The 72,089-nt window shown below is 36.4% G+C and overlaps 1 pseudogene; it reads right to left on the reverse strand.

The window, feature by feature from the left end:
• Positions 1 to 27,883: 27,883 nt before the first annotated feature.
• LOC116905615 lies at positions 27,884 to 40,947 on the reverse strand (annotated as a pseudogene).
• Between the last annotated feature and the right edge of the window lie 31,142 nt (positions 40,948 to 72,089).

The raw sequence follows: 72,089 nt of genomic DNA on the forward strand, positions 1-72,089 counted from the left end.
ATTATCACAAGTTCAACTCAACAATGCTATGTAAGGCGAACCAATACATGTGTATTGTTAGTAGAGTATAGCGAGGCAAACCAAACCAAACCAATGCCCAGTGTTTGTCTCCCACTGTCTGTGGGGTCATATTTATGCTCCCTCATTCTGAGTCTTTTCATGTGTTTGCTATATCGAAACATCATTTTGCCTTTGTCTGCTTCAGGAAAATATTCTTTTCTGTGTCTGCTCCAGAAAAACATCCTCTCACCTGTGTCTGCTTCAAGAAAACATTCTTTTACATGTTTGCCTTAGCAAGACATCCTTTCACCTGTGAGCCCCAGCACAATATCATTTAGGATAGCTAACTTTCCAAAGAAACTAGAAATTTCCATTTCAGCATACTTTAAGTTATAATAGCGATTCTTTTGGTTTTTCTTTATACCTCTTATATTTTTAAGGATTACAAGTCAAGGTTATTTCTTTATATTTATGACTGTATATAGATATGACTTCAAATGTGATTAACTGAAAGAATGAGATAAGACCATGATAACAAATGATTGTAAAATTAGTGCATCATTTTATAGTACTATCATGCATAATATAGAAATTCATTAATATATAACCAGAAGGTGGGTCCTAGTTCAAGCTTTCAAAATACATTCTTATAATATATTTCTGAGCTTCAGGAACTACTATAGCTTGAAATGTCCACAGTGATTTACTGACATGGATAATGTTGATAAGATAAATGAAAACTCAGGGATTGGGAAAATGGAACAATAGGGAAAGACACTTTCTACATAAATATAAGGGCCTGAGTTCAAATTCTGGGAGCCCACTTACAAAGCTAGACATGTTAAGTGCACATTGGTAAGACCAGGACTGTTGTATGTATACAGGTGGATTTTTCTGGTTTCCAGCCAGGATGCATACTCAGTGAGAGACCTTCTCTTGATCTAATGGACTAATTTAGAGAGCAATAGAGCAGAACACCAGTCATCCTTCTCTGATCTCTGCCATTTATGCATCATATGCATATGCAATATACCATATACATACACTATACATATGCCCATTATTAAAAACTAACATGCTTTACTGTATTTTACAAATCAGACATGTGAAAAGTTATCTGCTAACATGATATAATCAATACACAGGAGCCCTTCGGGAGATTTTAAAACAAAAAACTATTTTTAAAGAACATCCAGGAACTTGTACTCTTATTTTTCAAATAAATAACCATAAGACAAATAAATGTATGAGATTATTTTTCTGTGTAACTCCATGAACTGTATAGCTCCATCTTATCCACTGGCATAATTTCAGGCATGTTGCTCCTAAAGGTGTTACCAGAAATCATCCTCATTACCCTTCAATCTTATTCATTGAATCAGACTCTCATAAAATTAATTTAGGACTCCTTTTGTTATTCTTGCTAGTAAGTTTGCATTGGGGATCCACTATCTCTTTCTGATGATTAAATTATGGGGACCCTTCAAATATGGGGACCACTCAAAATCTGGACCTCACATTTGCAGGCAAAACACTTTACACACTTATGAGTCATCTTCTCAGACTATAATGAGACATGTTCAACAATTCATAGTTGTGGTCACAAGTATCCTGAATCAAAGATGATAAAAATTTATCAGCTGATATAATTAATTGTAACAAAAATTGATTGCTCAGTAGATTTTATCACTAGCACTTTCAAGGAAGACAGTATGAAGATGTTTTAGGGCTAAAAAGTTCAGAAGTATAAAATAGTATTTTATTCTATTTCTGAAATATCTACTTGGACATAAGAACTTACATTTTAACCTTTTTCATCACAATTATTTTTATCTGTAATACAAAAATGTTTTATTAGAGACATATAAAGTAGAAATTGTGTAAGAGGACTCAGTAGCAGCATCTGCAGTTCATTAGGAAGCAAGAATAATATAATCATAATCTTTAAAATATCAAAAATATTTTAAAATTTAAAATATCAAAAATACAATCTTAATAATTTTATAGGCATAGAAATATAAAACAATCAAAGGGTAAATATAAATATTATTTAATTATCAATATTACATACATTTAAATAAATATTAAACAACATGATTCTTTAGTTTTCCTTCTTCACTTCTAAGAGTAACTACTGTGCTAATAGTTGTATGTATTATACATACATTAAAAGATGTATTTCATACATTAGTGATAATGCTTGCTGTCCCAGTTGCCTGGATTACTATCCTAGCCTCTTACTTTGTGACAAATGTTGCCAGTGTCCCAACCAGTTCATAGGTAAGTCCCCAGTGCTTCCTTTGAGCATCTTCCTGGTGAAGGTCTTCAGCAGTCAGTCTTCAGTAGATTCCTGGGGGCAAACCTCAGTTTGCAGCATTTCACTAAATCCTATAACTTCATATAATAGAACCATAAGTTTTACAGTAAGGGATGAATATCATTGTGAAAAAGGGATATCTGTCCTAAATGTTTTTCCTTTAGTTTTGTACCCTGTCTCAGTTCTAGGGATGATATGCTCTGTGTGTCTTCTGGTCCTTTACTCATAGATTCCTCTGTTGTTTTTAGTTATTCCTCTGTTTCTTGTTAATAGTTCTTTCAATTGAACATTCTTTTTTATAAATGATTCTGTTTTTTTCCTCATTTTCTTTCAATTGCTATGGTACTTAAACATATTTATACTTCATAACATCTCTTCCAGTTTCATTATCCCCACCAGAAAATACAGAAAGTAACTAGGGCTTTGCTAATATATAAAATGCTTTCACATTTGAAGAACTGAAAATCCTATCAATATGGCTGAAGACCAAAGTTTTCAAATTCAATTTATGCACACTGATCTTAATATTTGTACTGGCTTGTCATGGCATTAAGCACATTCATTTCTATAACACACGAGATAATGTGAATACATAGATAACACAATTCCCCGACTACTGAGCTGGAGAATGTTTGTAACTTGTTCAAAGTTTTACATGCATCAAGGAGGAAACTGGATATTAAATTGAGCTTTTTGGATATTAATTTTATTGTTATTATAAACTGTGCTTTTCTCATAGGCCTTACAGTATGTACATGTTATGAGACAAGGCAATAAAACAGACAATAACCATTTTTTCCATTAGCTTTTCATAAAGCTTTTATTTCTTTGTGATTCATGTTTCTTTATGTCGGATCTTCCTTTTTCTTTGACCTACTTTAATTCCTAGACTAAATAATCAACATAAAATTCATTCTCTTTCATTCTTCCATAATTTGGATAGATAGAACGTTATTTTAATGTAATATATTAAAAATATTGATTTTGGTTTCTTCATTTGCAAATTGTCATTATGGCAGATTCTTTTATGCACATACCCCCAACGTTTTCTCTGACCCTGATCATTATTTGTATTTGTATTTGTAATAAGAATCCATTACACTGAAACTTGGGAAAACAATGAATTTTCATGTCAGCTGTGTAGGTATTATCTTCATGTTTTGTGGTTTATCTGAGGCTAACTGTGTAGTTGGAGTTGCGTGAGAATTAATTTAATGAATTGTAGTGTTATAAGACGAGAAATGGCATGGCATCAAAGTTGGGCAGAATGAAGAACAGCTACTCTTGAAAACTTTAATCTGAAAGTATACATTTTGTAGGCTGTGATGTGATTGAGAGTTTCAGGTGATTTACAAGGATCTATGAGTTGCTGGCAATTATTAAGAAAGGAAACTTAGAACAGCAGTTCCCAACTTGCTAGTTGCATACCCTCTGGGGGTCAGTTAACCCTTTCACAGAGTCACCTACGAGTACCTAAAAGCACACATATTTATATTACAGTTTATAACAGTAGCAAATAAAGTTATGAAGTAGCATTGAAAATCTTATGGCTTGGTGCCACCATCACATGAGGTACCATATTAAAGGGTCACAGCATTAGACAAGTTGAGGACCACTGATTTAGAATTGGCCTAAATTTGTATAAGTGACCATTTTAAAAAATTTACAATTTGAAAATAGATTGTTCCCATATAATATATTTTCATGATAGGTTTCCATCCCCTAACTCCTCCTCCCAGATTTTCCCCATCTTTCCTTCTATGTGGAGCCATATTCCTGTCTCTTCTTTGAAAATAAAGAGGCATCTAAAATATTAATAGACACAAATAAAATAAATAAGAACAAACAGATCAGAATAGAACAAAAATAGACAAAAAAGAGCCAAAAAAAGAAAGAAACACATAAAACTCATAAATGTAGAGGTATATCTGTTTGTACAACAGGGATCCTGTAAACACAGAACACTGAATGGCAGGCCTTCTTCAATGGAATGGTTCCTGCTGGACAAGCTGTCAGATAATGGTTGTCTCTGGGAGAGGGCACAGAGCAGATGACTGGTGGTGATTGTTCTAGATCAGGCTCCTTTGGATCAGATATTGGCCTTTGACTTGGGGATCTCCATAAAACTGCTGAAGACCTCCTTACACCGAGTTTCTCATCCATGAACTGGACATAAAAATGCTCTGTATCTCTTAGGATTATGTTTTTGAGGACTACTCAAAGTGGTTAAGCATCGAAACTCAATTACATAGTGAGTTCAATAAACACTGTAAGCCTATGGTATTCACCATTGGTAACGAACACACGTTAGAAATAAGGGCTTCCCAGAGTTTCTTGTAATAAGCTCCTATTAGTCTGTTTCAATAAAAAACATGATGTTTGAAGATGATCATTTTATTATTGATCTGACTAGAGAATAAAATAAGAATTTGACTTCTAAATAAAAATGATAAGGAAGATTATGTGAGGAAAGAGAGAGCTTATCCTCTTCACTGATAAACATTAAACACCAGGAGATAGACTGTAGATGGATTGTAGGGAACGATGATATCAATAAAGCAAATACTTGACTTCTATTTATGTAAGAACATGATTATTAAATGCCAGGCTACTAGCCTCTACATCTAGTTCTTTTGTTTGTGTTTAAATGTCAAGTATTTCCCCAATGGCTTCTTCGAATATATTCAGAGATTACATTAACCAGTGTAAGATATTTCAATTCAGATTGTTGTAAGTCTTATCAATGTGTACTAACATTATTATATGAGATGTTTCTATACTTATGGTATCATAAACATCAGTGTGTTTGTGTGTGTATGTATGTGTGTGTGTATATGTGTGTGTATGTGGGTATATGTGTGTGTATGTGTATTTGTGTATGTGTATATGTGTGTGTAGTGTGTGTATGTGTGTGCTGTATGTGTGTGCTTATGTGTCTTTGTGTATGTGTGTTTATGTGTGTGTATGTGTGTGTGTGTATGTGTGTGTGTGTGTGTAGGTGTATGTGCACATGCTTTCTTTGCCCACAGTTCATGGTAGGAGTTGATACATAGTGAATCTATAGTTAGAATAATTTATTCTCTTAAAAACATCACAAAGTAACAGACCCTTAATAATACATGTTTCTATGTCATCTACATGAAATTATCTTCTTTAACATATAGTAGCTTGGAAGAGTTTGTGCAACAAGAATCAAGTTTCACCCTCTATGTTTTATCCTTTACTTCCATAAAGCAGCATAAAATTCCATGTTGCATAGACACTGATTGTAATATAAATTTTCCTCTGTCACTCCAATCAACAATAGAAAACAAAATAACAGCATCAAGACTAGTCTTTCTAAAAGAGTTCATTTTATTAATTCATTTTTCTGGAAAGGATCCATCAGAAAAGATTAGAAATTAATGTAATATTAGCATGTTTTAAAGTTACAGAGTAAGATTACTTAGTATTATTTTTAAAACCAACAATGGAAGCAGAAACATTCAAAATGGAAGATTGGTAAATCTGGCTGCTAATGCACATGAACATGAGAAGCCAAACCTACTCCATCTGGGGACCAGCCTTCATCTAAGAGAGACTTGACCTATAACTGAACCTAAGCTATACCCAAAGTAACAGGAAGGACCTCATGGAGTATCCCTGTCTCATGGGCAAGAGTTAATCCCCAGCTACGTCCTAGCAATAGTCAATCAAAGATTAGTCTGATTGTTTCAGACGCACTCTCAGACAGTTTGTGATTGTTTATGGTTTTGCTTCAGACAACCCACCTGTTGGCTTACAATAGGCATACAATTCGATGCTTGCCAGGCTGAAACAGCCTTGCTTGCTTACTGTTTCTTTTTCTTTTTTTTAAATTTTTTTTATCCTTATTAACTCGAGTATTTCTTATTTACATTTGGATTGTTATTCCCCTTCCCGGTTTCCGGGCCAACATCCCCCTAACCCCTCTCCCTTCCCTTCTATATGGGTGTTTCCCTCCCCATCCTCCCCCCATTACCGCCCTCCCCCAACAATCACATTCACTGGGGCAGGACCAAGGGCTTCCCCTTCCACTGGTGCTCTTACTAGGATATTCATTGCTACCTATGAGGTTGGAGCCCAGGGTCAGTCCATGTATAGTCTTTGGGTAGTGGCTTAGTCCCTGGAAGCTCTTGTTGGTTGGCATTGTTGTTCATATGGTGTCTCAACCCCCTTCAAGCTCTTTCAGTCCTTTCTAAGATTCCTTCGACAGGGGTCCCGTTCTCAGTTCCGTGGTTTAATGATGGCATTCGCCTATGTATTTGCTGTATTCTGGCTTGTCTCTCAGGAGAGATCTACATCCAGTTCCTGTCAGCCTGCATTTCTTTGCTTCATCCATCTTATCTAGTTTGGTGGCTGTATATGTATGGGCCACATGTGGGGCAGGCTCTGAATGGGTGTTCCTTCAGCCTCTGTTCTAAACTTTGCCTCCTTATTCCATCCCACGGGTATTCTTGTTCCCCTTTTAAAGGAGGAGTGAAGCATTTGCATTTTGGTCATCCTTCTTGAGTTTCATGTGTTCTGTGCATCTAGGGTAATTCAAGCATTTGGGCTAGTAGCCACTTATCAATGAGTGTATACCATGTGTGTTTTTCTGTGATTGGTTTACCTCACTCAGGATGATCTTTTCCAGTTCCATCCATTTGCCTTTGAATTTCATAAAGGCATTGTTTTTGATATTGGAGTAGTATTCCATTGTGTAGATGTACCACATTTTCTGTATCCATTCCTCTGTTGAAGGGCATCTGGGTTCTTTCCAGCTTCTGGCTATTATAAATAAGGCTGCTATGAAACATAGTGGAGCATGTGTCTTTTTTTATATGTTGGGGCATCTTTTGGGTATATGCCCAAGAGACATATAGCTGGATCATCAGGCAGTTCAATGTCCAACTTTCTGAGGAACCTCCAGACTGATTTCCAGAATGGTTGTACCAGTCTGCAATCCCACCAACAATGGAGGAGTGTTCCTCTTTCTCCACATCCTCGCCAGCATCTGCTGTCACCGGAGTTTTTGATCTTAGCCATTCTGACTGGTGTGAGGTGGAATCTTGGGTTGTTTTGATTTGCATTTCCCTTATGACTAAAGATGTCGAACATTTCTTTAGGTGTTTCTCGGCCATTCGGCATTCCTCGGCTGTGAATTCTTTGTTTAGCTCTGAACCTCATTTTTTAATAGGGTTATTTGTCTCTCTGCGGTCTAACTTCTTGAGTTCTTTGTATATTTTGGATATAAGGCCTCTATCTGTTGTAGGATTGGTAAAGATCTTTTCCCAATCTGTTGGTTGCCGTTTTGTCCTAACAACAGTTTCCTTTGCCTTACAGAAGCTTTGCAGTTTTATGAGATCCCATTTGTTGATTCTTGATCTTAGTTGCTCACTCTTATAAAACCTTATCCTGCAGAATGCAGTGAGTTTTCGGTGTATTCCCTCCTGTTCTGCAGTATCAGAGATGGGAGAATGGCCCAATCTCAAGCTTGTAAATGAAGACCCTAGTTCAACTGCCTCAGAGTCAGTACTTTGGTGGTCTTTTGAGGCTTTTGAACAGGCACAAGAAACACATATTCAAGTGTATGAGTCACACTTGGCTAGAATGTTTATTTGCATGGAGTACTACTCATATCAAATCATTTCTTAAATGTTCAGTCATTAAAATCAATTATACAATACACTTTTAATTACTGTCCTCACATACCCCCACAAACACACAAATAGATTTTTATATTGATAGAAACCTAGAATTACAAATACACATAAAACCACACTTTTTCACTCTGTCCTTACCAAATAGATTTTATATTGATAGAAATATAAATTAGAATAAAATGACTGAAAGTAGATTATCCTTTGGCTATATGGTAATTGATGGCTTTTAACTTTCACCTGTCCTTACCTCTAAATTTCATTTGACTATATCAGATATGTATTACTTCATGATATAAAAAAGGTATTGTTAAAAATATCATTGAGGCCTTTGACTCTATCCATACATTCTTATATGCAAAGGACAAAGCAATTTTATATCATAGAGTGATGCAATTTAGGAGGAAACTATAGTAGTCCATTTGTTCATTGTGAATGTATAATTTTACTATGGATGAACAAAGCATACTGAATAACCAAAGCCTAGGATTTAATAAGGTTAAGAAATCTGTCCCTGTGGTTGGATGCTTAGGATATTTGCTTAAATTTGAGCTTAGCAGAGCTTTTGAAAAGGAGAGTCTCATGGGTAAAGTCCTCAGTTTTGGGAGAAAGTATCGTAGCCAAACATACCTGTGTATTTAGCAAAGAGACAGAAACTACAGGGAACTCATTTGGGCATGCTCTCAGGTGTCAGGTGCAGTACAGTTCCGAAGCTTAATGATGATGTTGGCTTCATCCTCAGGGCTTAAGGAATCCATTAAAGGACTTTAAAAGCATAACTTAATCAAATTTGCTGTTACAATTGATCACATTGACTGCTGACCAGGGAACAAATCAAAAACAAAGAAAAGGATTCAAATCTGGGAAATGTTTGAGGAGATTATTTTAGTAATTCTGCCAAGAAAACTAAGAAGTCAGAAAATTGGTGAGAAAAAGTGAAAATAGGAGAGTTGCAGAAATTACACTGCAAAGGCTTGGAGGGGGGTTGGCATGAAGGGTAAGAAAGACAGGATACTGCTTTGAGGATAGAAAATCTAGCACAACCCATACAATAAGATCTCAGTACAAACAGAAGAAAAATGTTATTAAGCTAATGTATTAAGCAATCAAGTTTCATGAAATTTCTAGAACTACCACACAAGCAAATCCCAAACTACAATCCAGAACAAATGAGAATAATCTACAAAGTTGGACGGATGATGCCAAATCTAAACACTATTTGAATGTTGCAATGAGGAATGAGTTTACATATAATTAGGACCCTCAAGACATCCTTTGGGTTCCATGGCTATTCAAAAGGCCTAATTGGATTGACTGAGCCATTTGCTGTGACCGTATTGCCTTTCAACTGGGGGAGGGGTGTCTTATGTCCTTTTCTTTGGGGATAAATGCTAACTCTGACCATTCTCTCTAGTATACTTCCTTTAAGCAAGTACCCATTTCAAGGTGAACTTCTTGGTGAATCTAATAGTGTTGCCGCAGCAAGGTCTCCTTTTTCAAGCTTTTTCAACTGAGACACAGACAGAATATTTTTTTTCTCATGAATGTTTCTGTCTGCAATTTTGGTGCCTATGTCCCGACATCTAAAAGCACTGGATTTAGTTGTTGTGTTTTTTGAAGTTAGTAGTGGCCCCACTGCAATTGGTATTGAGGATAAACACACTTTTCAACAGTTAATTCCTATATAATTATGGCATTTGGCTGTTGAATCTTATAATTGGTCTTTAGGCAGTTTTAATAATACTGTAATCTTATTGGTGAAGTCCAGCAATGTATTAAACAGGGATGGCTCCATCAAGGTCTTTAGACATGCCTTCAGTTGTAGTAGTAATGACGTAAGTCATCCCATCTAGTTCTGCTGCAATCTGGAAGTTAAAAAATACTTTATAAATCTCTCTTTGAATTTAAAATGGTCTTAAGACAAAACCTATTAATTATGAATTAACAGTGTGGGAACACTATTTATAGAGGCATTACAGAGTCTGTTTCCAGACCTGTATGCTTTCTTTTTTTAATTATTTATTTATTCACTTTCCATCCCAATATCAGCCATCCCAGTGCTTTCTCTTGCATCTCTCTATCTCCCTCCTCTTCTACTTAGGGAAGGGGAAGCTCCTTCTGGTATCTCACCCCACCCCCGGCACATCAGTCACTATAGGCTCATCCCTCACTGAAGCACTAGGTATATCCTTTCACACTTAGGCCAGATATTGCTGCCTAGTTAGGGAAGCTGGACCCACAAGTAAGCAGCAAATTCCAGTTATTGGGAGACCTACATAAAGTCAAAACCACACATGTGCTACAGTGTGCAGGGCCCCTAGGTCCAGTCCATGCTACTCTTAGGTTAGTGGTTCAGTCCCTGGGAGCTACCCAAGGATCCATGTTATTTGATTATATTAGGTTTCTTATGGAGTTAATATTCTCTCCAGGTTCATCAATTCCTTCCTTGACTCTTTCCCACTACTTCCAAGCTCCATCTAATGTCTGGATACTTGTCTCTGCACCTGTTGTTATCCGCTGGTGGTGGAGCCATATAGAAGACAGTGGTGTGATCCTGTCTGCAAGCATAACTGTGTATTATTAATAATGATATAATGATTAATAATAATGTGTATTAATAATAATAATAATAATGTTGCTTTAGCTAAGGACCTCCTGCTGCATGTATAGTGTGTTAGAAAAACTTGAAGAGTAACTTGAAGGACAAAATAGAAAATATTCTTAGCTTCAAAAGGAAGCAATAACTCTATCCCACAGTGATGTGACTGCAGGAAGATTTGAGTTAAGGAAAACAATACTACATAGACACTATGTAAATTGGTATTGGAGTCTTTGTGATACAAATGATTTAGAAAGAAAAAAAAAAGCAGAAGGTACTAAAATGGCCAGGTTGAATCATATGAACAGTTACTTTTAAATTAAACATTCAGAATAAAATATAGAAGCAAGTGTATAGGACATGTGTTATTGTCTATACTTAAGGTCTCCTTGCTCCTTAGTGATGTGGGGAGACAGCGGTAGGTTCTATTGTACTCATTCTGTGGAATGCCTTTCTTATTGACATGGCAGACATACAGAGTTTATAGTGAAGACTTCCACTAAATCTACACAATTCTGCTTTCAGTATTGTCTCTACTCACTGGGAAGATCAAGAGTTCTTACATGATTAATTTGTGCTTATTTGATTGGGGGTGGATAACTGTTGTAGGCTATGTCTCAGAAGAAAACCCATTTAGAAAATCAAATGATAGAAATACAACACAATTTTGAGTTTTCCATGAAAGAACAGTTATTTTGCAGTGCATGTGGAAGTTTGTATTGTTAGTCTGAAGTAGTTTAATTACTGACCTATTCCTATTCAGGTTACATTCTTCCTACAACATGACACAAAAAATGAAAAGAAAAATAAAACAATCAGTTATTTGTGATGTCTAATAAAGGCAGATGATAAACTGACAAAGTGATAGTTCCTTAAATAGATAAATAATCAGATGATAGATAAATAGATGATAGACATGGTAAAATATATGGATAGATGGGATTACATAAAAGAGTACACAGATACACACACACACATACTCACACAGAGAGGAACGGAGGGAGGGAGGGAGAGAGAGAGAGGGAGGGAGAGAGAGAGAGAGAGAGAGAGAGAGAGAGGCAGAGACAGAGGCAGAGACAGAGACAGAGACAGAGAGACACAGGGAGACAGAGAGAGACAGAGATAGAGACAGAGAGAGAGGGAGTGTTAGAACAACAAAACTAAACCAAACATGAAAAAAAAATACCCAGAACATCATTCTTGCAAGCATGTGTTTGAAATACACAGCCAGGGGTGTAACAACATGTTTCAATGGAAACAAAAAGTAGAGAATTCCATAGGAAAAGCTGTTTTCCTTCCCACAACAATTGAAATAGCCTGACCAAGATTAATTTTTACTGTGAGACATAAGGCTAGACAGAAACTCATGCTGTGCATGAATTCATTTTCAGATCTACAGCATGAATCTGAAACAATTTAAATTTAAGTTCAGATCAAAATTATTTTTAGCATAGCTTAAATGATTTCAATTTCTTATTTGGTCATCTACACTTATTTTAGTGTTTCTTCTTTATTTTTCATTTTATTTGTTATGTCGTTGGCTATATATTTGTAAAATATGTTATCAGTTTAAGGAAGAGATAAAGATATTGATTGTTAAACTACTTAATACTATGCCTAAGGGATCACAGATAGTATCCTGCATGCCAAAGATGAGTATATAAGGTGGCTGTCAGTGTCACCTGCTGAGTTCATCTTCCTGTTATCTGCATGAAGAAAGTTTGATATCATTACAATATAAATTATAAGAGTGAGAAAGCTTTTTTCATAGATCTCTTAAGAAATCTAGAAACAGAATAGTGTCTGTAGAAATTGTGAAAGAAAGACAATTCACATATTCTGGACTTTATGGAGGAGTTATATACAGCCTTTAAAATGGCATTTGATACACACACACACACACACACACACACACATGTATACATGTGATGTGGTATTATCAATTGTGGTCTATATTTCATTTTTCTTCTACACAAAGGAAAATTGAAGATCAACAAATATAAGATGTTTTGCAACTAAGAATATATTTATCCACTCATTTATTTAATCAACATTTCTTGAATATCTGTTATCACAAACAGTTCATACCATGGAAACCATCATACAAACTAGGGGAACTCATAGCATTAAAACAGTTTCCTTTCAAAGAAATGGTGCATAAGGAGTAAATGGAACTCTAGCATTAAGAAATAAAAAAAAAAGCACAGATTCCAGTCATCCAGTCCCCAGTCCAACCACAAAATTAATTCCATTTCTTACTCCCAGGGTGATCCACGCATCCAACCTAGAGCCCTCTTTGATACTTAGGGTCCCTGAATTTATAGTTTGTAGTATGGTTATCATTTACTTAACAGCTTATATCCATTTATAAATGAGTACACATTATATATATTTTTTCATGGATTGGTTTGCTAAGGATGGATTTACTGTTTTCTGAAGGGAAATGGAGGAGCAGTGGTGGTAGGCAAAAATGTAGATGAGGAGCCTGGAATGAAATGGGGAGTAGAGACTGCAGTTGAGATATAGGATGTATTATATGAGAAAGAATAAAGAAAACAAATATTTTTTTTTAAATTCTAAAATATAAGAAATAAAAAACAGAAAGTCTCATAAAGAAGAATTCTTTTTAATTGCTGTGATTATTCTTACCTATAGTCTGAGAACTTGGAATATAGTACCTACTAGTGGATTAGGAGTTGAAGAAATTCTTTGGCTGCATAGTGAATTTGAAGTCAACATGTTGAGGATAAATGAGTCACATTCAAATAACAAAAACTTAAACAAACAAAAGACCAATTGCTTCCATGAACAAATTTCAAATGTTTTAATAATAAGCAACCATTGTGAGCATCAAATTCATCTTATACTGGAAGAAGGGAAAATGTTAGATGAACTAGTGAAATCAACACATCAAAGAGGTGAATGAAACAGAGTGAAGGTCAAAAGAGTTGGAGATTTAGCTAAGTGCCAGAGATGAATACTGCTTCTAGCCTATGAATTGGTTCTTAGCACTAAGAATAAAATAGATCTAGGAAGTAATATTCCTTGCTGTGAGGTATAAAGATACACAAGTACAAAGTAAGACACATACCAAAATATTCAAAACTATTCTACAATATCAAAATGGGGTGACTCTAGAGTTGTGGTTCTCAACCTGTGGGTCACGACACACTCAGGAGTCATGTATTAGATGTCATATATATCAGAAATTTACTTTACAATTAATAACATTAGTAAAATTATAAGTATGTAGTAGCAATGAAATAATTTTATGACCCAAATCCTGTGGGGGAGAGCACTGAACTCCCAGAAGTGCAGACAATCCTGAGACTGCAAGACAGACTGCCACTTCTGCCCATTTCTGCCCACATCCCTGGGCCAAGAGGAAACTGCATAGTGCCTCTGGATACAGGAACATAGGAACAGTCAGCAGCAGGACTCTGCTGGTTGCTGCATGCACCCAGATCTGAAGTGAACTGGTCACAGAACTCCCTGAACTCAAATCCCATGGGAAAGTGAGCTGGACCCTGAGAACTGAGAGGAGACAACTACTTTTGCCCACGTTGCTGACACAAGAGGAAATAGCCTAGTGACATCTGTGCCCCCTGGGAACAAGAACCTAGGAGCAGACAAGGGCAGGACCATTCGGGGTTCTCCCTGCCCCAACAGCTGAAAGCCAGTTGTCAGGAACACCTACTCACCTAAGAGCAGAGCTCTCTGTTCCTAGATCTGGTGGGAAAAACAAACAACAACAACAAAAAAAAAACCCCCAAAAAACAAAAAAACAAAACAAAACAGGACTACAGGAGTGCTGACACCCAGGCCTACAGGAGACTCAAGCCACTGTCAGAAACAGAAAGACAAGCTAACACCAAAGACAACCTGATTGCAAGAGGCAGGCACAGGAAACTAAGCAACAGAAACCAAGACTACTTGGAATCATCAGAGCCCAGTTCTCCCACCAAAGCAAACACTGGATATCCAAACACACTAGAAAAGCAAGATTTAGATTTAAAATCACATTTAATGATGATGATAATGATGATGATGATGATGATGATGATGGAGGACTTTAAGAAGGATATAAATAACCCCCTCAAAGAAATACAGTACAACACAAATAAACAAATACAGGCCCTTAAAGAGGAAACACAAAAATCCCTTAAAGGATTATAGGAAAATGCAACAAAACAGGTGAAGCAATTGAACAAAACCATCCAAGATTTAAAATGGAAATAGTAGCAAGAAAGAAAGCACAAAGAGATACAAGCCTGGGATAGAAAACAAAAGAAAAATATCAGGAGTCATAGATGTAAGCACCACCAACAGAATACAAGAGATAGAAAGGAGAATCTCGGGGGCTGAAGATACCATAGAAAACACCGACAAAACCATCAAAGATAATGTAAAACACAAAAAAACTCCTAGCCTAAAACATCCAAGAAATCCAGGACACTATGAGAAGATCAAGCCCAAGGATAATACACATAGAAGAGAGTAAAGACTCCAAACTTAAAGGGCCACTAAATACCTTCAACAAAATTATAGAAGAAAACTTCCCAACCTAAAGAAAGAGATGCCCATAAACATAAAAGAAGCATACAGAACTCCAAATAGATTGGAACAGAAAAGAAATGACTCCTATCACATAATAGTCAATATACCATATGCAAAAAAAAAAAACAGAGAAAGAATATTAAGAGCAGTAAGGGAAAAAAGGTCAAGTAATGTATAAAGGCAGACCTATTAGAATTACACCAGACTTCCCACCAGAGACTGTGAAAGCAAGAAGATCCTGGGCAGATGTCATGTAGGCCCTAAGAGAACACAAATGCAAGCCCAGGCTACTATGTCCAGCAAAACTCTCAATTAACATAGATGGAGAAACCAGGATATTCACAAAACCAAATTTACACATTATCTTCCACAAGTTCAGCCCTACAAAGGATAAGAGATGGAAAACCACAATGCAAGGAGCGAAACTACAGCCTAGAAAAAGCAAGAAAATAATCTTGCAATGACACTGAAAGAAGAGAGACACACAAACATAATTCCACATCTAGCAACAAATATAACAGGAAGCAATAGTCACTATACCTTAATATCTCTTGATATCAATGGACTTAAATCCCCATTACAAAAGGCATAGACTAACACTTGATACTTAAAGGGGACCCAATATTTTACTGCATACAGGAAACACTTCAGAGACAAAGACAGATACTACCTGAGAGTAAAATAATGTAAAACAATTTTTCAAGCAAATGGTCTGAAGAAACAATCTGGAGCAGCCATTCTAATATCGAATAAAATCAACTTTCAACCAAAAGTCATCCAAAAAAAATAAGGAAGGATACTTCATATTCATCAAAGGAAAAATCCACAAAGATGAACTCTCAATCCTAAATATCTATGCTCCAAATCCATGGGCCCCTACGTTTATAAAGGAAAACTTACTAAAGCTCAAATCACACATTGCACTTCACACATGAATAGTAGGAGATTTCAATACCCCATTTCATCAATGGACAGATCATGGAAACAGAAATTAAACAGAGACGTAGAGACATAGAGAAACTAACAGAAGTAAGGAAACAAATGGACTTAACAGATATTTATAGAACACTTCATCCTAAAACAAAAGAATATAGGTTCTTCTCAGCACCTCATGGTACCTTTTCTAAAACTGACCATATAATTGACCACAAAGCAGGTCTCAACAGATACAGGAAGATAGACACTATCCCATGCATACTATTGGATCACCACGAACTAAGGCTTGTCTTTAATAACAACAATATCCACAGAATGCCCACATATACATGGAAGTTCAACAGTGCTCTGCTCAATGAAAACTTGGTCAAGGAAGAAATAACAAAATAAATTAAAGTCTTTTTAGAATTTAATGAAAATGAAGGCACAACATATCCAAATTAATGTACACAATGAAAGCAGTGTTAGAGGAAAAATCATAGCTCTGCGTGCCTCCAAACAGAAACAGGGATAGCATACATTATCAACTTCACAGAACACCTAAAAGCTCTAGAACAAAAAAAAACCAAATACACCCAAGAGTAGAAGAAGGCAGGAAATAGTCAAACTCAGAGCTGAAATCAACCAATTAGAAATAAAAGGTACTATACAAGAATCAACAAAACAGAAGCTGGCTCTTTGAGAAAACCAACAAGATAGGTATACCCTTAGCCAGACTAACCAGAGGGCACAGAGAGAGTATCCAAATTAAGAAAATCAGAAATGGGGCTGGAGAGATGGCTCAGCGGTTAAGAGCATCCGACTACTCTTCCAGAGGTCCTGAGTTCAATTCCCAGCAACCACATGGTGGCTCACAACCATCTGTAAAGAGATCTGATACCCTCTTCTGGCGTATCTGAAGACAGCTACAATGTACTTATATATAATAAATGAATAAATCTTTTTAAAAAAAGAAAATCAGAAATGAATAGGGAAACATAACAAAAGAATGTGATTAAATTTAAAAAAATATCAGATCCTATTACAAAAGCCTATATTCAACAAAACTGGAAAATCTGGAGGAAATGGACTATTTTATAGACAATTTTGAAGTAGCAAAGATAAATGAGGAACAGAATAAACATCTAAACAACCCCATAACTCCCAAAGAAATAGAAGCAGTTATTAAAAGTCTCCCAACCAAACAGAGCCCAGGACCAGATGAGTTCAGTGCAGAATTCAAGCTCACCTTCATAGAAGACCTCATACCAGTACTATCCAAACTATCACACAAAATAGAAACAATCAGAGTGCTACCAAATTCCTTCGGTGATGCCACAATTACTCTTATACCTGAACCACACAAAGACCCAAAAAAGAAAGAGAACTTCAGACCAATTTACCTTATGAATATTGATGCAAAAAATGCTGAATAAAATCTTGCAAACCGAATCGAAGAACACATCAAAATGATCATCCATCGTGATCAAGTAGGCTTCATCCCAAGGATGCAGGGATGGTTCAATATAAGGAAATCCATCAATGTAATCCACTATATAAAAACAAAACCATATGATCATTTCATTAGATGCTGAGAAAGCATTTGACAAAATTCAATACCCCTTCATGCTAAAAGTCCTGGCAAGATCACGAATTCAAGGCTGATACCTAAACATAGTAAAGGCAATATGCAGCAAACTGATTGCTAGCATTAAACTAAATGGAGAGAAACTTGAAGAAATCCCACTAAAATCAGGGACCAGAAAATGTTGCCCACTCACCCCTACTTCTTCAATATAGTACTCAAAGTCCCAGTCAGAGCAATCAGACAACAAAGTAGGTCAAAGGTATACAAATTGGAAAGGAAGAAGTCAAAATATCACTATTTGCAGATGATATGATAGTATACTTAAGTGACTCCAAAAATTCCACAAGAGAACTACTAAGTCTGATAAACAAATGGGCTGGGTATAAAATTAACTCAAACAAATCCAAAGCCTTCCTCAAGTCAAAGGATATACAGGCTGAGAGAGAAATTAGGATTGACATCTTTCACAACAATCCCAAATAATATAAAATACCTCAATGTGTCTCTAATCAAGCAAGTGAAACATATGTATGACAAGAACTTCAAGTCTCTGAAGAAAGCAATTGAATATCTCGGAAGATGGAAAGACCTCCCATGCTCATGGATTGCAGGATTAATATAGTAAAAATTGCCATTGTGCCAAAAGCAATCTACGGATTCAATGCAATCCCCATCAATATTCCAACTCAGTTCTTTTATAGAGTTAGAAAAAGCAATTTGAAAATTCATTTGGAATAATAAAATACCCAGGACAGCGAAAACTATAGTCAACAATAAAAGAACTTTGGGGGAAATTCCCATCCATGACCTCAAGCAATATTACAGAGCAATGGGGATAAAACCTGTATAGTAATGGTGCAGAGACAGGCAGATAGATCAGTGGAGTAGAATTGAAGACCCAGAAATGAACCCACACACCTATGGTCACCTGATCTTTGACAAAGGGGTTAAAACCATCCAATGTAAAAAAGACAGCATTTGTAACAAATGGTGCTGATTCAACTGGAGGTCACCAAATAGAAGAATGCAAATGATCCATTCTTATCACCCTGTACAAAGCTTAATTCCAAGTGGATTAAGGGGCCTCTACATCAAACCAGATATACTCAACTTAATAGAAGAAAAAGTGAGGGAGAGTCTTGATCACATGGGCACTGGGGAAAATTTTCTGAACAGAACACCAATGGCTCATGCTCTAAGGCCAAGAATTGACAAATGGGACCTCATAAAACTGCAAAAGTTTCTGTAAGGCGAAGGACACTGTCATTAGGGCAAAATGGCAACCAACAGATTGGGAAAAGATCTTTAGCAACCCTACATCTAATAGAGGGCTAATATCCAAAATATACAAAGATCTCAAGAAGATAGACTCCAGATAGCCAAATAACCCCACTAAAAATGGAATACAGAGTTAAAAAAAAATTCTCAGCTGAGGAATCTGAAACAGCTGAGAAATACCTAAAGAAACGCTCAACATCCTTAGTCATCAGGGAAATGCAAATGAAAACAACCCTGAGATTCCACCTCACACTAACCAGAATGGCTAAGATCAAAAACTCAGGTGTCAACAGATGCTGGTGAGGATGCGGAGAAAGAGGAACACTCCTCCAATGTTGGTGGGATTGTAAACTGGTAAAACCACTCTGGAAATCAATCTGGAGGTTCCTCAGAAAATTCACAGCACTATGAGGTCACAGCTATACCTCTCCTCGTCATGTACCCAAAAGATGCTCCAACATACAACAAAGACACATGCTCCACTCTCTTCATCACAGCCTTATTTATAGGATATTCATAATAGCCAGAAGCTAGAAAGAGTCCAAATGCCCCTCAACAGAGGAATGAATACAGAAAATGTGGTACATCTACACAATGGATTACTACTCATCTATCAAAAACAATGATTTCATGATATTGATAGGCAAATGGATTGAACTGAGTGAGGTAACCCAGTGACAGAAAAACATACATGGTATACACCCAGTGATAAGTGGATATTAGCCAAAAGCTCTAATTACCCAAGATACAATCCACAGACCACATGAAGCTCAGGAAGAAGGATGACAAAAGTGTGGATGCTTTACTCCTTCTTAAAAGTGGGAACAAAAATATCCATAGGAGGGGACATGGAGACAATGTTTGGAGCAGAGACTGAAGGTACAGCTATTCAGAGCCTTCCCCACATGTGCTCCATGTATATACAGCCACCAAAACTAGATAAGATTGATGAAGCTAATAAGTGTATAGTGATACGAACTGGATACAGATGTCTCCTGAGAGACATAGCCAGAGTATCTCAAATAAAAATGAGAATGATAGCAGCAAACCATTGAACTGAAAATGGGACCCCAGTTAGAGAAATTAGAGATAGGATTAGAAGACCTGAAGGGGCTTGCAACCCCATCAAAACAACAATGACAACCAAGCATTGCTTTCAGGGACTAAACCACTAACCAAAGTCTATACATGGCTTGACCCATTGCTCCAGCTGCATATGTAGGAGAGAATGGCCTTGTTAGGCACCAAAGGAAGGAGAAGCCCTTGGTCCTACTAAGGTTGGACCTCCAGTTTGGGGGAATGTCTTGGGGGGCGGGAAGTGGGGGTGGATGGGGGTACAACCCTTTACAGAAGAAGGGGAGGGGAATGGGATAGGGTGCTTATGTCCAGGAAACCGGGAAAGGGAATAACATTTGAAATGTAAATAAAAAAATCCAATAAAAGAAAAAAAAAATAAACCAGAGAGCAGATATGATAGAATGCCCAGGTGACTGAATTCACCAACCCACATTCTTATGTAAGCTGTTTCTTTAGGTAGTTGAGTTTTGGCTCAAGATTCTGTTGGTTCCCTTACAAGGTGTACAGAAATATTAAATTATTCTGTAAATTTTTCTAAAAAAATAATTTCATGTTTGGTGCCCCAACAATACAAGTGTATTAAAGAGTATCAGCATGAGCATGAGGAAGGTTGAGAACTATTGACATAAAGCTTCCATTGAAAAGCAGAATGCTTATTATATGGGAAAAATTAATATTGTAATTTTTTAATTAATGAGAATACTTTTGGTGTTTTCTCCTTCCAAATCTAAGTGATACCATTAGTTCTGATTTTCAGATGAAAATAAAATAAGCTTCTTGTCTCACAAACCTTATTCTGGACGTATGCTTGATTTCATACCTGAATGTCTACATGGATAGGTTTTGAGCACGTCCTTCTCTTTGAATTATTCTTAGTAAACATTGGCAGTTGAAATCGCCATGACCTTTTAATTTTCTTCAAAATTAATAAGAATAACTGAACTTATAATTATAAATTTCAGATAATAGGTTGATGTTTATTTCACTGTGTCTTTACTTTTTACTATGCAGTTTTCTGTAAGGTACAAAAATGGACAACAACAAAGTTAGACATATGTCACTATATTCCAAACATTTTTATGATATCAACATGGGGTGATTATAGAGTTGTGGTTATCAACATTAGTGAGTACGCATTAGATAACCTATGTATCAGAAATTTACTTTATAATTCATAACATTATCAAAATTACCCTCATGAAGTGGCAATGAAATAATTTTCTCTTTGGGGGCCACAACAACACAAATAATTGTATTAAGGGTCTTGATTAAAATAAAATATAATTGTCTTAAGAATAAATATGTAGGATTCACAGGAAGTAGATATAAAGTTCCCAGACAAGGACTAACAAGTCTTTTAAGAAACAAGGTAGAGTCATTAATAAGAAAAACTTTCTCAAAACTAAAAGAAACATTTAACAATGTTAGTACAAACACTTCTTTTTATGTTCACTGAAGGATGTTTAAAGCACATGAGCATACTAGAAATCATAAGTATACTAGAACATCCTGAAAGAAAAGCAATAGAAAATATTTACATTCGTATAGGCTGTATTCCATTACAGCTCTAAATTCATTGGAACTCTGAGACCCTGAAACATGATAGGCTGTTAAAATAGCAAAGCAACAAGAAAAACAAACAAAAAGATCAAAAAAGCAAGTTTCTTTATTCTGAGAAAAGTAGTGTTTCAGGGTTGGAAAAGTGGATCTGTGGGTAGAGTGTTTGTTACTTTAGCATGAGGACTTGATTCTCACATTCACAACACATGTAATAGCCTGGTGTGGGAAACCATTCCTATAATCACAGTGTTGGAGAGACAGAGACAAGAGGATCAAAGCATACTTGCTGGGCAGCCAGTCTAGAGCAATGGGTGACCTCCCTCTTTCAGAGAGAGAGAGAGAGAGAGAGGAGCCAAAATGGCCTAATATTGATTTATTATTTCAAATCATTGTAAATGAATGAATTACTCAGAAAATGATTTTAGCAAAATGGGATTATACCTGGAATAAAAACCAAATGATATTTCTCAAGTTATTTCCCTAAAATAAATGTCAAATAAATTAAAAGTGAACATCAATAAGAAAACAGCAAATGGACCAGAAATAGATTAATACATTTTATGGACTCCTATGCAGAGGGATATATTTGTAGAAAGGATTAGAATGAAAAGTAAAAAGTTATAGCCAATAACTTTAGTAACAGAAATCCTTTTAAATGTTTATGAAGCAATAAATGAAATCCAAATCTAAGTTTAAAAAGTAACAATGCAACTTGTAAAATGTGTTTTGTGGAAGCCTAAGAGAAGAGTCACAAATTCCATAAAAGACTTTTAGGTAATAAAGTCACAAAGTGGAAGAAAAGTATGTTTTTAAAAAACCTAATTGTCTACTTCCAGAACAGTACCTAGACTCTGAGAGGCACTCCTGATAACTAACATCTAGGTGAGATCTAAATGAGGAATGATTCTAGGGCTAGGACCAGCCTGTTTATGTTTATTTGGTTGGTAGTTCCGTCTCTGAGAACCCCACGGGCCCGGTTAGTTGCTTCTGTTCGTTATCCTTGGAATTCTATTCCACTTTGAGGCTGGCAATCCTTCCTCCTATTTTTCCACAGGAGCCACCAAGCTTCACGCACTGTTTGGCTGTGGGTGTCTGTATCTGTCTGAGTCAGATGCTGTGTGGGGCCTCTCAGAAGACAACATGGTCCTCTTTGCAAGCATAACAGAATATAATTAATGATGTCAGGGGCTGGTGCTTGAGCATGGGATGAGTATCAGGTTGGGCAAGTTACTGGTTAGTCATTTCCTCAGTCTCTGCTTCCTCTGTTGTTCCTACATTTCTTCTAGATGGAATAAAGATTGACAGGAAAGTTTTGTGGGTGGATTGGTGTCTTTGTCACTCCACTGGGGTTCCTGCCTGTCTATAGGAGGTGGACACTTCAGGTTTCATGTCACCAATGTCGTGAGTCGTAGTTAAGGTCAATCCCACTGATTCTTTGGTGCCTCCCTTATCCCAGATCTGTTTCTTTCTGGAGATGCCCCCAAATGCCTTATCCCTGTCAGTCTCAGAATTGCATTCATTTTCATGGACATCTGGTCATCTCTCCTATTCTTCCCCACACCTGAACCTGAATCCCTCCCAACATTCCTATTCATAAACCTTCTCCCTCCAAGTTCATTCCCTCTACCTGCCTCTTATGACTATTTTAGTCCAACTTCTGTGTGAGATTTAAGCATCTTCACTTGGGCCTTTCTTCTTGTTTAGCTTCTGTTAGTATCTGTGGAGTGTAGCATGTACATACTTGTGTCTTATGGCTAATATCTACTTATAGGTGAGTACATATCATGCATGTTTTTGGGGAACTGGGTTATCTCAATTTGGATGATATTTTAAAGTTCCATCCATTTGCCTGCAAAATTTAAGATGTTTAAGAGCTGAGTAGAAGTGCTGTGTTTATTCATTTGTCAGTTGAGGGACACTTAGGTTGTTTCAAATCTCTGGCTATTACAAATGAAGCTGCTATGACATAGTTGAGTAAGTGTCTTTGTGGAATGTTGAACCATCTTTTGAATATATGCCCAGGAGTAGCAAAGCTGTGTCTTGAGGTAGACCTATCCCTACTTTCTGAAACATCACTAAATTGATTCCTATAGTGGTTGTACAAGTTTGCACTCCCACCAGCAGTGAAGAAGTGTTCCCCTTGCTCCACATCCTTGGCAGCATGTGTTATCTCTTGATTTTCAATTTTAGCCATTCCCATGGATATAAGACAGAATCTCAGTGTTGTTTTGATCTGCCTTTCCCTCATGACTAAGGACTTCGAACATGTCTTTAAGTGCTTCTCAGCCTCCATATTCCTTTGTTGAGAATTCTGTTCAGCTCTTTACTCCATTTTCAATTGGGCTGTTTTGTTTGTTGGTGTCTAACTTCTGGAGGTCTTTGCAAATTTTGGATATTAGTCCCCTGTTAGATGTAGTATTGGTGAAGATCCTTTCTTAATCTATAGGTTGCCATTTTGCCCTTTTGACAGTGTCCATTGTCTTCCAGAAGTTTTGTAATTCCAGGAGTCCCCATTTTTCAATTGTTGAGCCACTGGTATTTTGTGCAGGAAATTGTCTCCTGTACCAATGTGTTCAAAGATATTTTCCAATTTCTTTTCTATGAGATTTAGTATATCTGGTTTTATGTTGAGGTCTTTGATCTACTTGGACATGAGTTTTATGAAGAATTATGAATATAGATCTATGGGCGTTCTTCTACATATGGATATCCAGTTAAACCAATACCATTGTTAAAATGTCCTCCCTTTCTATGGTTTTGGCTTCTTTATCAAAATCAAGTGTCCATAGTTCTATGGGTTTATTTTTTTGGCTCTTCTATTACATTCTATGGATCAATATGTCTCTTTCTATACCAATACAATGCAGTTTTAATCACTATTGCTATATAGTATAGCCAGAGGCCAGGGATGGTGAGTTCTCCTGAAGTTATTTTATTGCTCAGAATTATTTTGGTTATCCTGGGTACTGATTTTTTCATATGAAGTTGAGAATTTCTTGTTCAAAGTCTATAAAAGCATGTTAAAAATTTCGATGAGAATTGTACTGAATCTGTAGATTGCTTTTTTAAAAATGACCATATTTACTATCTTAATCCTCACTATGATGGAGATCTTTCCAACTTGGATATCTTCTTTGTTTTTTTTTTTTTTTTTTTTTTTTTTTAGGGGATTTGGAGTTCTTAAAGATCTTTCACTTGCTTGATTAGGGTTACACCAAGACATTTTATATTGTTTGTTGGTATTGCAAAGGCTGCCATTTTCTTAATTTCTTTGTCAGCCTGTTTATAATTTATTTGTATAAAGGAGGGCTACTGACTTCTTTGAGTTAATTTTTTTATATAGCCACTTTGCTGAATGTGCTTCTCAACTGTAAGAGCTTTCTTCCTTTCCGATTTGCCTGCCCTTGATCTCCTTTAGTTGTCTTATTTCTCTGGTTAGAAATTCAAGTACCATATTGTGGGATGATTTCATTATGCAGGTGAAGGCGGCTACAAGATAGAATGAGGCCTGTCACTGGACGAGAAGGAAGGATGGGCAGGAAAAACGTTTGAGGGAAGAGGAGGAGACTGGAATGAGAAGGCAGAAAAGCTGTGGACAGAACATGGAGGCTGATGTTATGATTCCACCCTGTGTAGTTACAGGTTGTTATGAATGTTCTTAAGGGATGGATGTGTACAGGGCTTTGTATGTTTAGGTGGGCAATTCTATCTTATCAGTTGGATCAGGGGGGTTATTGTGTTGTGTGTTCTTTCTTGTGGAGAATTTGGTTTGGGAGAGTGTGTGGTGGCAGAGACACTGGGCCGCTACAGAATTGGGCTGTGTATATTTCTGGCATGGTGAAGCCTGACTTGGGGATAAAAGACATCATTTTAATTTTTATAATTTTACAGGAACACCATATTGAATAGATAGGGAGAAAGTGGGCAAAGTAGTTTTGTTCTTGATTTAGTGGTGGAATTGTTTTAAATTTCTCACTAGTTGTTTGATGTTGGCTGTTGGCTTGCTGTATATTGCTTTGATTAGGTTTAGGTATGTGCCCTGTATCCCTAATTTCTCTCATAATTTTAACATGAAGGGGAATTTGATTTTATCAAATGATCATGCAGTGGATTACATTGTGGCGGATCACATTGATCAATGTTTTGTATATTGAACCATCCCTTACTCCTTGGGATGAAGTGTACTTGATCTAGAGGAATGATGTGTTTGATGTGTTCCTGGATTCAGTTTGTAAATATCTTATTGAGTATTTTTGCATCAATGTACACAGGAGATATCACTCTGAAGTACTTTTTCTTTGTTATGTCTTTGTGTGGTTGAGGTATCAGGCTGAATGTCAGACATAGAATAGGCTTCATAGACAGAGTTTGGCAGTGTTGCTTTGGCATTGAGGTCTTTGTTTTTGGTTTTTGGGTTTTTTTTATTTTTTTTGGTTTGTTGACCTTTAAGGACTGCTTCTATTTATATTTCTTTAGTCATTATGGTGTTATTTAAATAGTTTGATTTGTCTTAATTTAACATTCGTAAGTGGTATTTGTCTAGAAAATTGTCCATTTCGTTAAGATTCTTCCAACTTTGTGGAGTAGTCTTTTGAAGTAAGACCTAATGATTCTTTGAATTGCCTCAATGTCAATTATTATGTCTCTCTTTCCTTTAATGAATTTATTTATTTGGATACTGACTCTGTGTTTCTTGGTTAGGTTGGCTCAAGCTATATTTATCTTGTTGATTTTCTCAAAGAACCACCTCTTGATTTCCTTGAATCTTTGTATTATTTTCTTTGTTTCTAACTGATCTCTGCCTCAATTTTGATTTATTTCCTGCATTAGGGTTCTTGCTTCTTTTTTTTCCCTCTAGAGCTTTCAGGTGTACTTTTAAATTGCTGATATGAGAACTTTCTAATTTCTTTATGGAGGCACTTAGTGCTATGAACTTTTCTCTTATCAATGCTTTCATTGTGTCTCATGAATTTGGATATGTTGTGCCTTCATTTTCATTGAATTCTAACAAGTATTTAATTCCTTTTTATCTAATTTCTTCATGGCTCAGAGATCATTGAGTAGAGAGTTGTTCAGTTTCCATGGGTGTGTAAGTTTTTTTGTGTTTCAGTTGTTAAAGTCCAGCTTTAATCCATGGTGGTCTAATAAGATAAAAGGCATTATTTCAAGTTTCTTGTATCTGGTCAGGTTTGGAGAAGAATCCATGAGATGCCAAGAAGGTATATTATTTTGTGTTTGGATGAAATATTCTATAGATGTCTTTTAGGTCCATTTTATTCATAATGTCTGTTAGTTTTGCTATTTCTCTGTTTAATTTTCTCATGGTGTATTTTCTTGATTGCTTCTGTTTATACATTCAAGACTTGCACAGTTTTATTTCCTTGACTTTTTAAATTGCATTTTTCTCTCTGTGTGTGTGTGTGTGTGTGTGTGTGTGTGTGTGTTTCCAAGCTGAGGACCAAACTCAGGGCCTTGCGCTTGCTAGGCAAGTGCTCTCTATCACTGAGCAAAATTCCCAACCCCTTTCTGTGTGCTGATAAGGGATTTATTTCTTTCTTCTTTAAAGACCTCTATCTGTTTATGTTTCCCTGTATTTCTTTAAGGGATTTATTCATTTCCTCTTTAAAGTCCTCTATCGTCTTTATGAGATTGGATTTTCAGATATTTCTTGTGTTTTGGTCATGTTACTTGTAATCTTTCATAGGACATTAGCCATCTATGTACCTAGATGTCCTTTTTGTAGTAGGTATTGGGAGTTGGTTAAACCTCAATGACCCTTGTGTGGCTGACTTCTGATGGGTATTTTTGGGCTGTATGTTTTTAGACCTGCAGATCTCTGCGGTTCATGATCTGTAGGTCTCATGAAAGTAGGGATGAATGGTGTCAGGAAATTTCAGAAATGTATTTTTAATAAAAATTGTTAGGCATACAAAAAAACACCATATTTACTCTTAGTGTGGATATTAATATAACTGAAGACCTTAAAGTCAAGAAGGGACTACTGCAGTCTGAAAGGTGTCTGTGACCATCTGTCTATCTATTTGTCTGTCTGCCTGTCTGTCTCTCTTTCTCTGTGTGTGTTTATATTATGTATTCATAAGTGAAACTCTTTTTTTGCATACTTTTAATTTCAGAACAAAATAAAACAAACAACAAATAACACCCAACCATGCTATTTTGTGGAAAGGGAATCTTCCTGCCTTGAGGCTCAATGATTGGATAGAAAAGAATCTTGTAGATATGATTAGAGAACCAGGAGGGTCTGGGCCAGTCATGGCTGTTGGGGGAACCACTGGAATACTATATAGAGAACATGGGCTTCCCAGGAACCCTTAATCTACTTCTTCCATGTGAGAGGCATCCTTGTCACCCTCCAGTGGGAAGATCTCATCAGGAACAGCAACACTGGGCTCTTCTGCAGTGACCTCATTTTCATCAATGCCCAGGCCTAGTTTGATCATGCGGTAGATGCGGTTGGAGTGGGTTTGAGGATTCTCAAGTGAGAAGCCAGAGGGAAGAAGAGCAGTTTCAAACAGCAGCACCGTGACCAGGTCTGTGACAGCTTTGTTGAATTTGTCTGCATCATCCTTCTGCCTCAGGGTCTCCAAAATGGGGTGGTCAGGGTTGATCTCTAGGTGTTTTCTGACCATCATGTAGCCCATTGTAGAGTTGTCTCACAGTGCCTGGTCCTTCATGATCTGTTCCATGTTGGCTGTCCAGCCATAGGTGCTGGTCATAATGCATCAGGGTGAAGACACAAGCCTATTGGAGATTTTCACTTTTTCAACCTTCTGGTCCAAGATTTCCTTCATGAGCTTACAAAGATTCTCAAACTTTGCCTTGCTCTCCTCCATTTTCTTCTCTTCCTCATCCTCTGGTAGCTCCAGGCCCTCCTTAGTCACCAAGACCAGGCTCTTTCCATCAAATTCCTTGAGCTGCTGCATGCAGTACTCATCAATAGACTAAATAATATATACCAACTCAAAGCCCTGTTCCTGCACACGCTACACAAAGGGAGAGTTGGCCACTTCCTCTTTGTTCTCACCAGTGATATAGTAGTAGATAGACTTCCGTGTCTCCTTCATGTGAGACACATACTCTGACATGGAAGGCATCTCATCTCCAGACTGAGAAGTATGATGGAGAAGGAGCTGAAGAGGTCGGTGGGCGATGCCTAATGGAATCCTCATGGATTCCAAGCTTTAAATTCTTGGAGAACACCTCATTAAATTTCTTGTAGTTCTCTTTGTCTTCAGCCCACTCAGAGAAGAGCTCAAGGTACTTCTTCGCAATGTTTTTGTGGATGACTTTCAGGATCTTGCTCTGCTAGAGCATTTCTCGGGAGATGTTCAGGGGCAGGTTCTCAAAAGAAACCACACCATGGATGAAGTTGAGGTACTCAGATATCATCTCATCACAGCTGTGCATGATGAACACACAACAGATATACAATTTGATGTTGTTGCTCTTCTTCTTGTTCGCAAGAATGTCAAAGGGAGTTCACTGGGGAATGAAGAACAATGCCTTAAATTCCAACTGCCCTTCTACAGAGAAATGCTTGATGGCCAAATGATGGCTTGCTAATCATTGCTGAGGCTCTTATAGAATTCTGTATATTCCTCTTGATTGGTGTCATCTGGATTTCTGGTCCAGATAGGCTTCATCTTATTCAGCTCTTCCTGGTCAATGTACTTCTCCTTGATCTTCTTTGTTTTCTTTTTCTTATCTTTGTTGTTGTCTTTCTCTTCATCATATTCCACAGCCTCAATCTTAGGCTTCTCCTCATTTTCCTTATCTTCCTCCTCTTTCTCACCTTTCTCTTCCTCTGCCTCATCATCACTAATCTCCTTCTCTCATGCTTTCTCCAAGTAGAGGGAAATGGGATAACCTATGAAATATGAGTGTTTCCTTACTACTTCTTTGACCCTCCTCTCCTCTAAGTACTCTGGTCTTCTTTGAGGTGAAGGATCACTTTGATATCTCAGCCAATGGGCTCACCATGGTCTGCACAGATGGTGAAGGATCTACCAGCAGAAGACTCTCAGGCATACTGCCTGTCATTGTTGTGCTTTGTGGTCAAAACCACTTTCTCTGCCACTAGATAGGCTTAATAGAATCTGAAACCAAACTGCCCAATCATGGAGATGTCTGCATCAGTCTGGAGAGCCTCCAGGAATGCCTTTGTACCAGACTTAACAATGGCTCCCAAGTTATTTATGAGGTCAACCTTGATCATGACAATGCCTGTTTCCACCACAGTCAGCATGCACTCCTGAGGATTGGGGATGATGTCAATTTTTCAGCTCTTTCCCTCTGTCCAATTTAGAAGGTTCAATCAGGCTGTCATACCAAGTCTTGTCCAGGGTATCAGAAACATTAGAGATCAACTCCCAGAGGAAAATATTTTTGTTTGAGTAGAAAGTATTTATGATGGAACATGAGCTGGGCAATTTCTGTCTGAAAGGCAAAGGTCTTCACCTCTTCTTCTCCATGGTACACTTCCTCGGGGATTTTGACAGAAAGCCAAATAGTAGTACAGAGCAGGGTGGGTCCAGACTACATCTGACTCAAATGGCAAAGCCTAGGCTGCACAAGGTTGAGTCCATAAATGAAACTCTTATAGTGATGGAGCACATTATTGTGTGCAGTTGATAAGTGATATAAAGATATTTTGTGAGCACTGAAATAAATAATCATCCAATAATAAATTTATGAATAAAATTCAGGATGATAGAAAGATAGATGCCTTTCTAAAATAAACAACTTTCCATGGATAGATTAAGTAGAAATTTATGCAAGCTAATGAGCTAAATGTTGTATAAAATAACCAGATCAAAATGTGAAGCATGGGACATTTAAATGATCAGGATGTTAATGTAATTCTCAATATGGCACTCTTTACTATAACTAAAATAAATATGGGAAGCAATACAAGTAACAGAAAATATGGGTTTTAATAAGCAAAATATGTTATTGCAGTAGACATTAATAATAATAATAACAATAACAATAATAATCAGTATACAATATACCACATCCTATGGGAGATTTATATTACTACAAGAAAAAAATACTACAATGAAATACCTGATGCTAGATAACAAATAAAGAGAAGAGATTTCATTTTACTTATGATTCTGAAAAGTACAAGTTCTGGTGTTCTTATTAGCCTGGCTCTGGAGAGATTTTCAAAGCACAGTTATTACAATAGTGACAATGGTTCTGAGAGAACACCATCATATGGATACGTAGAAAAGGAGGAAAAGAAAATGACTAATTTGGCTTTATTTTATAGAGCAACTCTTTCAGGAGAATGTCAGAGTCCTATGTTGATGCTGCCTAATTTTTGTAATGGTCAGGGTTTCCAATGCCACTACCCCTATACCACCTCAGTGAGGACCAGTCCTCCAACATATTAACTTTCCAAGAGATGATTACCTCATATTGTACCAAAACTAGAGAACATACTGTTTTATGTTCCCTATAATCAAATGACTTATCTGCTTTCAATATCCCTGATAATAACGAAGACAACAACTCTGGTGAATAATCTAGCTCAGAACTGTGAAACTAGTTAGTAAAAGTCAAAACAGGATATTAAACAGCTGTGTTTGTTTTCTTGATCATAACCTACAAACTGTTGAAACATTATAGTAATTACAAAGAGTACAAATATATAAACTTGAGAAATGAAAAGCCTGAAAAACTTATGTGTCCCAGATTAAGTAAACTGAAATGGAACTCTCTCAAGGCTCTAAGATTAATAACAATCCTTTCATGTTTTAACAGATCAACAGACAAAATATTATAATTTTTTTCTAGGAAGAGTAGAACAGTAAGCTTCATTAAAAGAATGTATTTTTCAATATTCAAAACCTGTATAGGAACAGTCAAACACAGGGCTCACTTACAGGTTACTTTCTTATTTTATTTGATTTTTGCTATCTCCCCTTTCTTCCTGAGTCCCTCTCTCCCAAATTTTCTCCCTTCCTTCCTATCTCTCTCTCTCTCTTTTCTCTCGTTCTTTTCTTTTGAGAGAGGACCCAATAAGCAAAAGCCAGTCTTTAACTCACGGTAATTTTACTTTATTTCCTTACAACCGGGGATAATGATAGAGTCATGGCTTTTTTGGCTCAAGTGTTTTTTTTTTTTTTTTTTTTTTGTTTTTTTTTTTCATCTTTATTAACTTGAGTATTTCTTATTTACATTGATTGATATTTCCCTTCCCAGTTTCCGGGCCAACATCCCCCTAACCCCTTCCCATCCCCTTCTCTATGGGTGTTCCCCTCCCCATCCTCCCCCGATTACCGCCCTCCCCCCAACAATCCCGTTCATTGGGGGTTTACTTTTGGCAGGACCAAGGGTTTCCCCTTGTACTGGTGCTCTTACTAGCCTATTCATTGCTACCTAAGCAGTTGGATCCCAGGTTAAGTCTTTGGTCAGTGGCTTAGTCCCTGGAATTCTGGTTGGTTGGCATTCTTGTTCCTATGGTGTCTCAAGCCCCTTCAAGCTCTTCCAGTCCTTTCTCTGATTCCTTCAACGGGAGTGCCGTTCTCAGTTCAGTGGTTTGCTGCTGGAATTCGCCTATGTATTTGCTGTATTCTGGCTGTGTCTCTCAGGAGAGATCTATATCCGGTTCCTGTCGGCCTGCACTTCTTTGCTTCATCCATCTTATCTAGTTTGGTGGCTGTATATGTATGGGCCACATGTGGGACAGGCTCTGAATGGGTGTTCCTTCTGCCTCTGTTCTAAATTTTGCCTTCCTATTACCTCCCAAGGGTATTCTTGTTTCCCTCCCCCCCCTTTTTTGTTATTACTTTTTTTTTTATTAACTTAAGTATTTCTTATTTACATTTCGAGTGTTATTCCCTTTCCCAGTTTCCGGGCCAACATCCCCCTAACCCCTCCCCTTCCCCTTCTTTATGGGTGTTCCCCTGCCCATCCTCCCCCCATTGCCACCTTCCATCCAACAATCACGTTCACTGGGGGTTCAGTCTTAGCAGGACCCAGGGCTTCCCCTTCCACTGGTGCTCTTACTAGGATATTCATTGCTACCTATGAGGTCAGAGTCCAGGGTCGGTCCATGCATAGTCTTTAGGTAGTGGTTTAGTCCCTGGAAGCTCTGGTTGCTTGGCATTGTTGTTCATATGGTGTCTCGAGCCCCTTCAAGCTCTTCTAATTCTTTCTCTGATTCCTTCAACGGGGGTCCTATTTTCAGTTCAGTGGTTTGCTGCTGGCATTCGCCTCTGTATTTGCTGTATTCTGGCTGTGTCTCTTAGGAGAGATCTACATCCGACTCCTGTCGGCTTGCACTTCTTTGCTTCATCCATCTTGTCTAATTGGATGGCTGTATATGTATGGGCCACATGTGGGGCAGACTCTGAATGGGTGTTCCTTCTGTCTCTGTTTTAATCTTTGCCTCTCTATTCCCTGCCAAGGGTTTTCTTGTTCCCCTTTTAAAGAAAGGAGTGAAGCATTCATTTTTTGATCATCAAATCTTGAGTTTTCATGTTCTATGCATCTAGGGTAATTCAAGCATTTGGGCTAATAGCCACTTATCAATGAGTGCATACCATGTGTGTTTTTCTGTGATTGGGTTAGCTCACTCAGGATGATATTTTCCAGTTCCATCCATTTTTGCATTTCTTGACTTAAGAAACAACCACAATGGAAAGGTAGAGGGTCTGTAACTGCATTGTCTAATGACACAGACACTATTCAATACCTCAGCCCCTGGTCATATGTGGCTCTCCAACTGTACTGCCCAATACAACAGTCACTGGTCATATGGTGTGAATTTGATAATTTGGAATAAAGTTAGACTAAACTTAGATGTATTTTAACTATAAAATGTATATTAGATTTTGAGAACTAAGCATAAATACACAATAAAATAATCATTAATGCCTTTTCTGGTGCTTTAATGTCAAAAAATAAATAATATGCTGGATGCAGTGGGATAAATAAATTGTTAATTATAACCATATCCATATCTTTTTACATTTTAAATAAAGTATCTATTAGAAAAATTCAAAGTACATATATATCTTGGATTATATATCTAAGATATATTTCTGTTCTCGTGTAATTGAATTCAGGTTTATTGAGCTAACATGTTATGGTTGAGTTTTTGCTACACCATTTTGTGCTCCCAGCAGATCACACACATGACCCATCCAGGAGCTATCTTTGGATCCTCCAATGAAAGACACATACATTTTAGCTTATTTTAAAAATACCTTGGATACCTCAAAGGTTGGGCACTCCTAAACCTTCTCCTGTTACTCTAGGCCCAACCAGGTATGTGGTCAGTGGCCACTAACTCAAAATCTCACAAGGTTGGTTGGCTTTATTTCTTGATTGTCCTGCATACTATTCTTCTACCTTAAGTCACAGTGACTCTCTTCTGGTCCTTTCTGACTCCTGCCCCCGCAAGTCTTTAAGTGTCCCACCCCATGCCCAGCCACTGGCCATTGGCATCTTTATTGATTGATCAAAAACCAAATCGGGACAAGGACCTTCAGCAACTGGACATGAAAATTTTGACTGAATCAAAACATTAGAAGAAATCTTCAACACTTCTTTTTTCTGTATATGCTTCAAGAGAGAATTAAATTTTCCATAAAGCCATAAAGTAGACATTTTAGTCTATCAGTGTAAAAATATACTCAAATATGCATCAAATCTCTTCTATTTTTTAGTGATCCCATGCAAATTCACCAATAATTGCCAACTTTTTCATAAAAATTTGAAATAGTATTTTTGAAGGAAAAAACACTAAGAATAAATACCACTAAAGGTTGTTACCACACATCCTTTATATGGGAGGAATGGGAGGAATAGGAAAGAGAAACTAATGACAGATATCAAGGCAAAATATATGGTATTTGTACAGAGACAGAAAAATGTTGACCAAAATGCAGAATAAGACTTGGAGAGTTGACTGTTTTAAAAATTGATAAATCACAAAGTAGTATTGGAGATCACTGTAGAATAAAGGTGATTGAACAATTAATTTGCCACATAAATTCAATTCTTAAATTGAATTCTTACTCTCCATTATCTAAAAAATATTGAATTCTATAAAGGTTAAGGGCAAAGTTCAGGTGAAACTTTGAGGTCTTAGAAAAATGTCAGTACTAATACTGAGATTTTTATAATATTTAATTTGGAAAACAATTTCAAAATTTTCTGAGAATTAAAACATTGGCAGACCTGTGCATTTTAGTTAAATTCCTCTATTCAGCAAGGCGTCCTAATGACCAACTCTAAGACAAAGTTGGAGAGGATTGCAGTACACAAAATTAAAGCAATGTATACAGGACAAAAACTCAATAGAATATCAAGGAAAGAACTTGAATGTTCTATACAGACAAAATAGAACTTTTCTCATGATGATCATGTTTAAATTCATTAGTGAGAAAGGAAATATAAATTACTACTTGAAAATTCCTTTACACTTATAAAGTTCCTCACCTCAGTTGAGAAGGCAGGCAAACTATGCATCAAAAATGAGTCAAGTCAATCAAATCCTGGCTAAAGTGTACATACAAGCAGATATAAGGTGACACTAATTGATGTGTATAAATATTTGTCTAACCCATAACGAGCACTGTATTATATATATGCAATGTTATATATTTTTCCGTCAAGTGTCACAAAACAGTAACTTTTCTGTAAATAAACTTTTAATACATAAAAGAAGTATAGAAATAAAAATAAGATAGGAAATGGTGGAGAAGAATGGAGGGAAGGAATAAAACTTACAGAGGTGGGGATGAAGATGATCAGAGGGAGTGAGAATATGACAGATGCAAGAGAAATGGATTATGGGAAGAAAGCAAAAAAGAACAGTTGGGAAGAAGAAAAAAAATCCAGCTAGACTAAAAGTGCCCAGATATGGTATAGGGTGAATCAGCACTATTCTGAACACTATGCATGCAGAAAGTAAGGAAGTGCAGCTTTGTTAACCGTGATATAATGTAGGAGTCATAGGAGTGTAGTATATAATACTAAGATTAAAAGAGTAAAGAGAGAAGATGAAGAGGGACTATTTATGAATGGGTACACATATCTAATACAATTCAAAAAGGGAAGGCATAAACGGCATACATAGTATAGTCAAATTAGTGAAGAAGGTAGGTGTTAAGATGAAAAACAATATTATGGAATTATAACATTTTAATCTTAAAATGAATGGTGGTCTCATGTGTACAGTTGCTGTCCTTTATCAATAAGGAACATAGTCAAAGGCTCCCAGTAGATGCTTGTAAAAACAAATTAGTGAATGCAATAAATTCTAGTTTTTCTTTTATAACCGTAGAAATGGTATGGTTAAATTTATAAACCAGGCACAGAAGAGATAAGTAATAGGATACAAAGTTATAAAATATTTCAGAATTGTAAATTAAGAATTATTTTTATACTGAACTCTGATTCCAGTATTTTCAAATAGGTTAAATATAATATAGTTGTAAGAAAACTGAGAATAAAGGAAAACAGAAAAGGGCATATTTATACATGGTTTTACTTTAATGCATACATGCATAAGTACACACATGCACACATATATTAATACACAAGGGAGATTGATACATTCATTCTTATCTATGGATCAAATACTGTTAGATGAGAGCCGAATGAATTCACTCATGTAACTTGTAAGGAACGTAATTGCTATATGCTTTTGGAAACATTTCAATTTTTATCCCTGGTTCCTGTCCTGTCTCTTCTACATATTCATTCTAAAAGCCAATTTTTTGATTCACTCAAAATTCCTATGGGTTCCCCTAGCCATTCTCTAGAAGAAATCATCACCACCACCAACAGCAGCAGCAGCAACCTGGATGGGGTCATTGCAACCCATACTCAGCATGGTACCTAATTTCTCACTAGTGGGTGTACAGCAGACTAAAAATGATCTATTATTACCTTCTGTGCTGTAGTGAGGAACTATTACAAATGGTAATTATATGGGACTATTTGTTTTGCTTTTTTATATTTGCTTGTTTGTTATGTTTTCAATGGTTCCTGAGAACAGTTTCCCTGTTCTCTACTTTCCCAGTTCCTGTTTTCCCTCCCCTTTCCTCCCCAACTCTTATTTACTTCTCCTCCATATCTCTTCAGAAAAGAGCAGGCCCCTCTCAGGGATATCAACTGAACAAGGCATGAGAATTTATACAACTGAAAACCCACCTCTTCAGTTCTGTGATGTATAAGTGTCTGGAAAGGAGGCTTGGCTTCAGCTTCCAGGAAACAGCAGAATTCCACATATGTGCAGGGAAAGTAGATTTTTGATGTTCTTAAGAAGAGAGAGAAAAAGGCTTTATTAAAATACCAGAAGCCAATTCATATGTGTTTCTTGAAAATGTTGTAAACACTGACAATGAATCTTCCCCTCTGGGCATTAGATCAATTTCATGCATAAACACTACAATAGAACCAGACCGACTGATGAAATAGATCACTGAAAGCTTAAAAATATTTGTGTTGTGGAACAAGCAAAAAATTAAGAATAGTTTCTCTCTCTGTAATATAATGGAGACATTTTAAATAAGAATATACATGTAACTCATAGTCAAAATCTGTCAGAAAATGAAAACGCAGATACATAAAAGACAAAATATTAAATAAAAATATTTAAACCTTTTCAATATTAGTATAGGGAATGACAATAAACTTAGGTAGTGTTTTTAAGGCAGACTTTTGACTCACATAATCCTGCATGTAGGTAGCTTGTTACACATTCGGCACTGGCCAAGATTTGTCTGATAAGAACATGTTCCCTTTTAGAACTTGTATATTACTTTGAGAATGGTACCATATTTCTAATTGCAACTACTGAAATATTCTCTTATGAAATTGATTTTGTGGGTAGATCAATATTAGGATCTGGACTTCTTGAGTACTTAGTTTTCTTTATGGGTCACCTGCCTCTTTTACAGGGACTTTTCAAGTATACTGCTTCTCTCTTACAATCGAATGGCTGTGAATTTCTCTTACACTGTCTAAAATGAACAAAAGCCAAGATCGAGACAGACCAAAAGAAATGTCCAACGTCCTTTCTTGCTGGTAATTACAATCACAATGGACTTGACTTGTCCATTTTATTTAGTTGACTGTCATTTGCTTTTGCTATTCTATTGTTTAATTTCAGATCATAGAAGGAATATATCAGAGGGCGTCTGAGGCAGTAGCCTTGTAGGGTAATGAAACTTAGCATACTGCTTAGTCATGCAGACTAGAGTCAAGTGGCAATTCTTTTTAAGGAAAATAGTCCTAAAAAACATTGTTATTGATAAATCTACTACACTTATTTAGCAACCTGCTATGTCAACTCCATGTACACGTTTCTGCACAGTTAAAGGTGTCTGGAGACAACTATGCTTAGTGGTGTCATTTTGAACTTGTGGTTTCAATCATGAGTTGATGGTTAAAATACTTCCTATATTTTCCTGAACCTTTCATTCTGATATGTAAAGTGGTTTATACCTTCTAATCATCACTCACAAACACAATCCTCTTTAATATAATAAGACTTGAGCAACAAAAATGTAAGAAATTCGATTAAATTTGAACAGCTTCCCAATGTTTTTGCATGTGCCCATTGAGATGGAGAAGGATTGTTCAGGACACACTTAGACAAAGAATCATGATCCAAATTAAATGAGTATGTGAGTTACACACTTTTGCATTGCATTATATTCTTTCTAATTCATGACTCATAAATAGTTAACTGGCTCTCAACATTTGTTTTTAAAATTTCTGACTATCTCATTTTCATTATAACAAGTTCTACAGTGGACACTGATGACCTACATTGTTCGTTAGTCGAATTTAATTAAAGATACAACACATTCATTATTAGTACTACTACCTCCTTGTACTGAATAATGTTTGCAAATCCAAGAATAGTCTTCAAGTTTGATTTGTTCAGTCTCACAATGCCAGCTTTGATAGAATGATTTTCCATTCCCTACCACTTTTCAAGATTATATAATATGTAATAATGTTGGGCAGCTTTTAAAACAACTGGTTCTGAATAGAAATGACATGGCATGTATTCAGTTTCTCTTCCCTCGCTGTTCTAAAACACGAGTAAGCTATACTTGTTCCTATTTAGTGAATATAAAAGAGAAAATATCTTCCGGATCTAAAATATACCTCAAATATAGGAATTGAAAATACTATAACAATTGTATGTTTAAAGATTAACTTTTGGATTTTAGAAGCATTATATGTTGACACAAAAATACATTTTCACTAGACTTTGATTTAATCCATTCATCAATTTAGTAATAGTTATGCTGTTCTGCAATTTGCATAATGCTATTCCTAAAAAGATACTAAAAGTATGAAGAATGAGATGAACCCACTTAAGTGATGATTTCAAAAATCAAAAGGCATTTTGCAAGTGTTTTCTTCAGAACTTAAGTCTGATTTCAGTAAGCTGTTTCTTTTTTTCTAATGCACTTGTTAGAACCATTTTAAAATTTCCATAATAAAAATTATAGCAAAATCTGTAAACTTTTGAATTACTTGGTCTGATATTATTAAATACTAAAATTAAAGCATGATTTTATATAATCTTTCCAATAACAATAGAACTTACTCAGCACACGAAAATAATTCTGTGAGCTAAAAAAATGAAGAATGCATGTGGATGCACTAACACTACTTTTCGGGTGCTTCGTTATTTGATTAAATGTTTTTGTAACTCTATACATTTCTTATAATTTGTATTTTGTTAATTTTATTTACACTTACACCTTTCACAATATACCCTAAAAATACTTTCCTAAGAACAGCAATGTTTTGAATATTCACCTGATGGAGTTTTCACTTCCCTATACCCTTTAATCTTCTAAGTAAATCATTTCATTAAGAAAATACTGCATTGTGAAGTCAAATTTTCTGTGGTAGGATTTTTAAAAAATCAGAGCTTATACTGGCTCATTTTATGGTACAGTCATCTTAGAGGAGAAAACCACAATGAGAAAATACCTCCATAAAATACAGCCATAGGCAAACCTGTAAGATTTTTCTATTAAATAGTGATTGATATGGAAAAAGGCCATACCTGTGGTGGCTGGTGTCACATATGAGCTAGTGGTCCTGGGATCTGTGAGAATGCAAGCTATGAGGAGCAAGTCAGTAAGCAGCATTCTTTGTGGCCTCTATATTGGATTATTTTACAATAATAACATTTCTTCATGAGTTAGTTTTAGTGTTCTGTCTATCTATCTATCTATCTATCTATCTATCTATCTATCTATCTATCTATCTATCTATGTATCTATGTCTTTATGTCTATCTATCTGTGTATCTATCTCTCTATGTATGTATCTATGTATCTATGTCTCTATGTCTATCTATCTATCTATGTATCTATCTATCTATGTATCTATCTATGTATCTACCTATCTATGTATCTATGTATCTATGTATCTATCTATCTATCTATCTATGTATCTATCTATCTATCTATCTATGTATCTATCTATCTATGTATCTATCTATCTATCTATCTATCTATCTATCTATCTTCATTGCTAATAGATTCTTTCCTAATGTAATATCCGTAATACAGTTTACCATACCCCCATTCCTTCCATCTCCTTACCTCTTTCTTAGAAGCCTACTCATTCATGAAGAACAATCGGGGTAGACATTTTATATATCATGCCTATATGCCTAAACCTGATTTTCTGTTATTGTCAAATTATATCAATATTTGTATACTGCACAAAGAACTTCAAAACATGAGCAAAATGTAGAGAGAAAGAAATGAAAAGGAAGAAAATTTTACTCTCTTATCTAGTAAATATCCATTGTAAAAAATTTTATTGTCATCTATTTTGACATTGGCAGAGTTAAAATATACACAAATAAATATATACACTTGAAACTATCTTAAGCATTGAAAACACTAAAGTTGATGACTGTGCAGGTGTTTGGTTGAATTTGTGGCTCACCAGTGTGAACTCATAAAACCAATAATAGTGTTAATAGTAAAAAAAGACTGCAAAGCCACACAAAAACAAGAGTTGACCAATAACTGTGCAAAAAGGAAGAAGACCGCAGTATTCCTGTAACTGATATAGATACGTTAAAGACATCTGATCCTCGCATACAGCCACCATGTATGTTACATAACATTTTAAGATGCCTGAATTCAAGCGATTGTGCCTTTAAAAAGTGGAAATCTGTTAGATTAAGACATTTCTGCTGTCCTACATACTGTGTTCTCTAGCATGGAGCTTGTGTTAACAGGGACATTTGTAGCAGCATGGAAACTGTACTGACATACTTCCCAATTGATTAGGAAGATGGGTTTCTCACTGATAGGTCGTAAGTTCAGACATTTGCTTGTAATTGACTGACTTTCAAAAGTCATTTTTACTGCTGATTGGCTAATTTTCAAATAGTGAATTCTATTTTCACTTGTTTAGATTAGTGGTTATTTCCAACTTGAAAACTTGGCCAATCTTTTCAATTATAAATAATAAAACTTTTAGAATAGTCACCAATTTATAAGAGAAATGACAAGTATTACTATAGCTGTCAAGGCTTTACAAGAACCACCTCATAGTTATTGTCTTTGAGAGTTTAGTTATTGATTTTTTGAGGCTGACCTTAATCTTAAGACCAATTTCCCCCTCTTTCCCTTTAATGGCATTAAAGGCATGCATCAACACAGAGGCCTGTGTCTTAGTTAGGGTTTCGCTGCTGTGAAGAGACACCATGACCAAGGCAACCTGTACAAAAGTAAATGTCTAATTGGGCTTTCTAGTTTCAGAATTTCAGTCCGTTATCATCATGGCAGAAAGCATGGCAGCATGGAGGCAGACATACTAGATTAGCTGAGAGTTCAAGATGTTTATCTGAAGGGTGTCAGGGGGAAACTCTCTTTCAGTCAGCTAGGAGCAGACTCTCTTTCATACTGGGGAGAGCTGGAGCACTAAGAGATTGCAAAGCCTGCCTCCGTAGTGACAAACTTTCTCCAACACAGCCACATCCATTCTAACAAAGGCACATCTCCCAATAGTGCCACTTTCCATGGGTGAAGCATATTCATGCCACCACATTCCTTTCCCTGGTCCCCACAAGCTTGTTCAAACACATGAGTCTTTGGGGGGTTATATCTAGCTATCGCATAATGCAAAGTACACTGAGTCCTACTTCAATAGTCCCCATACATTATCACAGTCTCAACAATGTTTAAAAGTCCAAAGTTCAAAGTTTCTTTTGAGATTTGTGCAATCTCGCAACTACAGTCCCCTATAATATGTAAATTAAAAAAAGATTCCAAAACATCTATTGAGGAAATACTGGATCAAAGTAAAGTAGAAATCCAGCTGGGAAAATTCCAAACTCTATCTCCACATTTGATGTTAAAGCACTCTTTGGATCTGTATTTCCTTTCATCTTTGTTGACTACAACAAACTTCTTTCTCTTGGACTGGTACCAGTACTTGTAAGTAACTTTCCTCAGCAGGTATCCCATAGCTCTGGTATCTCAGTATCTTGGGGTATCCAAAGCAACTTCAATGTAAACATAATGTTTTTGCATACTATGTAAAGGTTATCAAATTCTGATTTTTCTGCCCTCATATCGTATTTTGATAAAGACACAGCATTGTAAAACTTATGTATAGAATCTTCTGTCTTATGTTTCTATAAATAATGGTTACCACTCATTCTCTTCCTTGTCAATAAAAGTTGACCACTTAATGGTTAGGCAGAAGAGAGAGTAGAGTGGAACTTGTGTGCGATGTGGGAAGGAAAGACGGGAAAAAGAAAAGAGATTGACTAAAAAGGAAGGTCTAAAGGAATGTTGAGAGTTCATCTGAAGCATGAAAGGCCCTAAATGCAAATACTATGGGAGTTTTGGCTGGGGAATAGACAGATTAGTTTAGGAGATTAAGATAGGCTGTCCAGGTACTGAGGTGAAGTTCAAAAATAATTCTTGGTTTCTCTGTGTCATTATTAGGGAACTAGCTAGGTTAAAGTAAAATAGCCTCCAATTTTAATTTTTTACATATATTTAGATTAAAGTTTTTATTTACACTTCAACTTTACAGGTTCTTGTTCCAATATCTGGGAACCAAACATGACCTTCTGAGATCTTCCAAAGGTCTTGTGTCACTTCTCCAGCTTTGCCATCTGTAGCACTCTCAGCTCTAGTTGACACCACTCCATTGCTGCTGTTCTTGGGGGTCATCTGATGATCCTGGCATCTCCAATATGCCTGGGACTTCCACTACAGCCAAGCTTTACAAATAGCCTTTCATAGGCTCTCTTTATGTTTCCGAGCCTCAACTTTTTGCATGACCCTTTAGTCCTGGTTAGTCAATTGCATCTGAGGCTGTACTGTATCCAGTGACCTTTTCTGGCCTTTCACAGTGCTAAGATGCTCAGCTTCTTTCCATGACCTCTTCATGCCTTCAAAACCATACTACTTGGGTGATTCTTACACATTACCAAGTCAAGCTCCATAGCATGAGGTACAACTTTGGCTATTTCTAGAATACAGACTTTTTTTAACTCTTAGAAAACACTTCCCAGAAGATTTCACCTCAGTAATGCTGTTCTCTTCTTAATCACCAATAATTTCTTAGCTCCAGCTAACCAGCATCAATTGTTCCAATAATCCCTTCTGCTCTTGACCCTAAAGCCAGAGCCTCATACCTGAAGACACCAAGTTCTTTTGCTTTCTGGTGTTGGGACATGCAACCTTTGTTTTACTACATCAAGTTCTGCTGCTTGCTGGGGCTGAAGCAAGAACCTGCCTTGTTATATTGCATCATCACCAGCTTTCTATTTTCCAGTTTCTTCACTGTCCTGGACCTTGCTCTTAACTCAGAGATCTGCATGCCTCTGTTTACTACTACTAGGATCAAAGCATGTACCACCATGCCTGGACCTAAGTCTCTCTTTACCCTTTCACAAAATCTTTATAAGTTCTGGATTGTAGTTCATTCAAGATATAGTCAAATTGACTACTATGAATATCTATCGGGGTTGGGGATTTAGCTCAGTGGTAGAGAGCTTGCCTAGCAAGCACAAGGCCCTGGGTTCCATCCTCAGCTTCAGAAAAAAAAAAGAAAAAGAAAAAGAGTGAATAACTATCACAATCTATCCCTTGTTGATTTGACACATAATCATATCTCCTTATGTCAAAATGAAAACAATAACCAGGTTATAATAAAATCTAACATGATATAACTACCCCTTGTTCAACTGCAAATGCACAAACAATAAGCTTAGCTGAGTAGGAACTTGTGATGTCACCATTCCCTTAATCTGTTTATCTCCTCTAACACAGGATTTAACTCCATTCTACTTTTTGGTGCCCCTTTAATACCTGAACTACACAGCATGTATTTTTCCTTTCTCAGTTTGTTATGCTTGATCGAGAGTGAATCACACAATCAAGTCTAAACTAGGCTTTTGAGATGTACTTTGTCAATGTAACTAATCTATATCTTTTACCTTGGGCTCAAGCAGACTCTGCAAACCAGGGCAAAAAGCAACATTCTTCACCAAATATCACAAAACAATCTCTAGGCAGCATACTAAAATTCTTCTCCTCTCAAACCATTTGACTCAAACCATCATAGTTCAAATTACCCTCAGCAACAATGCCTTTCATATTCCTACTAGAGTTACCCATGAAGCCCCACATGACCAGGCCCATCTCAGAAAAACCCCAGTCCCTGAGGACAACTTCTTTCTTAGGGTTTCCATTGTTTTGGCCAAGGCAACTCTTATAAAAGCAAACATTCATTTGGGACTGGTTTACAGTTTCAGAGGTTTAGATCACCATTATCATGGCAGGAAGCGTGGCATCAGGCTGGCAGACATGGTGGTAGAAGAGATAGAAGATTCTACCTCTTGATCCAAAGGCATCCAGGGTGAGACTGTATTCTGCAGGCAACCAAGAGGAAACTTTCTTCTGCATGTAGTAGATCTTGAGTATTAGGAGATTTTAAGTCCAGCCAGCATAGTGACATCATTTTTCCAATAAGGTCATGCCTTCTAATAGTGTCACTTCCCATGGGCCAAGCATATTCAAACCACCACAGACTATAATTCTGCGACTAACTCCTATTTTTCCTTTCTGATGTCACTCTGTTCAAGTTGTATAATTGTACTTCCTATTCCTTCACCTTTGTTTACTCCTTGTTTCCCTGATTCCTCATAGTTGTTTCATCATCTAGTGTGTATATCTACTCAAATATGACCTTCTTTGTAGACCATGGTATTGACATTTGCAGCACTCCAATGCTATATCATTGCTTGCTTTTTTTTTAATCATCCAACATCTCATAGAGTTTATAGATTTTTGTGTGAGCCCAACTGGAATTTAAGCTTCATAAATAATAAGGTTTTCACATTCCTTATTTCTGTATATTTGGTGCTTTCAGTGTTGTTTAGGTTTTAAGTCAATATGTATTATTAATCTTGTTATCTTAAGTAACTTTCATTGTCATGTGCTAATTTAATCTCATTCAAAATTTAGACAAATAGAATGATCTGAAAATTTTTAAGTGCTTCTAGATTCTCCAAATGAATTAATAAAAGTAACTAGCTAGCTTGCCATTAAGGAATCTGTCTTCTTTGAGTGTATATTTTCTTTACTTACTTTTTAAAAATTGAAGATGTATTTTTAATTCAATGTTCTATTAGAACTTTTCCTCTCCCAACTCAAGCCACATCATCCCTGTCATTGAAAAATTAAATAACTAACTGTCATCTAAAATAATAATAAGAAATAAGATTAAAATAATATATGATAGAAAAGAGAATTAAAAAAGAACTGAAGGAAAGGAAAAAGAAACAGAGATGCCTGGAATTGAACTGAACTGATTCAGCCCCCTATACCTAAATCCCATGGGTGAGAGAGATGAACACCCAGAAGTTCAGAGAATCCTGAGACAGAAGCACAGATTGCCACTTCTGCCCACCTCTGCCCGAATCCCTGGCACAAGAGGAAACTGCATAGTGCCTCTGGACACAGGAATATAGGAACACTCAGCAGAAGTAACCAGCTGGGTCTGCCCGGCATCTGGAACTGAACTGAACCAGTCAGACAGCTCCCTGTAACCAGATCCCATGGGGGAGAGAGCTGGACGCTGAGAAGTGAGGACACACCTGAGAACTCAGAGAAGACTACTCTCTGCTCATATTCCTGACCCAAGAGGAAATTGCCTAGTGCCATCTGTGTCCCCTGGGCACAGGGACCTAGGAGCAGTCAGGAGCAGGACCCTTCAGGTTTCTGCCTGCAATGAGAGCTGAAAGCCAGTAGCCAGGAGTGCCTACACACCTGAGAGCAAAGGTAAGAGCAACTCTTCTGCTCCAAGAAACCCAGCTGGAGTCTTCAGGTCACCCAAACCCAGGAGAGTTGTCTGTTCCCAGATCTGGCTGAAAGAAAACAGGTCTATAGGAGTGGTTATACGTGGACCTACAGGAGGGTCAAGCCACTGTCAGAGACAGCAAGAGAGGCAAGCACAAGAAACTAAGCAACAGAAACCAAGTACTACTTGGCATCATCAGAGCCCAATTCTCCCACCAAAGCAAACACTGGATATCCAAACACACTGGAAGATTAAGACTTAGATTTAAAATAACATTTTATGATGATGATGGAGGACTTTAAGGATATAAATAACTCGCTTAAAGAAATACAGGACAACACAAGTAAACAATTAAAAACACTTAAAGAGAAGACAGAAAAATCCCTTAAAGAATTACAGGAAAACACAAATGACAAACAAAGGAATTGAACAAAACTGTCCAGTATTTAAAAATGGAAATAGAAACAAGAAAAAAGCACAAAGGGAGGCAATGCTGGAGATAGAAAACCGAGGGAAGAGATCAGGACTTCTCCTGGAGAGGATGTCAGGAGCAGAAGATACCATAGAAAACACAAAAACCTCCTAGCCCAAAACATCAAGGAAATCCAGGACACAATGAGAAGATCAAACCTAAGGATAATAAGTATAGAAGAGAGTGAAGACTCCCAACTTAAAGGGCCAGCAAAAATCTTCAACCAAATTATAGAAGAAAACTTCCATAACATAAAGAAAGAGATGCCCATGAAGTCTAAAGAACTCCAAATAGATTGGACCAGAAAAGATATTCCTCCTGTCACATAACACCAAGTGCACAAAACAAAGAATATTAAAAGCAATAAGGGAAAAAAGGACAAGTAACATATGAATGTGGACTTACAAGAATTACATCAGACTTCTCAACAGAGACTATGAAAGCCAAAAGAACCTGGGCATATGTCATACAGACGCTAAAAGAACACAAATGCCATCCCAAGCTACTATATCCAGCAAAACTCTCAATTAATATAGATGGAGAAACCAAGATATTCCATGACAAAACCAAATTTACACAATATCCTTCTACAGATCCAGTCCTACAAATGATAATAGATGGAAAATGCCAACACAAGGAGGCTTTACATGCTAGAAAAAGCAAGAAAATAATCTCTTTGCAACTACACAAAAAGAGTGACAAACAAACACAATTCCACCTCTAACAGCAAAATAACAGGAAGCAACAATCACTATTCCTTAATATCTCTTAACATCAATGGATTCAATTCCTCAATAAAAAGACATAGACTAATGAACTAGATACATAAAGAAGACACAGCACTTTGCTGCATACAAAAACACACCCCAGAGACAAAGACAGACACCTACCTCAGAGTGAAAGGCAGAAAAACAAATTTCTAAGCAAATGGTCAGAAGAAACAAGGTGAAGTAGCCATTCTAATATCAAATAAAGTTGACTTTCAACCAAAAATCATCAAAAAAGATAAGGAAGGACACTTCATATTCACCAAAGGAAAAATCCACCAATATGAACTCTCAATCCAAAATATCTATTCTCCAAATGCAAGGGAACTTACATTAATAAAAGAAACCTTACTAAAGCTCAAAGCAAACATTGCACCTCACACAATAATAGTAGGAGATTTCAGCACCCACTCTCATCAATGGGAAGATAATAGAAACAGAAATTAAAACAGAGACATAGAGAAACTAACAGAAGTTATGAACCAAATGGACTTAACAGATATTTATAGAACATTTCATCCTAAAAGAAAAGTATATGCATTCTTCTCGGCACCTCATGGTGCCTTCTCCAAAACTGACCATATAGTCAGTCACAAAACAGGCCTCAACAGATATAGGAAGATAGAAATAATTCCACGCATCCTATCAGATCATCAGGGACTAAGGCTGGTCTTCAATAATAACAAAAACTACAGAAAATCCACATATACATGGAAGTTGAACTACACTCTACTCAATGATAATTTAGTGAAGAAAGAAATAAAGAAAGTAATTAAAAATTTCTTAATAAAAAATGAAGGCACAACATACCAAAACATATAGGACACAATGAAAGCAGTGCTAAGAGGAAAACTAATAGCTCTGAGTGCATCCAAAAAGTTTGACAGCACACCTAAAAGCTCTACAACAAAAAGAAGCAAATACACCCAAGAGGAGTAGAAGGCAGGGAATAATCAAACACAGGACTGAAGTAAGCCAAGTAGAAACAAAAGAATCAGCAAAACTGTACAAGCAATCAACAAAACCGGGAGCTGGTTCTTTGAGAAAATCAACAAGATAGAGAAACCCTATGCCAGACTAAACACTGGGCACAGAGAGTATATCCAAATTAACAAATCAGAAATGAAAAGGGAGACATAACAAGAGATTCTGAGGAAATTCAAAAAACCATCATATCCTACTACAAAAGCCTATATTCAACAAAACTGGAAAATCTGGAGGAAATGCACAATTTTCTAGACAGACACCATGTTCCAAAGATAAATCAGATAAATCTAAACTACCCTATAACTCCTAAAACAATAGAATCAGTTATTAAATGTCTCCCTACTAAAAAGAGTCCAGGACCAGATGGGTCTAGTGCAGAATTCTATCAGACCTTCATAGAAGACCTCATACCAATACTGTCCAAACTATTCCACAAAATAGAAACAGACAATGTACTACCAAATTCTTTCTATGAAGCCACAATTAAGCTTATACCTAAACCACCCACAGACTCCCAAAACAAAGAGAACTTCAGACAAATTTCCCTTATGAATCCCAATGCAAAAATACTCAATAAAATTCTCACAATCAGAATCCAAGAACACATTAAACTGATCATTTATCATGATCACATAACGTTCAACCCAGGGAAGGAGAGATGGTTCAATATACGGAAATGTATAAACATAATCCACTATATAAACAAACTTAAATTAAAAAAAAAAACAAACCACATGATCATTTCACTAGATGCTGAGAAAGCATTTGACAAAATTCAACACCCCTTTGTGCCAAAAGTTCTGGCAAGATCAGAAATTCAAGGTTCACACCTAAATATAGTAAAAGCAATATAGAGCAAACCAGTAGCTAACATTAAACTAAATGGAGAGAAAGTTGAAGTAACCCCACTAAAATCAGGGACTGATAAGTATACCGACTCTCTCCCTACTCTTCAATAAAGTATTTGTCATAGGCAGAGCAGTCAGACAATAAAAGAAGGTCAAAAGGATACAAATTGGAAAGGGAGAGCTCAAAATATCACTATTGCAGATGATATGATAGTATACTTAAGTGACCCCTAAAGTTCCAATAGAGAACTACTAAGCCTGATAAATAACTTCAGGAAAGTGGCTGGGTATAAAATTGATTCAAACAAATGAGTAGCCCTTGTCTATTCAGAGAATAAATAGGCTGAGAAAGAAAATAGGGAAATGACAACCTTCACAATATTCCCAAATAATATAAAACACCTCAGTGTGACTTTAACCAACAAGTGAAAGATCTGTACGAGAAGAATTTCAACTCTCTGAGGAAAGAAATTAAAGATCTCAGAAGATGGAAAGACCTTCCATGCTCATGGATTCGCAGGATTAATATAGTAAAAATGCCATTTTGCCAAAAGCAATTTACAAATTCAATGCAATCCACATCAAAATTCCAAATCAGTTCTAATAGAGTTAGGAAGAGCAATATCCAAATTCATTTTGAATAACAAAAAGCCCAGGATAGTGAAAACTATACTCAACAATAAAAGAACTTTCGTGGTAATAACCATCCCTGACCTCAAGCAGTGTTATAGAGCAATATTGATAAAATTGTATGGTATTGGTACAGAGGAAAATCCCTCTGGCAGGTGGATCAGTGGAACAGAATTGAGGACCCAGAAATGAACCCACACACCTATGTTCACTTGATCTTTGACAAAGTTGCTAAAACCATCCAGTGGAAAAATGATAGCATTTTCAACAAATGGTGCTGGTTCAAATGGAGGTCAGCATATAGAAGAATGCAAATCAACCCACTCTTATCACCCTGTACAAAGATAAAGTCCAAGTGGATCAAGGACCTCCACATCAAACCAGATACACTCAAGCTAACAGAAGAAAAAGTGTGGAATAATCTCGATCACATGGGCACTGGGGAAAATTTCCTGAACAAAACACCAATGGCTTATGCTCTAAGATCAAGAATCAACACATGGGACCTCATAAAACTGCAAAGCTTCAGAAAGGCAAAGGAAACTGTCATCAGGACAAAATGACAACTAGCAGATTCAGAAAGATCTTTATCAATCCTATATCCGATAGAGGGTTAATATTAAAAATATACAAAGAACACAAGTGGTTAGGTTCCAGACAGCAAAATAACCCTATTAAAATTGGCGTATAGAGCTAAATAAAGAGTTATCAGCTGAGAAATATCGAACAGCTGAGAAGTACCTAACAAAATGCTGAACATCCTTGGTCATCAGGAAAATGCAAATCAAAACAATACTGAATTTCTACCTCACACCAATGAGAATGATTAAGATCAAAAACTCAGGTGACAACAGATGCTGACGAGGAACTTGAGAAATAGGAACACTCCTCCATTGTTAGTGGGATTGCAAACTAGAACAACCACTCTGGAAATCAGTCTGGAGATTCCTCAGAAAATTGGACATTCCACTACCTGAGTACCCAGCTATACTACTCCTGGGCATGTACCCAAAAGATGCTCCAACATACAACAAAGACACATGCTCCATTGTGTTCATAGTAGCTTTATATAAAAATAGCCAGAAGCTGGAAAGAACCTAGATGCCCTTCAACAGAGGAATGGATAGAGAAATGGTGGTACATCTACACAATGGAATACTACTCATCTATCAAAAACAATGACTTCCTGATATTAGGTAAATGGACTGACCTAGAAAATATCATCCAATCACAATAAAACATACATGGTATACACCCAGTGATAAATGGATATTTGCCCAAAAGCTAGAATTATCTACAGTAGAATCCATAGACCATTTGAAGCTCAAGAAGAAGGATGACCAAAATGTACATGTTTCCCTTCTTCTCAGAAGTGGGAACAAAAATATTCATAAGAGGGGATATAGAGACAAAATTTGGAGCAGGGACTGGAAGTATAGTCATTCAGAGCCTGCATCACATATGTATGCATGTGCATATGTATACAGCCACCAAAACTAGATGAAGCTAAGAAGTGCCTCCTGACAGGAACAGTGCTCCTGAGAGACACAACCAGAGCACGTCAAATGCAGAGGCGAACCATTGAACTGAGAATGGGACCCCCATGTGAGGAATTATAGAACAGATTAAAAGAGCTGAAGAGGCTTGCAACCCCCTAAGAACAACAATGCAAACCAACCATAGCTCCCAGAGACTAAACCACTACCCAAAGACCATACATGGTCTGACCCATGATCCAGCTACATATGTAGTAGAGGGTGGCCTTGTTGGGCACCAATGGAAGGAGAAGCCCTTGGTCCTGCCAAGGTTAGATCCCCAGTGTAGGGGAGTGTCGGGGGTGTGGATGGGAAAAGGGTGTGAATGGGGAGGGAAACACCCTAATAGAAGAAGGGGAGTGGGAGGGGATAGTTGGCTTATGTCTTGGAAAGAGGGAAAGGGAATAACATTTCAAATATAAATAAAAAAATCCAATAAAAAAGAAACTGAGATAGATGCAATATAAGCAAAAGATCTGGAAGGTTCAAAATTTTCCTGAGACAAAAAAAAATGTTTGACCATTTTTCCCTCCAAAATACAACTGAGTTTGTTTTGTATTGTCCATCTTCTACTTTGAATGAAGCCGGCCCTTAAGTATTGTTTGTATGCCTAAGGAGACTCTGTGGGAGAGAATAAGTGCTCCTTTGTAACTAATTAGGTCATCAATTTTAGGTAACTTCTGGGTTAGTGATGGGGGCTTATGTCTATTCCCCTTTCTGCACTGGGACCTCATCTGATTTTGACCCATACAGGCTATTTTTGAATCTTTTCTTCAAAATACCAGTAAGGGATTAATAATTTAAACACTTTCTGTTATTATCCAAATGCTCAAATATTTGCTTTCAGTAGTGATGGGGGTAACTACTCAATGGAGAAAGTACTTTCTTTGCCACAATAGATGTTAACCTGAGTTAGATCTCCTCTGGGAGATCTCCTCATAATGGGAGCTAAACTATCAAATTCTGTATGTTTTCCCCTATCTATTATACATTATCTGTGGCATGCATGTGCTCATATGTGCACACAAAAATAAATAAATAAGTAAATAAATTAATAAATGTATTAAGGAAAGCATATGTATGAATGCAATACAGAATTATACTCCTTTTTGACCCCTGCAAGTCAGTCTAGATACAAGACATGTAAAGAAAGAAGAAATCCATGCTGATAAACTAATATTTTAATAAAATCTGGCAAATGTACTGATCACAAAATAGGAATGCCTGACAATTGTTTTATCAAAAGGAGCTACTAAAAAGGAAACCCAGGAAGCCACCCATGTAGAGCCCTTTAGTTAGATAATGAAGAATAGATCATCCCATTGAACACTGAAAATCCAGGGTGTCAATCCATGACCCAGAAAAGTAGGTGATATTTCTGCTTTCTTAGATTATGATAATTGGTGTCAAAATCCCCCCTATTTTTTGCTCTAAGTGTAAATTATTCCTCTATATGAAAATTTCCTATTTTACAGTGAAGTATGTGAGAAGTGAGATCATAAGGTTGAGATGGAGTCAGACCATATTCAAAACTGCTTTGGGATGCTGACAAATCTGAGTCTCTAATGATTCCATCCTCACCTCTTGTCTCTGAGCCTATGTACCTGTAATGCTTCTCAGTAGAAGCCATGTTTCTTAGTTTGTGTTGTGATACAGGTAACAGCTTTGCCCCATCTTTCTGTGTATGTGTGGAGCCTGCAAGCCTTTTAAAATTGCTTCCTCTATCTACTCCAATGCACTTCCTTTGCCCTGTTTCCTAGCAACTGCTTTCATCTAATTTATTTTCCTGTGGCATCTCTCGTGCATCAGGCTTTCGCTTGTTAAGTAGATTTATCAGTGTCTAATAGCCTGTGCAGTTTGTGTCTATCAAAATAGCCTTCTTCCAGAAGTATAGAGCATTGGGTAACATCATAAAATAACAGGGGGACAATTCTAAATTTAAGGGCATGATGTACATTTAAGAGTGGCCTGATCATATACTTTAATGTTGCTTAATTCTATGCTATTAAAAGACCTCTATTATGGGTTGCCACTTTGCCTCCAAAGACTCTTGATTCAAAGCTGCCCAGATATTATTTACCTTCCTAATTGCATTTTGTAACTTTGTAAATGGGGTGAATTTGGTCTACTGTGTACAATTTATAGATTAGTTTATTGTTCTTAGTATCAATTCCTTCTAAACAAACATTAGATATGTTAATGAGAACCTGACTGAACATCTTGTGTCCACAGCAGAGTGAATTATATTTATCAAACTATTTTGAATAGAGCAGCAATGAAATATGGCAACTCTTTTTCCCCTAATGGCCAGTCTATAACTGCCTAATTCAACTAGGGAGAGGCCTACAGAAAAACAGATGGACAGACAGAAGCGTGTACACAAACACACACACACGCACACACACACACACACACACACACACACACACACACTAGTAGCATGACCATAAGTATAGGGAAAAGAGTGGTGGTGAAAGGGAGGAAGAGAGCAAGAAAGAACTACAATGGTGTGATTCTACAAAGACTACATACTATTAATATCACTTCCTATAAGGGAGAGGACACAGCATTGCATCTAGCCTGTCACTGGAGTCTCCACAGCCCTCTACTTTTTACATGAAGAGTGGATAAAGAATTGGAATCAAGCCAGGCTATTCTTAGGAGAAATTCCTCTTTGCAGAGACCTGTGATGATAAAATATTATTCCATGTTAATTGTATTTTTAATTGGTGTTATTTTATGAATGAAAAATTTAGGTAAATTCCATTAGGAATACAAATGACACTCTTGCATGGTAAGTTAAATGTGTTCAGACTGCAACTTCTAGAACTGAAAAACACTTTTATATCAATGATCTCTAATTGGAAAGGGCCTTCAGACATACCTGAAGATATTTACTAAACACCTGCCAAGGACTACACAGGAGGAAATTATTTTAGTGTGAAATTAGTACACACCATGAAACACATAGTCAAAAACGCAGACAAAAAGAAAGTCTTAAATAATGATATCATATAATTGATATAACTAGGAAATACTTTATTATTTGTTCATTTATTTTGCCAAGCTGCCAAAAAACCAGAAGACCTCCATGTGATTTTGAAAGGGAGAAAGAAAGGAAGGAAGAAGGAAAGGAAGAAAGAAAGAATGAAAAAAAAACAGAAAGAGAGAAAGAAGGATGGAGGGAGAAAAGGAGGGGAATTTATTTCCTATTCTTACATTTCAACCTACTTTTAGACACAATTATAAACATATCACTTCCCAAATTCCTCATGTTTTTCCAATGTTTTCTTGATCTAATAAAATAAGAATCCAGGGCATCTAGAAATATATGGGAAAAGTAAGCCCAAAAACTTACATTTATATATAACTCTTTAGCATGTAAATAGGATTAACAATTGGCATCTATGAATTTAACCTTACTTTAAACTTACTTCAGGGAGTCTAGCCAAATTGTGATATTATAGTGATTTTATGCAGTTCCTATTTAATAGAATCCTTTTCTTTATTCTAAAAGTGGACAAATAAATGAATTAGTCAATAAATGATGTACAAATGGAAAATGTGCTCTCTCATTTTAGACATTCATTCATGTTTGGGTCTGGGAATTGCTGCACAAACCACTCAAACACAAACCCTCAGTCAGGGCTTGTCTACTGAATGGCATTCCCCAAAACTGATCAGCTAGAACCACATTCTTGGCTCAGGAATTGTAACCTTGTGTCGAGACCCTAAAGGACTTTTTAAAGCCTGAGATCTACAAACATCTGAGTCAAATTATTCAACAAGTCAGGATAGAGGACTTCCTTAGGAAAATTTCTTTGTTATATACTCATCCTGCTCCCATTGGTTGGGGTATTCAACTGTGACAAGGGACTTGCATTATCTAACATTTATGTCTAAAATTATCAAAGGATGTCATTTGCCTACGTACATGTCTGTTGCTGCCAAATAGGATGCCAGTTATCAGGAGGACTTGGGAACATAAAATTTACTCAGCCCCTACTCAAAATAGAAGTTTTATTCCAAATAGTTTCTTCTATTGGTGCAAGTTTCTATCTTATGCTGGGGTTCATTCCAGGGGCAGCTTGCAAAAGTAAACACAATAAAAGCTTATACAAAGGTGCAAGAAGTGCTGCTGGGTGGTTGGTTTGGGTCCATGCTCATTGGGAGTAACTATACAAGGCGGTTCTACTGATGTCTATTGTGATTGGTTTTCAAGGGCATAGAACGTAACAGAATACATAATCAACTTGGGCATGAGAAAGTTTCCTAGTAACAGAAGAAGCAACATATGAGAAAGTTTCCTTATAATATGAGAAACAGCACAAAGTGTTGGCTAGATTGGTAAGTTACTTAGGCCTTAACATTCCATCTAGGCGTTAACATTTTACACTAGGCCTTAACATTTTCCATTAATGTAACAGTATTCCTGAGGCTCAGTAATGTACAAAGAGAAGTGCTTTCTCTGTATTATACGTTTTTGGATACTGAAGTCCAACATTAGTTCTCCCTAGCTGTTTATTCACTTTCTGCTTAGGGCCTTTGTTGGATAGTAGAGTGTGAGTTCAGGAAGATAAAGCAATGCCACAGTGAGACTGGAAGGCAGAAAGCAAGGAAGAGACAGCTTTTCTTTTGATGATTTCTCAACGGAGAATGAATTTGATATGGATACTGATTTCTGCTGGCAAATGTACCCGATGACTCAGACCCTTCTCACTGGGCTCCAACTTTTCAAAGTCACACCACTTCAGCACCCCCACACTGAGAATCAAGATGCTAAAGTAGGCACCACACTGACATCATAACCATCATCTCACAGTTTTAGATTTAGTCATAGAAATGTAAACAAAAGTAACTGAGTTTCCTTATGACGTTTAAAATGAACCATTGTGTGATAGTTTCCTGAGTCATCCTTTGATATTTAGTTCATAATTTTAAAGCGGGAAAAGAAAGAAAGGAAGAAAGAAAGGAAGAAAAAAAGGAAGAAAGAAAGCAATATACCAAGGAAAAAACTGGTTTTCTTTCATTTTCTGGTAAATGGAAATTCACCATCAGCTCAACAAACATAAGGTTGTTAATTATATTAATATTGTGCTAATTAATTGAGCACAATCTCTGTAAACTGTAACAACAGAAGCAGCAATTTTGAAACTCTCCTGAATGCCATGTCACATGGTACATTGGCATCTTTAAGTGATGTGTACCTGAGAAGTTTACTTATTCCTGTGATTCATTTCTTTACTAACTTTACACAGTTATTGCAATAGGTGTCAGAAAGTACCACACTTAAGAGAAAAGATGTGTTTAATTACCTACATTGATTAGATATTTTTTATAAATTAATGATCAATGCTTCTCTCTGTCAGTAACATAAATACCTTCTTTTAAAAAAGTCAAAACTCTCCTACAAAATCAAGCAGCCATAATGTTTCCCAATAAAACCAATGTTTTCATCTAGGATTTTCTAGTTTTTTTGGACTTGTTACCTACCGACATTAGAGAAGTAGCCATACTTTCTCTGAAGGTCATTTCTGTTGTTTTCAGGGCACCCTGAGCTGAAGAAGCTGTCAAGAATGAATCAGACCAAGGAAGAAATTCAAAAAAGAACTCAGTTCTATGAAAGATGGTCTATGGTTGTAAAGATTTCAGGACTGGCTATCAAAAGCCCAGGGATCAGGTAGGGTGTCAGGCAAGCAAATAGTTGAGTTGGGACTCTGTCCTTCATGGGAACTTTAATGACCTGGTTCAATATACTGGCCTCTATCTCTTATTCCATGTAAAGAGTAAGATATTATTAGAGACTGACTCATATTTGCTTTAACTTATTGAGATGACTTACAAACTGTATGATCTCATGAAATAGTTTCTTCAATGTATAATGTCAGAATATTAACTTATCTCTACCACACTCATATTTTACTACATGCATTTGAAGTCCATAATCATTGTCATCACTACTGTCATCATCAATTATCATAACTTAATTTTACTTCAATGGTACTAGACCAGAAAGCATGGTCCTGTGCAGGCTGGCCAAAAGTTCTGCCACTAAAATATATCCTCAACCCTTTAATCCAGCGATGACTCTATTGTCTTGGGTGAGTTTTCGAATATTTATAAAAGTCTTATCTTATTGGATTTGTGAAAGTCAAAGATTATGGATTCTACCTTGACATTTTATAACTGTGAAGAACTATGTTATGAAAACCATTCGACTTTAAGCTTTATGGAAAGAGCTGCTGACTGGAAACTGTAGAACAGCTCTCTGCTTAGCTGTATGCAAGCTAAAAATTGAATATCTGTCTGATTCCAGCACACATTCTAAGTTGAACTCCCACCATCAGCCCTCCTGCATCTTTGTCTTTTAGATTTAGACTGAACTCATTGGCCACTGGCCACTAATGTTTCTGTGTATGCAACCTGTCAATGTAGACCTTTACTTCTCAGCTCCATCACTGCATGAGTCAGTTTGCTTATGGAGGATATGTATCTTATTGGCTATGGATGGTGGAATCTTATAAGGTTCCACTTTTAGTACAAGGGCTACTTGTGAGGACTGATAACAGAGGGAGAGTCAGTATTCTTCAGGGATGAGTACCTGGATCAAATCCCAAATGATTTTCCCTAAACATATCTATGTACAAACAAAATTAAATGATCTCGGGTATTATATATATATATAAATTTTAAAAAGAGCTGATGAATTTGAGAGGGAGTACAGGGTTACAAGGAAGGAAGACTTGGAGAAAGAAGGAGGAGGAATGAAAGTTATGAAAATCTAATACTCACTTATGAAATTACAAAGAAACTTAAATTAGAAAAGCAATTCATGTGAATTAATTATTTTGAGCATATCTCCAAGCAAAAGAGTTCTAATCACCCTGTGTATAGTATTCATCTAAGGTGAAACTGGATTAGAAAATTCTCATTTTTATCCATCATTCAGTGTTCTGTTCATACTTTTGTTTCTTTTAGGTCATTTTTCCTGTTGAATCTGTGAGTTTTTTGTAAAATATTTGGATGATATATCGGTCACATATTCCTAGAGTATTTATCACATTACTGCTTTCACATGTCTTTAGTCAAACATAATTCCAAATATAAGAGTAGAAAAAATTAATCCTTTTCTATGATAAGGATTTAAATATGCTTTCTGATAATAGTTTTTTTAATTGAAAAAGTTACTATAATACTTTAAGACAAGTTCTAAATTTTATTTTACAATTTTTTGTCACAAATATTCTGTAATATAGAAGTTTTTCTATATATTTGGAAGTTGGAATACAATATTTGTAGATTATATAATTTTTGTGAGTAAAATTAATCATCCTTAATATCATGCTTAATCACACATAGTATTTTTATGCATCCTAGGAAACTTTGTTTTGAACTAAGTCTTTTATTCTATGACAATATTTTGAGGGAAGTTTTATATATTCATCTTTTCTTAATAATTCCTTACATGACGTGGGGTGACCTTCTTTATCTTCTTTATTTGACATGAATTTGGTCTTTGTCAACCTTATGAATTATAAAATAATTTCAAATATCTCAAAATCTTGTGATAAAATTGTGAATAAAATTGAACTGAAAGGGGAAATATATACTTCTTGATTCCAAGTCTTATTTATAAACATAAAGTTAAAAACAGAAATGTAAAAACAAATATAGTTTCTATTTTTCTGCTACTTACAATGATCTCTTAAGTTTCCTCCAATGTGAAACTCCCCATTCAACACAACCTTTAGTTTCAGATCTCCTCTGCTTTTGGATTAGAATACAGCAAAAATGATACTGTATAACACAAGTTCCATTGTTCTTTACCTCCATGAAAATCCGAAAGAGTTTATTATATCTCCTTCAGTGGTGACTGGGTGTGCTATCTCTAATCTCAGGATCCAGGCAAGGATGCTTGCTAACATCATTTCTATTCAGCGGGGCAACTGTTCACAAAAAAGAAATACATTTCATTTTCTTCCCAATAGACTTTGCTTCCAAGTTATAGGTACAAAGACAAAAATATAGAACTTTTAAGAAAATAAAAACATACCATCCAAACAAGAGAAGAGCCCTTCTGTTTTCATGGAACTGCTCAGGGACCTGACTTGTGAAACAGATACTACCAAAATAGATTCATGTTTAAGAGTAAGGAAAAATGAGAGTGCTTTAGGAGGCTCCTGTGGTAATTTAGTCTAGAGACATTGATTTTCTACACAAAGTTAAGGAAAAAAAATCAAATAACATTTTTTTCATTTATAATTTTATTTTTTGAGAATTTCCTATATATGTAATGTTCACATTTCCAAAATTCATAATTTTTCCTGCAACTCCTCCTGTGACCACTTCCATTTTTTCCCCAAATCCATTACCACAACGTTCATGGTTGATTCAATGAGATATCTCCAGTCACCGGTGTAATAGGAGCATTTTTATCTTGCAATAAACAGCTGCAAAACTAGAGTTAATCCCTATACAATCAAAGGGACATAATGTTCGGTATTGTAAACCCAGACAACAACCTGTGGCAGGTAAGTTCATAGACTATAGAGAAGAATCTACTATTGACATTTTACTAAATCACTATAATTTCTAAGTATATTCTATATTTTATCTTTATATGAAGAGACAAGCATAGCTCTCACAACTGATCAAAGAGGCTTCTTTTGCAGCATATGGAGACTCTTAGAGATTCAAAATTGGTCAATATGAAGACAATAAGTAACTGTGGTATGTCCAACACCAAATTATACAGGTGACACAATCCCTGCAACTGAAACTAAGGAAACATCGAGGAAAGGGATGTAAAAGATTTTAAATGCAGAGAACCTGGATGCATACTGCAAGATTTTGTATTCTAGTTTAAATATGGTAGTTGCACTCATAGAATTGAAAAAATCAGAGGAGGCTAAGGGATAGAAGACCAATTTTTCTCCATAGAAGAGGAGTCTCGTGAGATATCCAATACAAAGAAATCAGTCCTAAACACTTGTACATATAGGAAAAATAAATGATGGCCATATTAGTTCATGTGTGTATAAGTATACATGCTTGTATATGTGTACATATAAGCACTGCAAACATATGTATATGCAACAATAATAATGAAAGAGAAAGAGGTCATTAATAATGAACAGTTAACTTTTTATGTAAAATTAAAAGACTAGTCTATTATTAGCCAATTGTCTGGCTCTGAGCTCTGCCTGTCGTCCAGAGAAGCCTTATGGGACAGCAAGAGCATCTTGTTTGAGAAGTCTTCAGGGAGCTCCAAGAACACCAGGTTGGAACTTTTCCCTACCATTCCATTCCTACTCTGATCTACCTGGAGCACGGCCAGCATAGGTGAACTGTGTGCGGCCTCCTGACCTCCATTGTCTGGCCCAGAAAATATCTTCAACAAAATCATGCAAAAAATTTTTTTCTAACCTAATGAAAGAGATGCCTATAAATATACAAGAAGCTTACAGAACAACAAGTACATTAGAGCAGAAACGAAAATCCTCCTGACGCATAAAAATCAGAACACTAACTACACAACAAAGAAAAATATTAAAAGCTACAAGGGAAAAAGTACAAGAAGCATATAAAGGCAGACATATTAGAATTACACATGACTTCTCAACAGAGACTCTAAAAGCTAAGAAGACCTTGGAAAAGTCTTAATAGAACTAAAGAGATTGCAGATATCAGACTAGAATACTGTACCCATCAAAATTTTCAAATATGACAGATGGAGAAAACAAGGTATTCAATGGCTAAAGCAAATTTAAATATGCTTCAACTGAACAAGCTCTACAGAGGATACTAAAAAGAAAACTCCTATATAATGAAAGTAACTAAACAAATTAATAATTTCAAACAAAGAGAAAAGAAACACACACACACATACACACACATGCACACACACACACACACACACATACATACACACCAAAAACAACATCAAAATTGCAGGAATTGACAATCATTGATCATTAATATCTCTCAACATCAACTTACTAATTTTCCCAATAAAATGGCACAGAATCACAGAGGAGATGAATAGGATCCATCATTCTGCTCTATTTAAAGAATAGAAAATTCTTTAATTTTCACTGGAGAAAATTTCCTGAACAGAATACCACTGTCTTATGCTCTAAGATCAAGAATTGACATGTGGGACCTCATAAAATTGCAAAGCTTCTGTAATGCAAAAGACATTGTCAATAGGACAAAATTTGCCACCAACAGGTTGGGAAAAGATCTTTACCAATCCTACATCTGATAGAAGACAAATATCATATATATATATATATATATATATAATGAAACTCAAGAAGTTAGACTCCAGAGAATCATATAACCCTGTTTAAAAATGGGAGACAGAGCTAAAAAAAGAATATTCAGCTGAGGAGTGCCAAATGGCTGAGAAGCACCTAAAGAAATGTTCACCATCCTTAGTCATCCGGGAAATGAAAATCAAAACAACCCTCACATTCCATCTCAAACCGATCAGAGTGACTAAGATCAAAAACTCAGATGACAACAGATGCTAGCGAGTTTGTGGAGAAAGAGGAACACTCCTCCATTGTTGGTGGGTTGCAAGCTGGTACAACTACTCTAGAAATCAATCTGGAGATTCCTCAGAAAATTGGATATAGTACTATCTGAGGACCTACCTATACCACTCCTGGGAATATACCCAAAAGTTGCTCCAAAATATAACAAGGACACATGTTATGTTCATAGTAGCCTTATTTATAATAACCAGAAGCTGGAAAGAACCCAGATACCCTTCAACAGAGTAATGAATATAGAAAATGTGGTACATTTACACAATGGAATACTACTCTGATATTAAAAACAATGACTTCATGATATTCATAGGCAAATGGATGGAGCTAGAAAATGTCATCCTGAGTTAGGTAACCCAATCACAGAAAAACACACATGGTATGCAATCAGTGATAAGTGCATATTAGCCCAAAAGCTAGAATACCCAAAATACAATCCATAGACCACACGAAGCTCAAGAAGTTGGATAACCAAAGTGTGGATGCTTTAGTCCTTCTTAGAAGTGAGAACAGAATATACACAGGAGGAAATACAGAGACAAAGTATGGAACAGAGACCGAGGGAAAGGTCATCCAGAGACGGCCCCACCCGGGGATCCATTCCATATAATGTCATCAAACCCAGACAATATTGTGAAGGCCAACAAGTGTATGCTGACAGGAGCTGATTTAGCTGTCTCCTGAGAGGCTCTGCCAGAGCCTGAGAAACACAGAGGTGGGTGATTGCAGCCAACCATTGAACTGAGAATCAGGTCCCTAATGGAGGAGTTAGAGAAATGAGTGAAGGAGCTAAAGAGGTTTGCAACCCCATAGGAAGAACAACAATACCAACCAACCAGACCCCTCAGAGCTCCCAGAGACTAAACCATCAACTAAAGAGTTCACATGGAGGGACTAATGGCTCCTGCCACATATGTAGCAAAGGATGGCATTGTCTGCCATTAATGAGAAGGGAGGCCCTTAGCCCTGAAAAGGCTCAATGTCACAGTGTAAAGAAAAGCCAGGGTGGGAAGATGGGAGCAGAGTGGAGGGGCGGCTGCGGGAATACTCTCATAGAGGCAGGGTGAGGGGGGAAACGATAAGGACACTCCAGAGGTGAAATAAGGAACTGGGATAACGTTTGAAATGTAAGTAAAGAAAATATCCAATAGAAAAGGGGGAGGGATTAGGAGGAGAGGAGAGGAGAGGACTATGGTTGGGATATAAAGTAGATAAATAAACAATTAATGGAAAAATTGTATTGAACATTTGGTTGGCCAGGTAATTCACTAACTTCTCCTTCCCTGGTCCTTTACCAAAGACTTATCACAAACTAACATGAAGGTCAAAAGGGAGAATCTGCTTACTTCTCAAAGTATAAGACTTTTTTTTTTTTTTAAAAAGCAATATGAGAGATAGAACCAATGCTAAAATGATGACCTTTATAAATTTATTTTCTGTAAATTTAAGGTGTCAGGGACTACCTGAGGGGCTGGAATGACTGATATAATTCAACTAATATTTAGTTTAAGTAACTGCAATTAGAGAGGGAAATTCTATAAGACCTTTTAGAAGTAATGTGTGTGTGTGTGTGTGTGTGTGTGTTTATTTTCTTCATTCAATTAGTCAAGTACATTGAATCAGGACACAATAGGCTTAAAAAAATCATCAACAGAAATGAATGGATAATGAGCACATAATTCTTTTTCAACGTGGCAGTCCTAAGCATGATGCTGCCTGTATTCGTTCCTCTATTCCCTCTTTTTGCTTCAATCTTTGTGCATTTTTCATCATGTTAGGAAAACAGGAAGTATAAATCACATATATAATCTGGAGCTGGTTATTCTAAAATATGCTAATATAGTTTCACTGATCATTAGTAAAAGAGTAATTTGTTTTATAGTTTTTAATTATGATCACCCTTAAAATAATTACCTACTCTGAAAATAGAAAGAAATAATAAACAAAGAAAACACAATTACCAAAACAAAACCAAGCCAGATATACTCAGCAAAAACAAACAAGTAAAGCCATTTCTTGTTTATTCCATGTATTTTCTATTCCTCTGACAGAATATCATGACCAAGGCAACTTATAAAAAAAGAAGACAGTTAATTAGAACTTGCTTACAGTTCTCATGGTGATTCCCTGGCTACTATGAAAGAGAAAAAAGCCACAGACAGGTAACCATGTCTCTGAATCATTATGTGAGGTCTTCATACTTCAATGATGAGGCAAAGAGGGAGAAAGAAAGAGTTTTGTGGGTGGGGGGACGGTAAGGAGAAAGCACAGAGAAATAAAAAGAGACACCTACAGAAAGACAGAGAGTAAAGTGTGTGGGGCAGGGGTACAGAGGGATGGAGAAATACAGAGAGCAAGGGACAAAAATGGGGACAGAGACAAAGTCAAAGAGATAGAGAAGAGAGAAGATTGTGAATTGCACAGGTTTTTAAAACCTGTATGTCCACTCTCAGTAACACATTTCTTTTTTTTTTTTTAACAAGGCCATGCCTTCTAATCTTTCTCAAACAGTTCCAGCCAAGCATTTAATTATCTGAGCCAACTGAGATGTCATTAAAACCATGACAAAATAGTAAAGAAAAGTCTGATTAATACAATTCACCTATTGTTCAATTTAATTTTTGCTTTGTGAATTGAATTGAAAAATTAAGATGCCTTCAGGGCCATGGGGCCTTTTGCAGTTGTAATTCATTTCTGTGCATTTTCCTACACTTGTGGCACATCTCTTGAATCCTCAATGCCTGTACCCATGTCTTCATGTAAGGTTTTTAATCTCTGTTACATGAAATTTCATTTTCCCACCTGTTTCAAGGACACATGTGATAATAGTATCACATACTACATGTGATACTTGGCTATCTGAATAGTGATCATTCTGTCTTGAGATCCTTAATTATTTTTTCCTGTAAAACATTTTTCATTATGATAACATTTTCAAGTTTCAGAGATTATGGCACTTCTTCTTGCCATTCTTCAGGGTGCTACATTGGCAGGACCTGTGTATGTCAACCTGAATGAGTCCTGAAGAGCATTCAGCACCATCTACAGAACCATCCCAAAACTAGCACTGAGAGAATCTCTTAGCTTGCACATCTAACACCTAGAATCCTAGAAATTTTGTGTGATTCTGGTTCAGTTGGTTTAGTTTTCAAGCAATACATATTGATCATTTTGGTTTACTTAACTAAGGTTTTCCTTGTAGAGAAATAAGAACAACACATTGTGTTTTCCACAATACAGTGTAGATCAGTGAATAGTGAAGAAGTAATAATCATGTGTCAGGCTTGCCACTATTCCAGGCAAAGCTAGATTAAGTAATCAAAATGGAATTTATTTCAAGATGTCACTCAAAGGAACTAGGTATGCCGAAGGTCAAAAAGAATAAACTTGGCTGAAATAAAGGACTTTAGTGCTATTGCTATTTGTACTCTTAAATGCTAATTCTATGTAAGTGTTATCTAGGATAAAGCTGACCTCTTTAATCCTAGATTGCATTTTTTATTGAGTGCTTCTGTTTGTCTTAATTACTGATGTATGAACTAAAAACACTGCTATTGTCTTTGTATTTCAATACTTTGGCCTGTTTTCCATATATAAAACTATCCACAAGTATGTATATGTAATATGTATAATATGTGTATAGAATATATGTCAATATTTCATTAATTTCTATGCATATGTCTTTCCTTGTATACCATAGCCACATTCTTCCTTTTATCACCAAGAAGCTATTATTGGGGATTTAAAATTGGGCTATTATCTATTATATACAAAGAACTCAAGAAACTAGACTCCAGATAACCAAATAATCCTATTAAAATGGGGTGCAGAGCTAAACGAAGAATTCTCAGCTAAGGAATACCAAATGACTGAGAAACACCTAACGAAATGTTCAACATCTTTAGTCATCAAGGAAATGCAAATCAAAACAACCTTGAGATTCAACCTTACACCAGTCAGAATGGCTAAGATCAAAAACTCATGTGACAGTAGATGCTGGTGAGGATGTGGAGAAATAGGAACATTCCTCCATTGTTGATGGGATTGCAAGCTGGTACAACCACTCTGGAAATCAGTCTGGTGGTTCCTCGGAAAATTGGATGTAGTATTACCTGGTGTAGCTATACCACTCCTAGGAATATTCCCAAAAGATGCTTCAACATATAACAAGGATACATGTTCCACTGTGTTCATAGAAGCCTTATTTATAATAGCCAGAAGCTAGAAAAATACCAGATGTCCTTCAATAGAGGAATAGACACAGAAAATGTGGTACATTTATACAATGGAGTACTACTCAGCTATTATAAACAGTAACTACATGAAATTCTTAGGCAAATGGATGGAACCAAGTCACAAAAGAACACACATGGTATGCACACACTGATAAGTGGATATTAGCCCAAAATTTGGAATACCTAAGAAAAAAATTCACAGATCATATGAAGCTCAAGAAGAGGGAAGACCAAAATGTGGATGCTTCATTTCTTCTCAGAAGGGAAAGCAAAATACTCATAATAGGAAATACAGTGACAAAGAATAGAGCAGAGACTGAAGAAAAGATCATCCAGAGACTGCACTACCTGGGGATACATCCCATATGCAGCCACCAAAGTCAGTCACTATTGCTGATGCCGAGAAGCACTTGCTAACAGAAGCCAGATATGGTTGTCCTCTGATAGACTATGCCAGAGCCATACTGATTCAGATGAGGATGCTTGCAGCAAAACATTGGACTGAACAAGGGAACCCAAATGGAGGAGTTAGAGAAAAGACTGAAGGAGTTGAAGGGGTTTGCATCGTAAATGAAGAACAACAGTATTAACCAACCAGACCCCACCAGAGATCCCAAGGATCCATGACTGCAGCCACATATGTAACTGAGGATGGCACTGTCCAGCATCGATAGGAGGAAAAAGCTCTTGGTCCCATAAAGGTTTGTTTTCCCAATGCAGAGGAATGCCATGACATTGAATTGGGAATGGGTGGGAGTGGAAGCATCCTCATAGAAGCAGGAGGAAGGGGAGTGAATATAGGAGAGTGGGGGAAAATATTTATTAATCAGCTAAAGATTGCTTATCATTTAATTAGTGGATACAGTTAACAAAAGCATGCCTATTGTTTACCTGGGTTTGTAATAGAAATTTTTATTGATTCTTCAATAATTTTGTACATTGTATTTTAGTCATATTCATCCTTTACTCCAGTTCCTCTCAGGTAAACTCCCAATTCCATATGGACCACTACATCCTCAAAAACAAAACAAGCAACAACAACATAAACAAACAAGAAAAATTACCCTACTGGAGCATGTTCTTTCTACTAGGGGTCACGATTTTAAAGAAAATTAACGTTCCTTTTCTAAGGCACTATAAATTAAGAGAATAACTCCACAGCTAAGGGTGGGACTTAGTGATCACCCAGCCTAATGATGTTATTTTCTGGATTGACCAGTCAGACAGTGCTTGGTGATTCCATGATAGTCATGCAACTGCCGCACCAGTTACCATATCTTTCCAAGTTGGATGCTATTGTAGTTCACAAGGTTCATAGTGAAGATTACTTTTCTTCTCTGTAGCAACTTACAGCCCTATGGACGCTAGTCAGTAGAAATAAAGCTTTGAGGTCAATACCAACTTGACTTCTCCATGTTTCTCATGACTAAAGTGTTTTATTGTCTTCTGTAATGGGGTACTACCATAAGACTCTGGAGGCTAACAAAGATCACTATCAAAAACCTATAATATTGAGATTTTATGGGACATTACCCAGCAAAAATGCTCCAGGCACTAGGGTTTTTATTTGTAATCCTATGGTATTGGTCTAGTGTTTTCTAGTCCATTTACCACTCCCCTACTATATATAAATAAATTATATAAAATATATTTTATATATTATATATGTGTATATATATGTACTAAATAGAAATATAGAATTATTTAGAAATTTCAATCATTATTATTATTATTATTATTATTATTATTATTATTATATATGATGTTTTTAGAATCTGTTTTGTGTTAGTTTTCCCGCAATTATTCCCATCTCTAACAAGCCCTCCCACCCTCAAGGCACAATTATAAGAGTTTAAGCCAACACATTTTTTCTCTCCACATGATAGATTTGAATCTTTAGAAATGTGTGTTTACTTGGAGCCTTTAGAAATGAGTGTAATATTTGGAAAATTAGTAAGGAATTGGATAAAGTGCTTTCAAAGGATATGATCTAGTTTGCTGTGATGAACACTCAAATTTGAGTGAAGAAAGGGTTGATTTGGCTTACCCTTCCGCATCACAGTTCGTCACTGAAGAAAGTTAGGAGAGGAAACTCAAGTAGGAACCTGGAGGCAGGAACAGAATAGGGACCACTAAAGAAAGTTACAGACTGTCTTGTTTCACGTGGCTTGTTCATGCTACTCACATATACAACCAGGGACTACCTTCCCAGGAGTGGCGTCACTCACAATGTGGTAGAACTTTCTATATTAATCATTAAACTAAAATATCTCACAATATTGCTCACAAACCACTCTAATGAATAGAAGTTTTCAGCATGGGTTCCTTCTTACCTGGTGACTCTAGTTTGGGTCCAAAAATTAACCCACATGGGAGAGCAGGAGGAGGACAGTTAGATAAATGAAAAAAAGGGGGGAAATGGAGTAGAAAAGGTTGGGAGGGGAGAGTAGAGTTCCTTATATAAAGAAATATGTGATCATTAGGGGAAAAAGTAGCCAAAAAATAAATAAAAAAATGCGTGACTTGGGGAACTATAGCAATGATTGCAACCATGCAACTCTCAGGGAAAGAGGTTGGACTTAACTGAGCATTTAAAACATAGGTTTAACACTTTTCAGTGAATTATGTAATTAATACTTTTCACTCATGAAGGCACGATGTTAAATTAAGAAAAGGAAAGGAATGAAAAAGGAAAGACAAAGATGACAGAACAATATTGGAAACAAATAAGACTAAAGACGGAATGCCATGTCAAGATTTTACTCCAATCCTTTGAAAAGTCAATAAAGCCATTTGCACAGTACACATATATTTGAAATTTTGTATTAAGATTTATTTTGCTTATAAACAGAGTAGAATGAGTATCATCTTTAAAATGCTTGGTTTTCTTTATGTTTCAAAAATTATCAACTTACCTAGTGGATTTAAAAAAAAAAACCTCTCAGCCTCAAGTATTTTCATAAGATGTGAGAAGTTCCTGTTGATGAAGTCACAAAAGGAGAATGACATTTGCAAATGCTTTTGTTGTAAACAAAAGTAAAAACATTCACATTATTTCACAAACAACTTTACATAATGTTCTTCAGTTCTTTGATTATAATGAAACTTCAAGTATAATCATAAAATTTCACATTATTGATGAATGTTTATAAAATACAGTTTTCCAAAGAGTGAATGTAGGATGGAAATATGAGTAGTCAAAAACATAGTAGTTAATAGGCATGTCTGTGTACTTTTCAATTTATTATTTTCCCTTGCATTTGTGTACATGCATGTGGTTCGTGTGTACCACATGCATACAGGTGTAAGGGCTCAAGGGCCTTGGATTCACTAAAACTGTATTTACAGCTATTTTAAGTCCCTTGATGTAGGCAGTAGGTCCCAAACCTAAGATCTCTGAAGGAACAGTAAATACTGCAGGAGCAGCATCGCTAGTGCCAATTCTTGACCTATTTTCAGGGTATCTTCACTGATCCGTTATTAGTGTATTTCCATAATACTGGCAGCAGTAAATGTCTTCTTCTATTGAATACCACAATATTTTGTGTTTAGAGCACAAAATATTGTCAAAGATCAAAAACTGCTTGAAAATCTTTTAACATATGTATCCCATTTCATTTTTGATTATAATGTAATCTTATTATTTATTACTTGAAATAAATAATGCCTCTTAAAGATTTATTTTATTTTTATTTATGTATGTGTGTGTGGGCTTGGATGGGTATAGGCTTGTGTGAGCCGGTGCCTATGGAAGGCAGAGGCATGGGATCTCCTGGAGCTGGAGGTACAGTTGATGCTACTTTTCCTCAGGATGGATTGTGATCCAGAAGGTTAAGGCAAATAAAACCTCTAAGTTGATTTGGTCAATTTTTTATTACAGCAAGAATAGGCACACTAAAACAGTTGATAAAAATAAAACAGTACGATTAAATTTTGATGACCCCCTCTCTACACTATCCTGTGTTCAATATTTCATTTAAAATATTAAACTTCTCTCTGTAAGGCATCTCATGTTTGTGATTCCAGTCCTATGACAGGTAGATTGTTACAGAACAAGATCCTGTCTCAAAAATAAAACGAAACAAAGCGAGGATAAATCATTAGGCATAAAAATATAACTTTTACAAATACAGGTACTGTGATAATCATTTAAAACTCTTCCTTTTTTATGTGGCTGTGTGAACAATATATATTTGTGTGCATATGTGTGTTCACATGTCTGTGGGTGCACATTTGCATGCATACAATAGGCACATATATTCATAAGACAGGGCCTGTGTGTGGAAGTCTAAGGGAGATGCTGATAATAGTTCTCCTTAGATCTCTCCTGTGGGGCATTGGACTGTCCTATCAGACAGAAGAAGTGGTAAAGTTGTAGCTAATTCAGAACCCTGATTGATGTCATAATTGAGAACAGTAGGAGTTGGATTCAGTTGCTGATCATGTTCCTGTCCTGTATCACGTGACCACAAGATACCAGATGACAACTGGTCACATAGCATAAAATCTTAGGGTCTCCATGCTAATGGTGTATCTATATAGGCACCAAGTGTTTAGTCAATGAGCTTTCCTTCCTGGACATTGGTTCCTGCAAAAGATTCTTAGTCTCTCATTCATTCAAAGCAAGAGATATACATTCTCATCTGCCATGAACAAAACAGTTTAGGCAAACAAGAACTTTCTCCTTCATCACGGACTGCCTGTTGGTGAGGACTTTGTCATATAGAACCACGCCTATGTCTCCCTTAGAATATCCATCCATACTTCCCGCACTCACTCAGAGCTAAGCGGGATTCTGCCACCCTCTTGAACTAATCTCCTGCCTGCTGGTTCTCATTCACAACTCTTCACAGTCCCCAGCAATGTCTGGGTGCACTGGAGGATGGGAATCACAAATTCTGTCTCAGTCCCTGCTGTTTTCACAGTTGGACCCTTATCTTAGACTGTGTTTCCCCCTTCCCCCAGAGGCCAGGAAGAAATGCAGCCTAGTGACCCTGAGTTTCACCTCCCCTGAATAGCATGTCAGTGGCATTCAGATACCCCAGCTGCAAGGCAGAAATGTAGAACATTTTCCCTTTATTCTTTGAGTCATAGTTTCTTATTCAAAGCCAGAACTTGTCCACAGCTGATGTCCATCTTTCTCTCTGGATCCCATTTCAGCTTTCTAAGGTACGAGAGTTGCAGGGTCATACCAAGCTCACCTGGCATTTACCTAGATCTTAGGGCCTGGTTCTGTTGTTTGTACAGGTACCTTAATGCATAAGCCATCTATCTATCTTACTAGTGCCCAAACATCAGTCCTCAAGTGGAAATGGACCCCGATCACAGTTCTTCCCTTTAAAGGAATAATCCTGCAAGGGACAACGTTTTTGGTCAAAAAGTAAAATTATAGAATGTTTATGAAAGAAAATATGAATCTTTTTTTTTTTTGAGCTGAGGACTGAACCCAGGGCCTTGCGCTTGCTAGGCAAGTGCTCTACCACTGAGCTAAATCCCCAATCCCAATATGAATCTTTCTCAACAAAATCTGTCAGTTGCGTTTCTATAGGCAATGTAAAAAATAGACACAAAGATGGTCCAAATTTTTCTCTGACTTAAAGAAACTTGTATGTACCCATTATTTTACACTGTGATAAACTCGATTTTGAGAGATTTTTTTATGAGCTGTAAGAAACAAGAGAATGTTTTGACATATAAGGTTGCATCTGAATGTTGGCTGGTATATTAACTTTTTAGCGTCTAGCACATATTTTCTATTGTACGTAATGTTACAAGCCATCGTTGACAAAATAATCTCCCAAAATATCTAATTTCCAAGGGTAGAAAATATGTATTGTGTCCATCCATTTAATAGTCTGTTACAATCTCTAAGAAAATATCTTTTCTGTGCTTTTCTTCCCACCTTATTTTACAGTTTGTCCTGGCACATTTTAGACATAGAGCAAGGTTATTCCTTGACTGTCTATGTTCTCTTAGGTTGCTGACATTCTCTTGGTGAGTTTAGAAATGCCGTTGTATCTAAAAATCATGACATCCTCTCTGGTGTTGAGCCTTCCTGTCTGTTGCCTATTAGAGAGATGGACAATTAAGAACAAAGAACAGTCAACTTGAGATTGTGGTGTTAAAATACGTTTGCAAAGGTTTTGTGAGCT

This window comes from Rattus rattus, chromosome 7 (genome assembly GCF_011064425.1).
Source record: "Rattus rattus isolate New Zealand chromosome 7, Rrattus_CSIRO_v1, whole genome shotgun sequence".
NCBI classification, from domain to species: domain Eukaryota; kingdom Metazoa; phylum Chordata; class Mammalia; order Rodentia; family Muridae; genus Rattus; species Rattus rattus.